General features: G+C 42.0%; 2 protein-coding genes across 3 annotated transcripts in view; both read left to right on the top strand.

The window, feature by feature from the left end:
- Positions 1-23,144: 23,144 nt before the first annotated feature.
- On the top strand, positions 23,145-26,546 carry LOC109871864 (frizzled-10-like). The gene is made up of 2 exons (XM_020462875.2): positions 23,145-23,826; positions 24,094-26,546. Exons 1-2 carry the CDS (start codon positions 23,815-23,817, stop codon positions 25,846-25,848), a joined length of 1,767 nt encoding a protein of 588 aa, XP_020318464.2. The 5' UTR covers positions 23,145-23,814; the 3' UTR covers positions 25,849-26,546.
- Positions 26,547-57,890: 31,344 nt separating this feature from the next.
- The window catches only part of piwil1 (piwi-like RNA-mediated gene silencing 1), a 16,157-nt gene continuing 1,958 nt past the window's right edge, over positions 57,891-72,089 (top strand). The window contains exons 1-21 of one of the 2 annotated variants that reach the window (XM_020470990.2): positions 57,891-58,015; positions 58,703-58,787; positions 58,964-59,063; positions 59,224-59,352; positions 59,519-59,733; positions 60,157-60,278; positions 60,428-60,508; positions 60,617-60,814; positions 67,898-68,006; positions 68,094-68,220; positions 68,338-68,455; positions 68,528-68,642; positions 68,809-68,996; positions 69,137-69,209; positions 69,311-69,511; positions 69,623-69,726; positions 69,870-69,940; positions 70,144-70,297; positions 70,402-70,527; positions 70,617-70,764; positions 70,938-72,089. The exon at positions 70,938-72,089 is cut by the window's right edge and continues 1,958 nt beyond it. In XM_020470990.2, coding sequence (XP_020326579.1) covers positions 58,719-58,787; positions 58,964-59,063; positions 59,224-59,352; positions 59,519-59,733; positions 60,157-60,278; positions 60,428-60,508; positions 60,617-60,814; positions 67,898-68,006; positions 68,094-68,220; positions 68,338-68,455; positions 68,528-68,642; positions 68,809-68,996; positions 69,137-69,209; positions 69,311-69,511; positions 69,623-69,726; positions 69,870-69,940; positions 70,144-70,297; positions 70,402-70,527; positions 70,617-70,764; positions 70,938-71,054 — 2,565 coding nt within the window. In that variant the 5' untranslated portion in view covers positions 57,891-58,015; positions 58,703-58,718 and the 3' untranslated portion in view covers positions 71,055-72,089. Of the gene's footprint in view, positions 58,020-58,702; positions 58,788-58,963; positions 59,064-59,223; positions 59,353-59,518; positions 59,734-60,156; positions 60,279-60,427; positions 60,509-60,616; positions 60,815-67,897; positions 68,007-68,093; positions 68,221-68,337; positions 68,456-68,527; positions 68,643-68,808; positions 68,997-69,136; positions 69,210-69,310; positions 69,512-69,622; positions 69,727-69,869; positions 69,941-70,143; positions 70,298-70,401; positions 70,528-70,616; positions 70,765-70,937 lie in introns of both variants that reach the window. The other variant, XM_031819587.1, reaches the window with a different exon arrangement.

Genomic DNA, 72,089 nt, shown 5'->3' with positions numbered 1-72,089 from the left:
AGGAGCACCTACATCAGCACTTAGATCTTCTGCACAGATTCTGTCAGACCTGGGCCCTGACAGTAAATCTCAGTAAAAAAAAATATGATATTCCAAAAAAGGTCCAGTTGCCAGGACCACAAATACAAATTCCATCTAGACACTATTTCCCTAGAGCACACAAACAACTATACATACCTCAGCCTAAACATCAACACCACAGGTAACTTCCACAAAGCTGTGAACGATCTGAGAGACAAGGCAAGATGGGCCTTCTATGCCATCAAAAGGAAGGAACATAAAATTCAACATACCAATTAGGATCTGGCAAAAAATACTTGAATCAGTTATAGAAACCATTGCCCTTTATGGTTATGAGGTCTGGGGTCCATGTAACAGTGTTGCTTCCGTCCCTCTCCTCGCCCCAACCTGGGCTCGAGCCAGGGATCCTCTGAACACATCAACAACTGCCTCCCATGATGCATCGTTACCTATCGCTCCACAAAATCCACAGCTCTACTTCAAGGTCCCAGAGCGAGTGATGTCACCGATTGAACAGATTTAGTGCACACTGCTAACTAACTAGTAATTTCACACCGGTTACATCCGCTCACCCCCCTTTTGACCGATACCCGCTAATGATCAAAATTCAGAAAAGAGCCGTTGAGCTGGTCCTGGGGCTCTGTTCACAAACAGACCTCACATAGCCCTAGGACAGCAACACAATTAGACCCAACCAAATCATGAAAAAACTAAAAGATAATTACTTGAGTCATTGGAAAGAATTAACAAAACAACAGAGCAAACTATAATTCTATTTGGTCCTAAACAGAGAGTACACAGTGGCAGAATACCTGACCACTGTGACTAAACCAAACCCAAAGGAAAATTATGACTATCTACAGACTCAGTGAGCATAGCCTTGCTATTGAGAAAGGCCGCCTTAGGCAGAGCTGGCTCTCAAGAGAAGACAGGCAATGTGCACACTGCCCATAAAATGAAGTTAAAAATGAGCTGCACTTCTTAACCTCCTGCAAAATGTTTGACCATAAAGAATTAGAAAACAAACCACATTTTGATGAACTCCCATATCTATTGGGTTAAATACCACAGTGTGCCATCACCGCAGCAAGATTTGTGATCTGTTGCCACAGAAAAGGGCAACAAGTGAAGAACAAACACCATTGTAAATACAAATCATATTTATGTTAATTTATTTTCCCTTTTGTACTTTAACTATTTGCACATAATATGACATTTGAAATGTCTTTATTCTTTTGGAACCTTTGTGAGTGTAATGTTTAGGCTACACGTTTTAATTGTTTATTTCACTTTTGTTTATCTATTTCACTTGTTTATGCAATGTAAAAAATGTTTCCCATGCCAAAAAAGCCCCTTAAATTGAAATTGTGTGTGTGAGTGAGAGAGAGAGAGAGAGAGAGAGAGAGAGAGAGAGAGAGAGAGAGAGAGAGAGAGAGAGAGAGAGAGAGAAAAGACAGACACAGGGGGAGAGGGGTTGTTTGCCCAGACACAGAGCAGAGGGTCGTGGTGAAAACATGCCCTGTCCTTTGTAGTGGAGGGTAGGGGACCATGGTGTCACTCGTCAGTTTGGAGGGGAGCCGCCAACAAAGCCGTGTCATCTCGCAGAGGAAACAAGGCTAGTGTTGTCATTCACTCCTCACTTCTGCCAGCCTGCTTGAACTGCAGTAGGCCACCCGTTGTCCCCTTGTTTAGAAGGCTAACAGTCTGCTCAATCCATTCATACCTGGACCATCAACAGCACTTGACACTGTTCAAAGGAGACAACAGAAGTTGTGTTTACTCCTTTTGGTCTTTCTCCATCCCCGGAAATAGAAAACATAGATGTATTCAACATCTGTAGCAGAGATGAAACAGAAAAATAATTGGATGCAATCATGTGAAAGTCTGCAGTCCTTCTTGTGAGGCACATTCACACCTGAATGCAATTGTAGTTTGCCATAAAAACAAGATAAAGAATAAATAACAGGCCAAATCAAATCAAAAACTGGTCACATACACATAGTTAGCAGATGTTATTGCGGGTGTAGCAAAATGCTTGTGTCTCTAGCTCCAACAGTGCAGTAGTATCTAACAATTCACAACAATACACACATGTCTAAAAGTCAAAGAATGAAATTAAGAAATATATAAATATTAGGATAAGCAATGTCTGGGTGGGATTGACTAAAATACAGTATATACATATGAAATGAGTAAAACAGTATGTAAACATTATTGAAGTGACTAGTGTTCCATTTAAAGTGACCAGTGATTCCATGTCTATGTACATAGAGCAGCAGCCTCTAATGTGCAGCATTGAGAAACCGGGTGGTATCCGGCTAGTGATGGCTATTTAACAGTCTGATGGCCTGGAGATAGAAGCTGTTTTTCAGTCTCTCGGTCCCAGCTTTGATGCACCTGTACTGACCTCGCCTTCTGGATGATAGCGGGGTGAACAGGCAGTGGCTCGGGTGGTTGTTGTCCTTGATGATCTTTTTGGACTTCCTGTGACATTGGGTGCTGTAGGAGTCCTGGAGGGCAGGCAGTGTGCCCCCGGGGACATGTTGGTCAGACCGCACCACCCTCTGGAGAGCCCTGAGGTTGTGGATGGTGCAGTTTCCGTACCAGGCGGTGATACAGCCCGACAGGATGCTCTCAATTTTATTTATTTTTATATTTTTATTTAACCAGGAAGGGCTCATTGAGATTTAAAATCTATTTTTCAAGAGAGTCCTGGCCAAGATAGGCAGCACCAAGTCATTACAAAAATGACAGACAAACAACATGAAAAATGACAAGAAATGTAGTAAAAACCATAGAATTCACAAGAGTATAACAAAAATCAAAAACAGCCAATTAAAAACAAGATCATTCATCAGTGATTTAAAAATACCTATCGGGACAAGTTCTTCCAGTTTAAAAGTATTTTGTAAGGCGTTCCAAAACGATGGCGCAGAGTACATAAAAGCCCTTTTACGGAATTCAGTTAGCAGGATAAAGTCCAGCGAACGAAGAGAGTACCCACCACATTTCTGAACAATAAAAATGCCCAAATAAAAAGGTAGTAAACCCAAAATGGCTTTGTAAACCAGTGCCTGAGCCTACAAGTGACTAGAGAAGGCCAGTCAACCCTGGTATACAAAGTGCAGTGGTGCATAAGGGTTTTGCAGTTTAAAATATATCTCAAAGTGCCATGGTAAAGGGTGTCAATTGATCTCAAACACTGAGTGGATGTAAAGATCATCTGTGGTGGAAGAAGGTGAGGACCAAAGAGCAGCGTGGTAAGTGTTCATGTTATTAATAAAATAACTGAACACTGAACAAAACAACAAACGACAAACGAACAGTCCAGTAAGGTGAATGAAAAAACACTAAACAGGAAATAAACACCCACAACTCAAAAGTGAAACCAGGCTACCTAAGTATGATTCTCAATCAAGGACAACGATTGACAGCTGCCTCTGATTGAGAACCATACCAGGCCGAACACAGAAAATCCCAAATTATAGAAAAAAAGAACATAGACAACCCACCCCACTCACACCCTGACCATACTAAAACAAAGACATAATAAAAGAACTAAGGTCAGAACGTGACAGCGGAAGCATTTATATATAAAATATCCCCATAGTCTAGTAAAGGCATAAATGTAGCTGATACTAGCCTCCTTCTGGCTTCAAAAGAAAAACAGACCTTATTCCTCAAATAAAATCCCAATTTCAGCTTAATTCTTTTGTAAGTTGTTGAATTTAAAAGACAGGCTGTCATCAATTAAAATTCCAAGATATTTATATGAGGTTACAACCTCAATCTCCTTGCCCTGTCAGGTAGTAATAGGTGAAAGGTTCAGAGGTCTATTTCTTGCTTTAGTAAACACCATTAGTTTATTTTTGTCAGTATTGAGGATAAGCTTCAATTGACACAAGGTATGTTGAACACTATAAAAAGCAGCTTGCAAGTTCTGGAAAGCTTTTGTAAGAGACGAGGCACAACAGTATCATCAGCATAAAAATGAAGTTGCGCATTTTGGACATTTTTGTCTAAATCATTTATATAAATAGTGAATAAGAGAGGACCAAGTACAGAGCCTTGGGGCACACCATTAAAGACAGACAATTTAACAGACATAAACCCATCAAATTGAGTGCGCTGAGTTCAATCAGACAAATAGTTAGCAAACCATGCAACTGCATGCTCTGAAAGACCTACACTCGACAATCTCTGCCTCAGTATAACATGATCAACTCTATCAAAAGCCTTAGAAAGATCAATAAAAAGTGAGACACAGTGCTGTTTTTTTGTCAAGGGCTTCAGTGATATCATTTAAAACCTTCATGGCTGCTGTAATTGTGCTATGCTTCTTCCTGAAGCCCGATTGGTACATTGATAAAATAGAGTTAGTAAATAAAAAACTATTTTAGCTGTTCCCTCACAAGGGTTTTAAGTATTTTTACCAGGGGTGACATGTTTGAGATTGGCCTATAATTATTTAAAAGAGTTGATCTCCCCCTTTTAAAAGTGGTAGGACAAATGCTGATTTCCATATTTTCGGAATTTCATTACATTCCAGGGTTAGATTGAACAGATATGTAAGTGGTTCAGCTATGAAATCAGATGCCAGATTTAAAAAGCAGGGATCCAAATGATCAGGACATGCAGGCTTTCTCTGATCTAAGGATTTCACGGCTTTATGTACCACCTGCACTGAGAATGGAAAAAATCTAAAAGTTTGACCAGCTCTCGCTGGTTCATCCAGTGGGTGGGGTTATATCCTTCCTGTTTGGCCCTGTCCGGGGGTGTCCTCGGATGGGGCCACAGTGTCTCCTGACCCCTCCTGTCTCAGCCTCCAGTATTTATGCTGCAGTAGTTTATGTGTCGGGGGGCTGGGGTCAGTTTGTTATATCTGGAGTACTTCTCCTGTCCTATTCGGTGTCCTGTGTGAATCTAAGTGTGCGTTCTCTAATTCTCTCCTTCTCTCTTTCTTTCTCTCTCTCGGAGGACCTGAGCCCTAGGACCATGCCCCAGGACTACCTGACATGATGACTCCTTGCTGTCCCCAGTCCACCTGGCCATGCTGCTGCACCAGTTTCAACTTCCACCTGACTGTGCTGCTGCTCCAGTTTCAACTGTTCTGCCTTATTATTATTCGACCATGCTGGTCATTTATGAACATTTGAACATCTTGGCCATGTTCTGTTATAATCTCCACCCGGCACAGCCAGAAGAGGACTGGCCACCCCACATAGCCTGGTTCCTCTCTAGGTTTCTTCCTAGGTATTGGCCTTTCTAGGGAGTTTTTCCTAGCCACCGTGCTTCTACACCTGCATTGCTTGCTGTTTGGGGTTTTAGGCTGGGTTTCTGTACAGCACTTTGAGATATCAGCTGATGTACGAAGGGCTATATAAATAAATTTGATTTGATTTGATTTGATTTAGGGTCATTCAGGTTATCAGTGGTAACAGACATAAAATATTCATACTTGGCCTTCCTGAGAAGAAAATAACACTTGTTTTGTAACTGCCTAAAAATAAGCCAATCAGCATCAGAACATGATTTCCTTGCTTTAGCCCAGGCTAGATTACGGTCGTGAATAATACAAGACAGCTCAGAAGAAACCATGGATTATCCCGCCCTTTAACCCTGAACCTGCGGAATGGGGCATGTTTGTTTACTATTTGGAAAAAAACATAATGAAAGAATTTCCAGGCAGTTTCCACATCAGGGATAAGCTCAATCTTACTCCAGTCAAAATAAAACAAATGAAATGAAAGAAAGCCTGCTCATTAAAACACTTCAAATGTATCTTTGAATAAAACGTGGGTTTGTCCTAGGAACCTTAGTATTTCTAACAGCAACAACAGCACAATGGTCACTTAAATCATTACAAAAAACACCAACCGCAGAATATTTATGTGGAACATTTGTCAAGAGGGGGGTCTATAACAGCCAATCACAGTTATAGAGAGGCCCTTTGAAACCTCAATATTCAAAGCAAGAAATTCCAACTGTTTACAAATAGTTTCAGACTTTGCCACACTTACAGGGAATTTAGTTTCTACATGTGTACATCAATTGTACATCTGTAAAAGTTTGTGAGGGTCTCAGGGGCCAAGTCAAATTTATTCAGCCTTCTGAGGTTGAAGAAGCGCTATTGCACCTTCTTCACCACACTGTCTGTGGTTTAAGATTGTCAGTGATGTGTACACCAAGGAACTTGAAGTTGTCCACCTTCTCCACTGCAGTCCCGTCGATGTGAATAGGGGCGTGCTCTCTCTGTTGTCTCCTGAAGTGCACGATCAGCTCCTTCGTTTTGTTGATTTTGAGGGAGAGGTTATTTTCCTGGCACCATTCCGCCAGGGCCCTCGCCTCCTCCCTGTAGGTTGTCTCGTCATTGTTGGTAATCAGGCCTACTACTGTTGTGTCATCTGCAAAGTTGATGATTGAGTTGGAGGCGTGCGTGAGCACGCAGTCATGGGTGAACAGGGAGTACAGGAGGGGGCTGAGTACTCACCTTTGTGGGCCCTTGTGTTGAGGATCAGCGTAGTGGAGGTCTTGTTTCCTACCTTCACCACCTGGGGGGTGGCCCGTCAGGAAGTCCCGGACCCAATTGCACAGGGCAGGGTTCAGAGCCAGGTCCACGAGCTTAATGATAAGTTTGGAGGGTAGTAAGGCTGAGCTGTAGTCAATGAACAGCGTTCTTACATAGGTATTTCTCTTGTCCAGGTGGTATAGGGCAGTGTGCAGTGCAATGGCGATTGCATCATCTGTGGATCTATTGGGGCGGAAAGCAAATTAAAGTGGGTTTAGGGTGTCAGGTAAGGTGGAGGTGATATGATCTTTAACTAGCCTCTCAAAGTACTTCTTCATGACAGAAGGGAGTGCTATGGGAAGATAGTCATTTAGTTCAGTTACTTTTGCTTTCTTGGGTACAGGAACAATGGTGGACATCTTCAAGCAAGTGGGGACAGCAGACTGGGGTAGGGAGTGATTGATGTCTGTAAACACTTCAGCCAGCTGGTCTGCGCATGCTCTGAAGACGCGGCTAGGGATAATGTCTGGGCCGGCAGCCTTGCAAGGATTAACACTCTTAAATGTCTTACTCACGTCGGCCATGGAGAATGAGAGCCCACAGTCCTCTGGAGCGGGCCGTGTTGGTGGCACTGTGTTGTCCTCAAAGAGGTCGAAGAAGGTTTTTTGTTTGTCCGGGAGCAGGACGTCGGTGTCCGCAACACGGCTGGTTTTCCCTTTGTAATCCGTGATTGTCTGTAGACCCTGCCATATACCTCTCGTGTCTGAACCATTCAATTGCAGCTCCACTTTGTCTCTGTACTGGCGTAATGCCTGTTTGATTGCCTTACGAAGGGAAAAAAGACATATTCCCAGTCACCTTGCAATGGTTAAATGCGGTGGTTCGCGCTTTCAGTTTTGTGCGAATGCTGCCATCTATCCACTGTTTCTGGTTCAGCTAACCGAACTGAAGCATGTTGAAGCCTTTAGTGGCTTCGAGGGCACATCTCACATTTATCAATATCCACTGTCTAAATATATATATTTTCTAATAAATAATTAATATTTTCTGGTGGAATAAGGTCTCAAGATATTGTACAATGCCCATAATCAGCTAAGATCACTTTATTTCTTTATCATAAACTGTATCTCACATTTACTATGAGCTAGTAGCTCACAGGTAAGTTAGGTTATGTGAGAAACTTAAGATACATTTTCAAAGCTCAGACTTGCCATTAGATTTAACATACACAGACATTCAGTACCAGTCCAAAGTTTGGACCCACCTACTCATTCAAGGGTTTTTCTTGTTTTTTAAAACTATTTTCTACATTGTAGAATGATAGTGAACACATCAAAACTATGAAATAACATACATGGACTCATGTAGTAACCCAAAAAGTGTTAACCAAATGAAAATATATTTTAGATTCTTCAAAGTAGCCATCAAGTGGCCTTGATGACAGCTGTGCACACTCTTTACATTCTCTCAACCAGCTTCACCAGTCTTGAAGGAGTTCCCACATGGGCTGAGAACTTGTTGGCAGCTTTTCCTTCACTCTGCGGTCCAACACATCCAAAACAATCTCAATTGGGTTGAGGTCAGGTGATTGTGGAGGCCAGATCATCTGATGCAGCACTCCATCACTCTCCTTCTTGGTCAAATAGCCCTTACACAGTCTGGAGGTGTGTTGGGTCATTGTCCTGTTGAAAAACAAATGATAGTCCCACTAAGAGCTAACCAGATCGGATGGCGTATCGCTGCAGAATGCTGTGGTAGCCATGCTTGTTAAGTGTGCCCTGATTTCTAAATAAGTCCCCAACAGTGCCACCAACAAAGCACCACCACACCATCACACCACCTCCTCCATGCTTCACAGTGGGAACCACACATCCAGAGATTATCCGTTCACCTACTCTGCATCTCACAAAGACACGGCGGTTGGAACCAAAAATCTCAAATGTGGATTCATCAGACCAAAGGACAGATTTCCACTGGTCTAATTTCCATTGCCTGTGTTTCTTGGCCCAAGCAAGTATCTTCTTATTATTGGTGTCCTTTGGTAGAGGTTTCTTTGCAGCATATCGACCATACAGACCTGATTTCATGCAGTCTCCTCTGAACAGTTGATGTTGAGATATGTCTGTTACTTGAACACTGAAGCATTTCTTTGGGCTGCAATTTCTGAGGCTGGTAACTCTCATGAACTTATCCTCTGCAGCAGAGGTAACTCTGGGTCTTCCTTTCCTGTGGCGGTCCTCATGAGACCAGTTTCATTATAGCGCTTGATGGTTTTTGCAACTGCACTTGAAGAAACTTTCAAAGTTCTTGGAATGTTCCGCATTGACTGACCTTCATGTCTTAAAGTAATGATTGACTGTCGTTTCTCTTTGCTTATTTGAGCTGTTCTTGACATAATATGGACTTGGTCTTTTATCAAATAGAGCTATCTTCTGTATACCACCCCTACTTTGTCACAACACAACTGATTGGCTCAAATGCATTAAGAATGAAAGAAATTCCACAAATTAACTTTTAACAAGGTACACCTGATAATTGAAATACATTTCACGTGAATACCTCATGAAGCTGGTTGAGAGAATGCCAAGAATGTGCAAAGCTGTCATCAAGGCAAAGGCTGGATACAGTGCCTTGCGAAAGTATTCGGCCCCCTTGAACTTTGCGACCTTTTGCCACATTTCAGGCTTCTGTTTTGCAAGGAGGAATGGGAAGAAATGTCAGTCTCTCGATGTGCAAAACTGATAGAGACATACCCCAAGCGACTTACAGCTGTAATCGCAGCAAAAGGTGGCGCTACAAAGTATTAACTTAAGGGGGCTGAATAATTTTGCACGCCCAATTTTTCCGTTTTTGATTTGTTAAAAAAGTTTGAAATATCCAATAAATGTCGTTCCACTTCATGATTGTGTCCCACTTGTTGTTGATTCTTCACAAAAAAATACAGTTTTATATCTTTATGTTTGAAGCCTGAAATGTGGCAAAAGGTCGCAAAGTTCAAGGGGGCTGAATACTTTCGCAAGGCACTGTACTTTGAAGAATCTCATGTATAAGATATATTTCGGTTTGTGTAACACTTTTTTGGTAACTACATAATTCCATGTGTGTTAGTTCATAGTTGTGATGTCTTCACTATTATTCTACAACGTAGAAAATAGTAAAAATAAAGAAAACCCATGGAATAGGTAGGTGTTTCCAAACTTTTGACTGGTACTGTACACACAGACATAGACAGTAAGACACAGACACAGAGTTCCACACACATGATATTTAGGTATTCAATGCACCCATTTTATTTTCTTTGCCTCAGTCAGTGACCTAATACGAGATCTACCACCCTTAAAATTGCTTTCATATCCCTCAACAAATAGATGTGTGTGTATATAGTGTGTGTGCACTATATCAACATCCTCTAGCAGTAATCATGTCTGCAGCAAACATAAAGGAAGGAGGTGAAATGAAAGAGCAGGAACAGAAAGAGGAGTGCATATAGTTTCCTATGCTGTCTAATCAGAGGGGGGAAAACAGCCATTCCCTAAAGATGCCCTTACTTCAGGGATAAAAATATGCATATCAAACAGGATGTATGAAAGGTATGTTTCAAACAGCTTTCAATAGGACTGTTTTCAATACCATGTCAAATGTCTCTTCTTTTCCTCTGCCCTGGTTAAGAAACGGAACAACAAATTCAACATATACAATCATCGGCTATTTTGACCTAAGACCTCTTGTAGCATATTATCAGAACGGGGGGAGGGGGATGTCATAAAAGCACTCATTTGACTGTGTACTGAAGTGAAGCCCAAGGGAACATTCCACTACTGGATAGCCAATAGCTATCACATTGTTAAAGGGGAAGAAATGTGGAGACCAGGCATTTCTGTTAAATGTTTTTTTTATAACTTATATCTAACTTGTTTCTTCAAGTATATTATTAGCACTTTTGTTTTGTTTCAAATATTTACATTTCACAGACACTCTTATCCAGAGCATATATTTTAATACTGGTCCCCCAAGGGAATCAAACCCACAACTATGGCGTAGCAAGCACCATGCTCTACCAACTGAGCTTCTCGGGACCAATATGACACTTCAGAACAATGACAGAACAATGACAGTTCATAGTTTCCCAGACTTGACTTCAAACAAAGCCCAGATTAGTTCACCTGCGCCACCACTCATCCCTTCCTCTAAATCTCGTCGACAAGCTGCAGTGCGAAGCAACACACAAAATTACCCAGAATTACACTGAGTCGATCCTCACACATAACAAGGCGTTTTTGCTTGGTGTTGTGTTATTATTGGATCATCAAGTTAACTTCATTTTATTGAATTAAAAAGATATATCTGCTACAGCACACCATTGGGAGGGTTTCATTCAAGCTGGGGGTTTTGTACCAAGGCACAGTTTAAGCAAATAACTACTGATAAGTAAAATGTCTGGGAAAAGTGCACTTCAATGTCCTCATAAATCTAAACAAACTTCAGAAAGAGAGGCTCTACATGTGCTTCCTTAAAATAGAGCACCATGCCTTGGGTGGAAAGAAAACATGAGAAAACAACTTTGTTCCCTTATTTCTTTACTTTACAAAGTCACAAATAATAACAGCAAAAAACAACATTATCCCAATGCTTTTTCTTGCCAGCTCATGTAGTGCCTTCAGAAAGTGTTCATACCCCTTGACTTTTTCCACATTTTGTTGTATTACAGCCTGAATTCAAAATTGATTAAATATAAAATAAATATCAGCAAACAATACCCCATAATGACAAAGTGAAAACATGTTTTTAGAAAATTTATTGAAAATGAAGAAATATCTCATTTGCATAAGTAGTCACACCCCTGAGTCAATACTTTGTAGAAGCACCTTCAGCTTTGGCAGCAATTACAGACGTAAGTCTTTCTGGGTAAGTCTCTAAAAGCTTTCCACACCTGGATTGTGCAACATTTGCCCATTATTTTTTCAAAATTCTTCAATATTATTTCTAGACAACCATTTTCAGGTCTTGAAAATAGATTTTCAAGTAGGTTTAAGTCAAAACTGTAACTCGGCTACTCAGGATCATTCACTGTTTTCTTGGTAAGCAGTGTAGATATGGCCTTGTGTTTTGGGTTACTGTCCTGCTTAAACGTGAATTAATCTCCCAGTGTCTGGTGGAAAGCAGACTGTACCAGATATTCCTCTGTGCTTAGCTGCATTCTGTTTATTTGTTATCCTGACAAACTCTCCAGTCCTTAAGGATTACAAGCATACCCATAACTTGATGCAGCCACCACTATGCAAGAAAATATGGAGAGTGGTACTCAGTAATGTGTTGGATTGGACCTAAACATAACACTTTGTATTCAGGACAAAAACTTTTTTTTGCAGTATTACTTTAGTGCCTTTTTGCAAACAGGATGCATGTTTTGGAATATGTTTATTCTGTACAGGCTTCCTTCTTTTCACTCTGTCAGTTAGTATTATGGAGTAAAGGCAATGTTGATCCATCCTCAGTTATCTCCTATCATAGCCATTAAACTCTGTAACTGTTTAAATGTCAAAATTGGCCTCATGGTGAAGTTTCCTTCCTCTCAGGCAACTGAGTAAGGAAGGACGTCTGTATCTTTGTGGTGACTGGATGTATTGATACACCATCCAAAGTGGAATTTCCATGCTCAAAGGGTATTCAATGTCTGCTTTTAGTTTTTACCCATCTACCAGTAGGTGCCCTTCTTTGCAACACATTGGTATTTGTGATTGAATCTGTGTTTGAAATTCACTGCTTGAATGAAGGATTGTATGTGTGGGCTATAGAGATGAGGTAGTCATTCAAAAATCATGTTAAACACTATTATTGCACACAATAGTGAGTCCATGTAATGTATTATTATGTGACTTGTTAAGCACATTTTACTCCATAACAAAGGAATTGAATACTGACTCAAGATGTTTCATCTTTTCATTTTTCATTCATTTGTAATGTCGAAAAACATAATTCCACTTTGACATTATGGGGTATTGTGTCTAGGCCAGTACTCAAAAATCTCAATATGATCCGTTTTAAATTCAGGCTGCAAGAACACAACAACATTTGGAAAAGTTCAACGGGTGTGAATACTTTCTGAAGACACTGTATAAACAGTTTACTTAAGTTATTCAAATCTCAACAGAAAACAATGAATAATCTACACGAAAAATACAGTGAATCAGCAAACATGCACTGTCAACTGTGGGACCTTATATAGACAGGTGTGTGCCTTTCCAAATCATGTCCAATTGAATTTACCACAGGTCTACTCCAATCAATCATGTTGTAGAACATGTCAAGGAATCAATAGAAACAGGATGCACATGAGCTCAATTTTGAGTCTTATAGAAAAGGGTCTGAATGAATATTTAAGTTTTTTTTTATACATTTGCAAACATTTCTAAAAAACTGTTTTTGCGTTGACATTATGGGTTATTGTGTGTAGATTAATGAGGATTTAAAAAAGCTGTAACATAACAAAATGTGGAAAAAGCAAAGGGGTCTGAATACTTTCTGAATGCACTGTACTGTATGTCCCTATGGTCAGTGATACCGCTGTGCCAAAGATCCAGGTATTCATTGATGTCAAAATGTTTTTTCTTCTTCACTGCAGAAAATGTCATCATATTAAGTAAGAAGCAGTATTCTGAAAATGACAATGTACAGTACATTTGGTGTATAGACTGGTGTCAGAGCAAAAATCAAGCCATGATGTTGAAGGAATTGTTCAAAGAGCTCAAAGACAGGATTGTGTCGAGGTACAGATCTGGGGAAGGGTACCAAACATTTCTGCAGCATTGAAGGTCCCCAAGAACACAGTGGCCTCCATTATTCTACGAATTTTCCGCCAGGCCAAACTGAGCGATCGGGGGAGAAGGGCCTTGGTCAGGGAGGTGAACCCGATGGTCAGCCTGACAGAGCTCTAGAATTCCTCTGTGGAGATGGGAGAAACCCTCCAGAAGGACAACCATCTTTGCAGCACTCCACTAATCAGGCCTTTATGATAGTGTGGCCAGACTGAAGCCACTCCTCAATAAAAGGCACATGACAGTCACTTGGAGTTTGCCAAAAGACACCTAAAGGATTCTCAGACCATGAGAAACAAGATTCTCTGGTCTGAGAAAACAAGATTGAACTGTATGGCCTGAATGCCAAGCGTCACATATGGAGGAAACCGGGCACTATCCCTACAGTGAAGCATGGTGGTGACAGCATCATGCTGTGGGGATGTCATTCAGCGACAGGGACTGGGAGACTAGTCAGGATTGAGGGAAAGATGAACAGAGCAAAGTACAGAGAGATCCTTGATGAAAACCTGCTCCAGAGCCCTCAGGATCTCAGACTGGGGCAAAGGTTCACCTTCCAACAGGACAACAACCCTAAGCACACAGCCAAGACAACGCAGGTGTGGCTTCGGGACAAGTTTCTGAATGTCCTTCAGTGGCCTAGCCAGAGCCCAGACTTGAGCTCAATCAAACATCTTTGGCGAGACCTGAAAATAGCTGTGCAGTGATGCTCCGCATCCAACCTGACAGAGCTTGAGAGGTTCTGCAGAGAAGAATGGGAGAAACGCCCCAAATACAGGTCTGCCAAGCTTGTAACGTCATATCCAAAAAGACTCGTGGCTGTAATCGCTGCCAAAGGTGCTTCAACAAAGTACTTTGTTGAGTATTCAGACCCTTTACGAAGTACTTAGTAAAGGGTCTGAATACTTATGTAAATTTGATATTTCATTTTTGAATTTTTAATGCATTTGTATAAATTCAAAAAACCTGTTTTTGCTTTGTCATTATGGGGTATTGTGTGTAGATTGATGAGGGGAAAAAGCGATTTAATCCATTTTAGAATAAGGCACAGGTATCTCTATCACTCTGAGCATGATATATCTAGTCCTCATCATTATGGCTCTTTGTCTTTATCGATACTCATTTCCTCTCTCTCTGCACCAGGCAGCACAGGAGTCTCCTAGCCCTGCACACAGCCAGCCCAGTCCGAGGGAGTCCAGGCAAAGGAGGAAATCAGTAGCGAACATATTGCTACAGGCTCACACATTTTTATCTGTTTTGAATGAGTCAGCTTTAATTTAGCTTTGCTCTCCATTTGCTGCTTTTAGGATGGCTGCACACTGTACTGGGAGGAAGCCTTCATGAGGCTTTTCCTATAAAATAATCTCTAAAACCCAAAAGCATATTTGACTTGTGTGAGTGTCCCAAACTGATGAACTAGAAAACAAACACATCACAGGCCCGGGGTGTATAAGCATTTCAGTGCACCTTTGATAATATCTGCACATGTGTGTACACTACCAATAAACTTGGATTTAATTTCATTATAGAGGTCCAGCAATCACAAACAGCCCAGTTAACCGTAGATGATCTATTGTGGGCAGATTTGAAAGAATGAGCTGAAGTCTATTCATGGAAGGATTTAATGTAAGACAATGTGAGTACAGGGCTGGTATAAAGAGATCCTCAATGTTGCTGAAAGAAGGCGGCTTCCTGCTCCTGTGAAGTAACAGGAAGAGGAAGCTGGCCTTCTGTTCTGCTCTGCCAACCAGGCCTCCACCACACTCCCACATGCACATCACTAGAGCAGTGGAATGATTGGGGAGTGATTTTATGAAATCACGAAAGGTCGGTTAAAGATGGCTGCCCTTCGTTCACCCATTTCTACACTAGTTTTTTGAGAATTTGTTTCTCTTTTTTGGAGCAGAGACAAAAAAGGTCTAGGCAGAGAAAAGACAAATGCCTTGATAGGGAGAAAGGGAAGGGTCTAATCTAATTTGGTTGGAGCAGGATGGGTGTGTGTGTGTGTGTGTGTGTGTGTGTGTGTGTGTGTGTGTGTGTGTGTGTGTGTGTGTGTGTGTGTGTGTGTGTGTGTGTGTGTGTGTGTGTGTGTGTGTGTGTGTGTGTGTGTGTGTGTGTGTGCTCGGCTGTGTTGCACAGTGTGAGGGGACTGTGGGGATGGTGCAGGAGGACTGTGGCTCTGAATGGAACCTCCAGAGTTAGAAGCAGTGGGGAGTCTCCCCAGGCGCACTGATTCCAGGATGGCCACTCAAAGAAGGATTAGAAAAGAGTAGGCCTTCCTCATTAGCAATTCACACTCAAGTGCCCCCACGAAGACTCTGGCTAATATTTCCATCAATTCTCCTCTCCAATGAGAACCTTTAGTTGTTTACACTTTTTTTTATCCTCCTCGTTCGTTGCTCCTTCTAAACTGGAATGTTCGTTAAACCCTCTGTGTTCAGAGAAACTTCGTTAAACAGCAAACCAAGTCTTGCACCACAGATTCCCATCTAAAATTACTTTCCCAGCAAAAATGTGTTTTGCAAGCAGTTAACTGTAACTGTTTTGGTTCAGTGCTCAGTCTGGAGCTGGTGAGCAGACTCAGAGGGGACGCCTTCTTCTCCTCCTCTTAGGGCTGTTAAACGACGACCACTTGAAAGGAGGATGAAGTAAGAACAAACTACTAAACTAATATTGCCCTTTTCAAAGGAGCCTCAGACATTATTGGATCTGATGCATAACAAAAATAATGAATTACAACACTGTGTTTATTGCAGGACTGTCACCGTGCGGGTGAGAGTTTCCCCGGTTGTATGGATGCATTCGTCATCATCATCTCCCTACTACTCCACACTATAAACACTAGCAGCCTTTAATCCAGTGGTGGAAAGTACTTCAATCAAAATACTTTAAAGTACCACTTAAGTCATTTTTCTAGGGTATCTGTACTTTACTTTGCTATTTGTAGTTTTGACAACTTTACCTTTTACTTCACTACATTCCTAAAGAGAATAATGTACTTTTTACTCCATACATTTTCCTGACACCCAAAAATACTTTTACATTTTAATGCTTATAGCAGGACAGGAAAATTGTCAAATTCACACACTTATCAAGAGAACATCCCTGGTCATCACTACCTCCTCTGATCTGGTGGACTCACTGAACACAAATGCTTTGTTTGGAAATTATGTCTGAGTTTTGTTGTGTGGCCCTGGCTATCTGTAAATTTAAAAAACAAGAAAATTGTGCCGTCTTGTTTGCTTAATATAAGGAATTTGAAATGATTTATACTTTTACTTGTGATACTTAAGTATGTTTAAAACCAAATACTTTTAGACTTTTACTCAAGAGTATTTTACTGGGTCACTTTCACTTGAGTCATTTTCTATTAAGGTATCTTTACTTTTAATTAAGTATGACAATTGAGTACTTTTTCCAGCACCTCTTTAATCATCCACCAACACAGTGGATACATACCACCATTGGGTTGGTTTTCAACTATGGGCTGTTCGACTTGCTGCATCCACGACACCACTGCACCAGTAGACTAGATTATATAAGGATGGCTGCTTGTGACTGAGATAAAGCCGCCTTTCATGGAGCTGAGTGAAGAGGAAGAGTGGAAAAATTTGCCCTCATTAATAAGTAATTTTTATTGAACCATTAAAACCATATGTGCAAAGAATCCTGGGGGCTTTGATGTTTTGCAGGGCTTTTAAATAATTAATTGCCGGATTCATATGCATTTCCTCAAAACGTCTGACCCTTTACTAAAACTGATGCTCTTATTAAAGTGCTTGCACTTCAAATGGGAAAGAAAAAGGTATATTCTCGCAGACATTTATGGAATATTCTTAGTAAACTGGGCTACCGTTTCTCACTTATTGTTCTACCATCTAAAGTATATTCCTCTACATTTTCTGTTGTCATTCACACACTGGGTTGGACAGAAGCAATATTTGACCACCTTTCCGGAATAAACTTTTTTTAAATAAGTGAATTATTCCTTATGACTGACACGAAGTAATAACAGCCATTTACATTACAAACACCTGAGCTTTATTTGTAAAATATCCCCTGTACTATCAAACAACATACAGTGGGGTCTGAAATTATTGACACTGTTGATAAAGATGAGAAACAGTTACTGTATAAAATACATCATTCAAATGCCGAGCTTTATTGAATGCTAAAAGAAATTGGGAAATTATATTATTGTATGCTAATACAATTGTTCAGAGAGATTTTTTTAAATAGTAAAAATAATTCTCAAAATGAGTCAAAATTATTGACACCCCTGTTTTCAATACTTTTCAATACCTCACTATGCGAGGATAACGGCATTGAGCCTTTTTCTAAAATGTTTTATGAGTTGGAGAACACATTGGGAGGGATCTTAGACCATTCCTCCATACAGAATCCTGACAGATTCTTGATATCCTTCGTCTGTGCTCATGGACTGCAGTCTTCAGTACAAACCATAGGTTTTCAATGGGTTTCAAGTCTGGAGACTGAGATGGCCATTGTAAAATGTTGATTTTGTGGCCAATAAACCATTTCTTTGTGGATTTTGATGTGTGCTTGTGGTTGTTGTCTTGCTGGAAGATCCACTTGTGGCTATGTTTTAGGCTCCTGGCAACCAGGTTTTTGGCTAAAATATCCTAGTACTGGGTAAAGTTCATTATGCCGTTGACCTTAACAACGACTCCAGGGCAAGTGGAAGCAAAATAGCGCCATTACATCAAAGATCCACCACCCTATTTTACAGTAGGTACAGTATGGGGTGATTTTCTGCTACTCAAGTCTCATTTTGAACCCAAACCCTGGTGTGCATGGCCAATGAGCTCTATTTTCATTTCATCCAACAAATGTAAATGCCTGGAGGGTGCTAAACAGCATTGATACTTGGATTGGAAACAGAGCTTTGGCCACGCACATCAGTGGTGGGTTTGGCGTCGAAATGAGAATGCATGAGCAGAAAAGAACCCCAAACCTATTGTAAAATATGGTGGTGAATCTTTGATGAACCTGGTTACCTCTGCCAGGAGGCTGAAAATTGGCCGCAAGTGGATCTTCAAGCAAGACTACAACCCCAAGCACACATAAAATATCCCCTAATAAATGGTTTATTGGCCACAAAATCCACATTTTGCAATGACCATCTCAGTCTCAACACTTGAAACGGATTGAAAGCCTGTGGTTTGAATTGAAGAGGGCAGTCCATAAGTACAGATAAAGGATATCAAGGATCTGGAAGGATTCTGTATGGAGGAACGGTCTCAGATCCCTCACAATGTGTTCTCCAACTCATAAAGCATTTTATAAAAATGCCGTTATCCTCGCCATGGTAGGTATTGAAAGGTATTAAAAACAGGGGTGTCAATCATTCTGACCCCTAACTTTTTGAGAAAAATAAATATGACTTATTAAACAAAATCTCTTTATCTGAGCAATTGTTTTAGTATATATAATACAATTTCCCCCCAAAATGTGCATACAATATAGCTCAGTATTATTTTTTATTTTTTTTATACAGAAATCTTGGCTCATTTATCAGGGTGTCAATAATTTCAGACCCCACTGTATATAATTGGAGCAGAATGAACTAAAATCGAATGGTAAATAAATACATGTGATTGTGAGGGAGAACAGGAGCCCTGAACAATGCGCAGGGAATCTGGATAAATAGTGTCACCTCCAACAGAGAGGTTTGGTCTTCTTATTGTGGGCCATGAATAAGGAGAAGAGGACCTTGGTTAAGAAGATTATACCCCGACCCCACCCGTTCGTTTAATCAACATGCCCTTTCAGCTCTGCCAACAATACAAAACATGTCTAAAACGTCCCCCTCTCGCTCCCATGGCATACCTCTCTTATGTTGTAACAGACTGGGCTACAACTTAACCACAAGTAATTAAGGCAGATATTTTGCTTTGTATGGTTTGGTTGGATTTGTGCCGTCGTACCAGACAGTTGTATGAAATTGAATATCAGAAGAATGTTGGTGTCCAATTCAAAAGTATCACTATCATTCTGCCATACTCTATGCTCATCTTCCTATTTGAGACTTCATTAACAAAAAGCATTAACTTAAATCATTTGATAAAATAGCTAATACGTTTTCCATTCATTTAAACTTATCAATATTCCCACAAGGACCCAAGGAGCTTTCTTTTTTCACCCTGTGCTTCTTTCATCCACAGTTAAATATGTAAATAAAATGTCTAAAGTCATTCTTCAAAAGGGAACAAAAGGAAAAAGGGAGCTGAGGGAAAAGACAGCCAGAAAATTCCTCCAATTCTCCATAACATTAGCCAGAGGGGGGCCAGCTTCTAGCCAGAGCCTAGCAGCAGGGGAGCCAGCTCCATAGAATCACACATCTTAAATCCCACACACAAAAAAATAAAATATCTTTTCAGCTCCAGCCATCAAAGGGCCCCTTTCACTTTATTAGTTACAGAATTATCTCACAGTTGCTGATTTCTCAGAGATGGAACTGCAATGCACTGCTTGCTTTATAGAGTTGTTGTGGTTGGAAAGATTGAGATAAAGTTGATTGTGTGTGCGTGCGCGCGTGCGTGCATACTGGGGTGGGGGTGAATCTATGAAAAGGAGAAGGGGGAGGTAGACAGAAAAAAATACAGAAATCACACAGTAGTAGCTAGATAAAGATGACATAGATTGAACACTGATTCCTCACCTTTGCTTCACATTTTCAAAGACATATCATCATGACCCACAAAACAACTATGAGAAGAAAGAAGAGAGCAAGAACAAAGATGCCTGAATTACAATAAACCAGTAGACTGTGTATTCTTATTAGGCAAGGTGACAATGTTATCTTGTATGTTTCATTAAACAAGCCCAGATAGATAATAAGAGTGGATGTCTGCTTTAAAAATATGTCCTAAACCCAGATGTTCAGCAAATGGAGATCACAATTGCTTTGGCCCTGTGAATGCAATGCAATGCTATCTCTCCACATTAAAGTTGTCATCTTTTTAGACTATTAAGTATTGGTTACACAGTAAAAGTCCTTCTGAATGGGAGCAACTGATCAGGCATGTCAGCTGTTGTCCTTGAAGGAGTTATTGTGACTGAGGAGGTATGAAATAAAAAGTATTATAGATTCACATGTGTTAAGAAGAGGAGGACGTGTCCAGATCTGAGACACAGGCAAATGTAGTAACCGTAGTTAGACGAGTAGAAACAGCTAACCTGCAGGTGACACATAAGAAAGAGGGTATTATGTGTCCATAATGAAATGTATTCATAACCTGTATTTATGTTCCTGCTCCGTCCAGACATTGCGCACCAACAGCTGAAATGCCACCAGTGAGATATGCAGTGCTAAACCATTTAGGCACGCTGGTGCCATGTTTCTCATCTTGCCCGAACACATTTTTTTTAAAGCACTGTTTACTTGTGATCTGGATTTCACCCTAGGTGGAAACCATGGGCATACGAGGGTATAAATCTCCCAACTAAAGACTTTCACAAGGTAATGTGAGTTGAGCTATGAGGGATCTGGTGTCACAGACACTCTGGAGGGGCCCTCCATATCCTTCTCTCTCTGTCATGCCAGCCTGCTGCAGAGGCCCTCGCCTCAACCATGGATTCATGCTGCTAGACTACATGTGGTTTACTTTGAGGTCCATATCACCGCAGTAGTAACCACTCTCCCAAACTAGCAGCACTGTCATAGTAGAACAGTCATAATCAGCGAGAGACACTAAGGAAATCGAAAATGTCTTCAAGGGCATATCCAACGGACATGGTTTCTCTATCATGTACAGTTACATGCCATAGGGGATTGCATGTAGTGATTGTAGTGGGTGTGAGAACAGGTGCTGAGATAATGCTAAGCTAATACTGTTCCATCCAGGCTCATAATACCCCCCCCCCCCCTTTATTACCACAGACAGAGATCAGTAGCCTACATTGACTTCATAATCAGTTAATTAAAAACAGAGACATCGAAACTGAACTGAACCCAACGAAATCTCTTCTGAGATAAGTTTAACGGGAGACATCATTAAAGCCTCACCAGACAGACTCTTCCCATCACTGCCTGTCTGAAACTAAAACAGACAAAGAGACAAATAACAGCCACCCTACGCTAATCATTGGCACTATGACACTACTAGAAGATGACTGCTGGGGTTAGGCCTGAACTGTGGTATGCACTGACAGCTCCTAGTGGTAACCCAGGCCTCTCCTCAGTGACAAGATCAGATGCAGATCAAATGTATTTATAAAGCCCTTCGTACATCAGCTGATATCTCAAAGTGCTGTACAGAAACCCAGCCTAAAACCCCAAACAGCAAGCAATGCAGGTGTTGAAGCACCTTGATGATGAATCAACTCCAACAAGACTGAAATGGCTTTGTATCAGTGTTTCTCCTTCAGGCGCTTTCCTTTCGTCATAATCCACCCATTTACAATTGAGAACTAAGATGTTCTCACAGGTCATTATAGAATGGTTATTACCGATTTTCAGACATCCTCTATTATTGAAATAATAAAAAGTATCATTTTGTGAAATAAATGTGCAAACAATCAGTTTTGTTATGATAGGATTTTGATAGGATTTTCTAACGGAAAGAAGACTGATTTAAAATCAATCATGATGTAAAAGCTCTAGGCCTATATATGGGGCAGCAGGTAGCCTAGTGGTTAGAGAGTTGGACTGGTAAACAAATGGTTGCAATATTAAATCCATGAGCTGGTAAAAATCTGCCGTGCTGCCCTTGAACAAGGCAGTTAACTCACTGTTCCTAGGCTGTCATTGAAAATAAGAATTTGTTCTTAACTGACTTGCCTAGTTAAATAAAGGTAGGAAAATTATTTTGATTAGAAACACAGGAGAAAAGCTTGAAACATGCTAGCATTTGTGTAAAGAAAAATAACTACAGGTCCAACTGTGTGATAATGGGTTTGAAAGTATCTTATAAAATATTTTATGGTGGATTGTGAAAAGTGTCTGGTAAAATGTATAAGAGCTGGAAATTAAGTGTTGTAAATGACTGAATAGTAAATTGTGAAAAGGTTCCTACTTGGTTAGGAGGGAACAGGTGTGTTCAATGGAAGGTTGTAAGCAGCTTTTTGACTAGATTGGTCAAGTGGAAATATTACTGCACTTTGTGTGTCTGTCTCTTTTAAATGGACATACATGTGCAGACATTAAAGGCAGCAAAGATCCCTGAGGACTAATGTGAATATTTACATGTATGCCTGAAGGTGGCTATATGGAGAAATTATAAATAGATGTCTGAGTCACTAAAAGCCTACTTAATGCTAAACATGGAGTTCATTCTAAGTACCTCCTGAGCATAAGTCCCTTGTATACTGAATATGGATTTTACTGTAGTTCAAATTCCACACAAAACAATGTAACCTACTCCTGAAACAATTATGAATGGGCTATTCGGTGATGAAATGGGGATCTCCATAGCCTACATCAGGTCATAGCCTATAATTATGTTGGAAATAGAAGGAAAACATGATTCACATTGTATAGGCTAGTGGTTGCTTTAGTGGTTTTTAACTTGTTGCTTTTTGTCAACACGTTAACGCACTACCCGACTCACAAAAGAGTTAAGAGGAATTGAGAGAGAAAAACTCTTCTCCGCCTCATTCTATTTTCCCACAATGCACGGACCGTGAAAATTGTCATTTGTGACAAAGAAAAGAACACATCTATCTCGAGTGGAAAGATACAGAAAGCCAGTTGGTTTGTCTTTGGGTATGTTTTGTGTCTGCATATACCTGCGCTGGAACGTGCTAAATTCTGACACTTTTCTATCTAAAGTTTTAGTCGGAAATGGGGCAAATGGCCAATGAGTAGTTTGCTGCGAACAAGCTCTAAAATGCTGTGATGGTTGGTCTACTCTACAGGCTGTTCCGCACCATTTGAAAAAAATCTCCGTGTCAGTTTCATCTTTCTTATGCAAAGTAGCTGTCTTTGAAGGCGGATCTTTTGGCAGGTTAGCCCAGGACAGTTGCAACGACAAGCTCAAACGAGAAATGCCACCAACCAGTCCAAACTGAATAGGTCTGTCTCTGGAGTGGTTAGTTAGGAATAGACCTCAACTCTGTTTTAGTTCATTAGGTTACTACACCGTTTGCGTGGATTTATCGTACGCAATTAGGCTACACAAACGCTGTGCAAGAGGAAGAGCAATTTAGTTGAGTTGGTAAATGACAGACTGGTTCCATTCGCGCTGCAGGACCTCATTTTAATGTCTATGTGCAGGACAGAGACAGGAGGATTCCGACCTGACGTTGTTGAAACCGAGGAGTACTGTCCCTTAACGCACTTTTAGAAGCTCTGGAACGTTTGCTTGGATCGGAACACTTTTATCCAATTTGAAAAAGAACCAAGGCAGACAAAAAAAATTGTGCAACGGACTAGGCACAACTACAGTAAATGCATTTAATCTCTTAACATGTTGGATTTTTCTGGAACAAATTCATACACTTCAAAGCATGGACATTATGGTAAGCGACCATTATTTTAAAAGAAAACGATGTACACTTTTTTGTAATTGTCTTTGGAGTTAAATTGTAATCAAAGGAATTAGACTACACGTAAAAAGGGGAAACAATGGTCTTTTCATAGACAATTGTGAGTTTTCATCCACAAGCTCTTTGCACATTCATAAAAAAATAAGATACACAAAGCGTTTTAGTAGGCCTTTCCTGTATAGACGCAACTTCTGATTTATCGTAAGTGACATTTTATCTTACATTTTTTGCCACTAAAAGGTTCAAAGAGGAGAGACTATGCATTCCACTGCTAAACTGAGCCTTATCAATGTGCTACTGGTCTGTCTGAGTGGTGGCTGCTCAGCCATTAGCTCCATAGACCCAGACCGGCCGGGTGAAGGGAGATGTCAACAGATTGTCATCCCCCTATGTAAGGACATTGGCTACAACATGACAAGGATGCCCAATCTGATGGGCCACGAGGACCAGAATGAGGCAGCTATCAAGCTACATGAGTTTGCCCCTCTCATAGGGTTTGGATGCCACACTCACCTCAAGTTTTTTCTCTGTTCGCTGTATGCACCTATGTGCACGGAGCAGGTGTCCACCCCAATCCCTGCCTGCAGAGTGATGTGTGAGCAGGCCAGGCAAAAGTGCTCCCCTATCATGGAGCAGTTCAACTTCCGCTGGCCTGACTCCCTGGACTGCTCCAGACTACCTACTAAAAATGACCCCAACAACCTCTGCATGGAGGCCCCCAACAACGGCTCAGACGAGCCCCCCAAAGGCTCCCACACCCAGCGTCCTGACTTCAGGCTTCAGCGGCCAATGAAGGAGACAGAGAGCAAGGAGACCTGCAGTAACCCAGGCAAGTTCCACTATGTGCAGAAGAGTGAGTCCTGCGCCCCCAAGTGCTACCCCAAAGTGGATGTGTACTGGAGTCAGGGAGATAAGCAGTTCTCTCTGGTGTGGATGGCTATCTGGTCCATCCTCTGCTTTATCTCCAGCTCATTCACTGTCCTCACCTTCCTCATCGACCCCCAGCGATTTAAATACCCCGAGAGGCCTATCATCTTCCTCTCCATGTCCTACTGTGTCTACTCTGTGGGCTACCTGGTCCGTCTGTTTGTGGGTGCAGACAGTATCGCCTGTGACCGGGACAGTGGGGTCCAGTACATCATCCAGGAGGGACTGGAAAGCACGGGCTGCACCATCGTCTTCCTCATCCTCTACTACTTCGGCATGGCCAGCTCCCTCTGGTGGGTCATCCTCACACTCACCTGGTTCCTGGCTGCAGGGAAGAAGTGGGGCCACGAGGCCATCGAGGCCAACAGCAGCTACTTCCACCTGGCGGCCTGGGCCATCCCAGCCATCAAGACCATCATGATCCTGGTGATGAGGAAGGTTGCGGGGGACGAGCTGACGGGAGTGTGCTACGTGGGCAGCATGGACGTGAAAGCTCTCACAGGCTTCGTGCTCATCCCACTATCCTGCTACCTCATCATCGGCACCTCCTTCCTGCTGTCGGGCTTCGTGGCCCTGTTCCACATCCGCAAGATCATGAAGACGGAGGGGGAGAACACGGATAAACTGGAGAAGCTGATGGTACGGATCGGAGTGTTCTCCGTCCTCTACACTGTACCTGCCACCTGCGTTATCGCCTGCTACTTCTACGAGAGGCTCAACATGGACTACTGGAGGAGCCTGGCTGTGGAGCAGAGGTGTGTTGACAGCAGCAGGAACAATGCAGAGTCTGAAGAGTGTGGTATGAAGAGCTCCATCCCGGCCGTGGAGATCTTCATGGTTAAGATCTTCATGCTGTTAGTGGTGGGCATCACGAGTGGCATGTGGATCTGGACCTCAAAAACACTGCAGTCATGGCAGAATGTGTTTAGCAGGAAGCTGAAGAAGAGGACTAGGAGGAAGGCTGCCAGTGTGTTCACAAGCAGTGGGCCTTACATCAAGCCTCACCCAGCACTGAAAGCGCACAACACAAAGTATGAGCCTACCAGGCCCCCTCCGACATGCGTATGAGCTGGCCCTCTCACAGACAGTCTGCGAAACCAAAATCCTTCTAAAGCCCTTACCTAAAACAGACTTTTTAATCAGAGTGCCAACAAGAGACAACAATGTGTCATATTTATTTTAAGTATTTTTTTGTTATCTTGATCCATCTCAAGCTACAAGGACAGCCTTTGTTTCAAATATTTGCTACTCCTGGAACCACTTATACATTTAAGAACATGATAGAGGAAAAAAACGTTTGGTTTCCAAGACAAAGAAATTGGAATAAACCATTTGGATGTGCAATAGACGTTTTCCTTAGTGGCAAAAAAAAGACAGTACTGTAGAAACAGATGAAAGACAATGAAAAGACTCTGACAAAAGGGAGTGAATGGTCTGGGAGATGGAGACCCTTTAGTGTTGCGTTGTGTGGCTTTTTAATGGAAATCAAGGCAGTGTCACATGTTTGGACTGAAGTGAGAAAGCAGCTGTTGAAAGGGGCTCAGGATTGCATGGACTGCCTAATGTGACGCAAAATCACGCCACAAATAAATCAACAAGCACTGGACATCGCAAAAGTGACTATTTGTACAGACAGTTTTCCTGTTGTTGTATCTTTGCTGTTTTATAGCACAAGGGAGCATTTGTATATATTTCTTGAAGTTCATATTTTATTTAAAAAATAAAACATTCCAGTTTTAAATGTCCAAAACTGGAACTGTATATTATAACTGTGTGGGTTTTATATGTCATGTGAATGAGTTCACAATGGGTTTTATATGTCATGTGAATGAGTTCACAATGGGTTTTATATGTCATGTGAATGAGTTCACAATGGGTTTTATATGTCATGTGAATGAGTTCACAATGGGTTTTATATGTCATGTGAATGAGTTCACAATGGGTTTTATATGTCATGTGAATGAGTTCACAATGGGTTTTATATGTCATGTGAATGAGTTCACAATGGGTTTTATATGTCATGTGAATGAGTTCACAATGGGTTTTATATGTCATGTGAATGAGTTCACAATGGGTTTTATATGTCATGTGAATGAGTTCACAATGGGTTTTATATGTCATGTGAATGAGTTCACAATGGGTTTTATATGTCATGTGAATGAGTTCACAATGGGTTTTATATGTCATGTGAATGAGTTCACAATGGGTTTTTACAAAAAGCACATTTCTCTGGACATTTGAAGATAGTCATCACTAACCATTGATGTGAAAGTATGGAATATTTCAATCATCCACTGTTGTCTGAGCGTGTGTGTGTGTGTGTGTGTGTGAGAGTGCGTGTAGCAGTGCACACACTTGACTTACGGTATCTCTCTTTTGAGAGGCTTATGCTTTTAATTACATAGACAAATTGGTGTTTGATGTTAGCCTTGTGAATACTCTGACTTCTGTTGATACCTGATAGAATGGAGTGCGCTCTCAATGAAGTACATACAGGATGAAGAAACAATGGCATCTGTACACGTCTGTTTTAATTGTTGAAAAGGAAAGCATCATGGGTAATCCAGAGCCCGCTCCCTCCCGCGCATTTATTAGAGATGACTAATAGAAAAAAGTTTAATGACATCAAAGAGATTATGAACAAAGCACTTTTATATTATTGTAGAGTCAACCATTTTTAAAGCAAGGCTTTCATATTCCATTCCTATTAAAATGTTCCTGTTCACGCCCATGTTTCATACATAAGCTATAAGGAAACAAAGGCTTTTAAGTTTGTTTTGTTTTTGGTTCACAGTTTTTCAGTTTGTTTGTAACATATGAAATCAGACAATATTTATCTAGAGCCTTCAATTTATTTCATCGCAAGAAAAAAGGTGCTAAAATCGAAGACTAGATAAAAAAAGTGCCTGATTTCATGTTAGAAATAAATGGAAAAACTGTGAACCAAAAACAAAACAAACTTAATATGCAAATAAGGGTCTGGTATGATCATCTCACAAATAACCTCTCACTCAAAGAACTCACTCAAGTCAGGCTTTGATTATGTTTCTGAGATAATCAGTCCACTGCTTTTAATTTTTTTTCTTGAATTACAGTTCTGCTCTGACTTCTTTAGGCCTATAGATGAACGTCTATGCAGTTAAGTTCAGATAACACAGATAATGATTTTGTTTTTGTGCTTTTTTGTCAGGTCACTGATTCAGTCACGTGTGTTTTCATGCGTGTGTGTTTTAGGGATGGGGATTATGCAATAATCCTACAGTCATTCAGGACAGGATTAGGCAGTTTGAAGGGTCTGGCTTTGAGAAGAGGATAACTGCAAACAAAATAAACAATATCTGTCATCTACCCTCCTCTTATCACCCAGGCATAGTGATATTTCTAAAGACACATCTGGCCTGGATTTCAGGCTATCGTTTTGACTGAGACTAGTTTTCAATAGCATGGTAGGCTATTGACAAACTAATATATCTGTTAGCGTACTAATTTGGGTGGGGGTTAAATGCTCTCACACTGTAAACAATTATGTAAACAGGCTGTCATTGTAAATAGGAATTTGTTCTTAAATGACTTGCCTGGTTAAATAAAGGTTTAGTAAAATTCAGGTCACATCCCCTTCAAAGTCCATTTTGGAGCGGAAACCACACTAATATGAGCTCAGCTACCCTCTGGGTTTTGTCTTTAGGATTTAGAGAGGTTACAGCACAAGTACTGGGTACTTTTTAGCCTATTAGACTTGAATACTCAACTGCCAGCACTGAATTGCCCATTTTCATAAAAAAAAACAAGGATCATTCTGCACCTTCATTTTAACTTTAAGGTTTTGTGGCTTTTAATATGCATGAGAAGATCTCCCAGACCCAGGTATAATAATGTGGCAGGTTGAGTGTAAATATGTGCTCTCCCCTGAGGGCATTCAAGTTCCAGCATCAGCCCAACCCGTTTTAACAGTGAAAAGCACATGACTCACTGGCTGAATCAAATTCAAGTAGTTGATACTCCGTGTTGTGAAAAAGGTGAGTGTTTTCGAGGGCTTCAACAGAGGCCACCTGGATAACAGCCCCCAAGGTGTCTGGGAAAGCTGTAAATATGACAGTTACCAACCTCTTCCTCTGGAGCGTATGCTTCTAAGTTACTTCAGTGTTTCCCTTTGAAAAGAAAATAGTATGTGAGCAAGGGCACAGTAGTGTCAGCCCAAAATGTTTTGGAATAAACTACACATGCTTGTTTTCATGACACTGTATCACAGATGATTAGACCTGCTATTCCTCATTGCTGGCATTGTTTTCCCCTAACAGTGCAAAGGCTTTTATAGGTCTGGAACTATGATTGAATCAACCAAGTGGCTCATTAGATAGTGTGTGTGTCACATGGCCCCTCTCATAGCCCAGTTGTTGTCCCTAGTGATGGTGTGGTAGACAACATGTTTTGTTTGTCCCAGTGGGGAATCTGGCAGCCGGCATGTAACTGGGGATAAGGGTCTTCAGATCACCATATCTCAAAGAATGACCATGGCCCCAATCTGAAAGGACTCACTCATCCCCCATAGCCCCTATCACACTCACTCTCATTCCCTCACCCTTCGCTTCCTCGCAACTTTTCCTCTCAACAATTCTCCTGTTAATATGACACTCACATACTGTAGTTCTCTACAGCAGCAGTCTTTTGGGGGAAGTATACAGTGTTTGACAAAAGAGACCGGATCTTCTGCTTGTGATCTGCTTACCCACTGGGCACAAACTGAATCAACTTTGTTTCAACGTCATTTGTAAATGAATTGTGACTTTAAACCTGCGTGGAAAATACATTGGATTTGAAAAAGTAATCAATGTTGTTTTGAGGTTGAATTTTAAACCACGGGATTATGTCATCATGGTAACCAAATTTCAACATAGACAAACCTTGTATAAAATATGTTGAATTTGTACCTTTAAAACAACATCAAATCTTCAACATTATTAAGTTTACATGTATATTATAGTCCTTTAGCGACTTACAATTAGTACATTCATCTTAAGAGAAAACACATCACAAACACATCAAGTATCTTATGATCCAAAATGCAACATCATATGATCCAAAATGCATCATACTGGCTGTATTTCAGTATTTTGAAAGTCATATGTCTGGAAAAGTTGATTGCTGACATTCAAAACATTTTGGGACGATGTCAACAATGGACTAATGAAACAAATACCAAAAGACTGCTTTTGGGTAGTTTTCCTTTAAAAATACTCTTCAAAGAGCACCTCTGGAAAATTGCTTTATCTACCCTTTGGTCTCCCATCCAGGGTTTTAATCAAGCCAAGCACTGCTTAGCTATGATATTTGTCACTGACTATTAACAATGTGCTATCATGAGAATGATTGTTGAGAGATCGCCACTTACAGTTGAAGTCGGAAGTTTACATACACCTTAGCCAAATACAAATCCTAGTAACAATTCCCCATCTTAGGTTAGTTAGGATCACCACTTTATTTTAAGAATGTGAAATGTCAGAATAATAGTAGAGAGAATTATTTATTTCAGCTTTTATTTCTTTCATCACATTCCCAGTGGGTCAGAAGTTTACATACACTCAATTAGTATTTGGTAGCGTTGCCTTTAAATTGTTTAACTTGGGTCAAACGTTTCGGGTAGCCTTCCACAAGCTTCCCACAATAAGTTGGGTGAATTTTGGCCCATTCCTCCTGACAGAGCTGATGTAACTGAGTCAGGTTTGTAGGCATCCTTGCTTGCACACATTTTTTCAGTTCTGCCCATACATTTATAGGCTTGAGTTCAGGGCTTTGTGATGGCCACTCAAATACCTTGACTTTGTTGCCCTTAAGCCATTTTGCCACAACTTTGGAAGTATGCTTGAGGTCATTGTCCATTTGGAAGACCCATTTGCGACCAAGCTTTAATTTCCTGACTGATGTCTTGAGATGTTGCTTCAATATATCCACGTAATTTTCTCTTCATGATGCAATCTATTTTGTGAAGTGCACCAGTCCCTCCTGCAGCAAAGCACCCCCACAACATGATGCTGCCACCCCCGTGCTTCACGGTTGGGATGGTGTTCTTCGGCTTGCAAGCCTCCCCCTTTTCCCTCCAAACATAACGATGGTCATTATGGCCAAACAGTTCTATTTTTGTTTAATCAGATCAGAGAACATTTCTTCAAAAAGTTTGTCCCCATGTGCAGTTGCAAACCGTAGTCTGACTTTTTTATGGAGGTTTTGGAGCAGTGGCTTCTTCCTTGCTAAGCGGCTTTTCAGGTTATGTCGATATAAGACTCGTTTTACTGTGGATATAGATACTTTTGTACCTGCTTCCTCCAGCATCTTCACAAGGTTCTTTGCTGTTGTTCTGGATTTGATTTGCACTTTTCACACCAACGTACGTTCAACTCTGGGAGAGTCTTTTCTGAGGTCTTGGCTGATTTGTTTTGATTTTCCCGTGATGTCAAGTGAAGAGGCACTGAGTTTGAAGGTAGGCCTTGAAATTCATCCACAGGTACACCTCCAAATGACTCAAATGATGTCAATTAGCCTATCAGGATCTTCTAAAGCCATGACATCATTTTCTGGAATTTTCCAAGCTGTTTAAAGGCACAGTCAACTTAGTGTATGTAAACTTCTGACCCACTGGAATTGTGATACAGTGAATTATAAGTGAAATAATCTGTCTGTAAACAATTATTGGAAAAATTACTTGTGTCATGCACAAAGTAGATGTCCTAACTGACTTGCCAAAACTATAGTTTGTTAACAAGAAACTTGTGGAGTGGTTGAAAAACAAGTTTATATGACTCCAACTTCCGACTTCAACTGTAACTAAATACTGTTGCTATTGCAGTCATTCCAAAGGGTAGGTTTAACAGGGCAAATAAAATATTATCATACTTTAGTCAGTCAGCAACAGCTATAGTTTCAATTCAACAAAAATAAACAATACAATAGGCCTAGGGTTTGTTTTCAAATGTAATGATATTTAGATATATTGAATTGTGTTTAATTGCCATTGCAAGCAAATATCAACATTTGAAGAACATCTTCTGCTTGGATAATTCCATCTGTGCCACTGACTTAGTCTAGCTTTATTGTATCCAATGTATCTACAAATTAATAATGTATATGTTTGATTCATGTCTCCATCTCTACAAAGATCAAAGTTAAAGAATATGACTAAATCAAATCAAATCCATGTAAAGTTTGATTTGATTTGATTTAGTCCTGTTCTTTAACTTAGATTTTTAGTTGCGATGGAGATGTGAATTCGACATATCAATTATACATTTGTTGACAAAATGGAGTTAAAGCCAGACTAAGTCAGTGGCACAGATGGAACTATATAAACTGAGGTAAATCTCCTTCGAATGTTGATTTTTGGTTGAGTTGAAAACCAAACACAATTCAATATCACTTTTGAAATACAATAAATAACTTGTCCGCAAGTTAATTTAATAGGCTAACAAATGATGTTGGATTCAAGTATTCAACTCAGACAAAAATAAAAGTTAAAGTATGGGATTAAACCAGTGGCTCAGATGGAACTATCCTAGCAGTAGATCCAGATCCTATATTTGTTTATATTTGGTTGGTTGTCAACAAACTAATGCAACATTCAACCTTTAAGTGAGTAACAAATCCATGGCCACATTGTGAGGTTACAGTAACTATAAATGTATTCTTATGTAATCATAAAGCATGCATGTTCAAGATAGCGTGCATAGGTCGTCGCAGGTATGTGGAGATCTTCACAATAGCTGCAAAGTCATAATTGACTCTAAATATAAAAATGAATGAAAACAGCATTTTTCATTTAAGGTTGGGATTAGGCATTAGGGTTAGCCGTGTGGTTAAGGGTATGGTTAGGTTAGGTTTAAAAACATATTTTATGATTTTGTGGCTGTGTCAGCTATTGACCACAGCTGCCTATAGAACAAGAATCATGACGAAAAACGCTAACCTGCGTTATAATTTGCGCAGAATCTTGAGCGGCATTGATCACTTACATCATGTACATTTCATTTACATTTCGCTGCAATCTGGGTCATTTGGTTCTGCTATTGGATGAAGCACAGTGATACATTCATCTGTTGTGTACATAAACAAAACATCTGACATTGTATTCCCATTTGAACTTTCCTGTTTGTTGTAAAAGGTTGAAAGCACAGCGATAGACATTTGGGTGACAACTAAAACAAATTGAAGACATTGCTTTTTCATTGTAATTTGGTTTTGCTTTTAGATGGTTGAAAGCATAGTGATAACACATTGGAAATTCAACAAACTTTTGGCTTTCTTTTTGAGTGGGTGAAAAAACTGTAGGTTGTAATCTCATTGATCAGCATCTCAACCAAATATTACTCAACTATTCACATTGAAATGATGTGGTGTGCCCAGTGGGTAGTTGAAAGTATCACATCTTTGATACTAACTTGATTTAATTGAAACTGACTGGTTTTCCACAAGTTGGGATGGCAGATGGTAGTATTTTCACACTGTGTAATTGAGATGATGTTAAGCCTATTTGTGTGGCTGGGTGCTGTAAACATAAAGTTAATGTGACAGAACAGGCCTTCTGGAAGCAAGTCTCTGACAGTCTCTGACTCAAATTCAGGGATGGGAAAACAAGCAGGGTAACATCATCACTTCAGTTGATCCCTTAGTCTTCGGGATCGGTGTCCCGTCCACGGTACAGTTGAGCTAACGTAGGCTAATGTGATTAGCATAGGCATATCTGATATTGACAGAAAGCTTAAATTCCTGTTAATCTAACTGCACTGTCCAATTTACAGTAGCTATTACAGTGAAATAATGCCATGCTATTATTTGAGGAGAGTGCACAGTTTTGAAAATGAAAAGTTATTAATGAACAAATTAGGCACATTTGGGCAGTCTTGATACAACATTTTGAACAGAAATGCAATGGTTCATTAGCTCAGTCTAAAACGTTGCACATACACTGCTGCCATCAAGTGGCCAAATTCTAAATTGCAGCTGGGCTGGAATAATACATTATGGCCTTTCTCTTGCATTTCAAAGATGATGGTACAAAAAAATACAAAAGCAAAGTTGTTTTTTATTTGTATTATCTTTTACCAGATCTATTGTGTTATATACTCCTACATTCCTTTCACATTTCCACAAACGTCAAAGTGTTTCCTTTCAAATGGTACCAAGAATATGCATATCCTTGCTTCAGGGCCTGAGCTACAGGCAGTTAGATTTGGGTATGTCATTTTAGGCGAAAATTGAAAAAAACTCATACACTATAAAAACGATTACCAAGTTCCTATTCCCTTGCCCCAACGCTTATTGTGTAGCTTTCCTCCCATTATATATGAAGGTGTGGTGGAACCAGAATTCTGCCTCTCTACCTGTGCATTGGCTGCTGCTGCTGCTAGCAGTCATAAAGTGTTCTGGCATGGTGACATAAATCAGGCTGTCTGGTTGACTGATTGACTGGTTGACTGGCGGCCGAGAAAGCTTTTATCAAGCTTTCTGAGGACGCCCCATGTCCTCATCCTCAGTTGCCCAAGCAGCACCTGTTTACCAGTCCAGGCCTGTCTGTTGGAAGTGCAGTACTCGGCTCTTCTCTCTTTCTCTGTCTTAGACCCATTACACACACACACAAAGGAATTTTTCTCTAGCTAGGGGGGAGCTCTCCCAGCATGAGCTCTCCCAACATGTAAGCTCCTGATGCACTAAAACAAATGTAAAGATTTGTTTTATCTTTGAGGAGTGAAACCTGGGACTTCTTCCACTTACTTAACAACGTCAACAAATATACATCATTTGACACTTGTAGAGCTGACCTTCCATTGGCTTTGGAGGGAAAGAAAATGAACAGTGTACAGAATAAAAGTGATAAAATAAAAAGTCTTAATAAAGGTCCAGACATGGCTAGAAGTAGGATAAGGATATTTTTGCACAATGTCCTATTATCATTTTTCACATCCATAGGAAACACACACACACATACCTCTGTTTGCCTCTCCTACAGCCCAAATGCAATGTTCCCCTGACTATTGAAGGTGAGGGTAATTACATAAGAATATGGCAATAATGTGAGCCTTCCCTGTAAGGTGGTTGAAGTCACCTTTTTAAAATGCATAATGATGTGCCATTCAAGCCCTCTCCTGATCAAACAAGTGTTTGATAGTAGCTTTGGTTAGAAAGGTCTGAATATGTTTATTTGCATGTTTAGGAGTGAATGGGGTAGATATCAGGTAGACACCATTATCCCAGAAACCCTAGACCCACTCCAATTTGCATACCGCCCAAACAGATCCACAGATGATGCCATTTCTATTGCACTCCATACTGCTCTTTCCCACCTGGACAAAAGGAACACCTACGCGAGAATGCTGTTCATTGACTACAGCTCAGCGTTCAACACTGTAGTACCCTCAAAGCTCATCACTAAGCTAAGGATCCTGGGACTAAACACCTCCCTCTGCAACTGGATCCTGGACTTCCTGACGGGGCGCCCCCAGGTGGTGAGGATAGATAGCAACACATCTGCCACGCTGATCCTCAACACTGGAGCCCCTCAGGGGTGCGTGCTCAGTCCCCTCCTGTACTCCCTGTTCACCCACGACTGAGTGGCCAGGCACGACTCCAACACCATCATTAAGTTTGCAGACAACACAACAGTGGTAGGCCTGATTACCGACATTGACGAGACAGCCTATAGGGAGGAGGTCAGAGACCTGGCCGGGTGTTGCCAGAATAACAACCTATTCCTCAACGTAACCAAGACTAAGGAGATGATTGTGGACTACAGGAAAAGGAGGACCGAGCACGCCCCCATTCTCATCGAAGGGGCTGTAGTGGAGCAGGTTGAGAGCTTCAAGTTCAATGGTCTCCACATTACCAACAAACTAGAATGGTCCAAGCACACCAAGACAGTCGTGAAGAGGGCACAACAAAGCCTATTCCCCCTCAGGAAGCTGAAAAGATTTGGCATGGGTCATCAGATCCTCAAAAGGTTCTACAACTGCAACATCGAGAGCATCCAGACTGGTTGCCTCACTGCCTGGTATGGAAACTGCTAGGCCTCCGACAGCAAGGCACTACAGAGGGTAGTGCGTACGGCCCAGTACATCACTGGGGCTAAGCTGCCTGCCATCCAGGATCTCTACACCAGGCGGTGTCAGAGGAAGGCCCTAAAAATTGTCAAAGACCCCAGCCACCCCAGTCATATACTGTCCTCTGTACTACCGCATGGCAAGCGGTACCGGAGTGCCAAGTCTAGGACAAAAAGGCTTCTCAACAGTTTTTACCCCCAAGCCATAAGACTCCTGAACAGGTAATCAAATGACTACCCGGACTATTTGCATTGTGTGTCCCCCCAACCCCTCTTTTACACTGCTGCTACTCTGTTTATCATATATGCATAGTCACTTTAACTATACATTCCTGTACATACTACCTCAATCAGCCCGACTAACTGGTGCCTGTATATAGCCTGGCTACTGTTATAGCCTCGCTACTATATATAGCCTCGCTACTGTTATTTTTCACTGTCTTTTTACTGTTGTTTTTATTTCTTAACTTGCCTATTGTCAACCTAATACCTTTTTAATTTTTTTTATTTTAACTTAGAAATCGCACTGTTGGTTGGAGCCTGTAAGTAAGCATTTCACTGGAAGGTCTACGCCTGTTGTATTCGGCGCACGTGAAAATATACATTGATTTGATTTGATTAGTGTTACATGAGATGGACCTCTGTTGACAGTAACATAGTAAATGTAAATATGGAACACTCCAATTAAGGGAAAGTGAAAGGGGGATACAAATTAGTATAATATGTTACGTTTGGTATGGTTCCATAAGACAGATGGATACTTAACCCTAACCATTTAACTATACTCCTAAACTTAACCCCAACCTTAACCCCTAAACCTAGCCTAGCTAAAATCATAACATATTGTACGTTTTGCAAATTCATAACATATAATACGGAATGTAATTCGTAACATATTATACGAAATGGGTACTGGAGATCCACAAAAGAATACGTAATATATCATACTAAATGGAGCATCTCGGATTTACGTACAGAATAATATGACATTTTTTGAGACCAGGCTGCTGTTGAAAGCAGCCCCTGCAAAGTGCAAACAGACAGTCCTTCAGAGGTTTGTTAGCAGTGACCTTCAACAAGGGATGAAAATAACATCATTCGGGGAAAGAGAACCCTTGTTACAGATTGATTTGTTTTCTGTTCATTTGTTTGGTTTGTTATTAACAGAAGGGGCATGGACCTGAGCAAGAGCAAACAACAGCAGAAAAAGTGACATCACATTTGTGAACAAGTACAACAGAAAATGATCACTCTACTCTAACACACAAATAGTGACCTTTTTCATGCCTTTATGTATTTTCCCTCTTGTTTTCATAACGTTATTCTGCAACCTCTGCATCATTTTCAAATTCCAACATATTTGGATTCCTGTCATAACAGACATCAGAACAGGGAATTAACTGTCATATACTGTAATACACAGTGACCGAAGCATATCAACATCCACCAGCCTGAACGGGAAGATCAATCCACATTATTGGGCTAACAGGCCTTGGCATGGCCTCAGCATGGCACCACACATGTTTTATATGATGACAAAGGCACAGGGATATTAAACATTAAACTGAAATGTAGCGTCAAAAAATAAGGGAGAAGTATAACTAATACTTGTGGCACCCATAAGCTGAAACGGAGCTGAATCTACAAAGGCGGGTGAGTGGAGATTGTGCATGGGGGAAGGGGAGGAGGGGTGAATAGTCTGGTGTCAGCTGGAAGCAGCGTTTTCGCCATGGTGATTTAGCAGCGCCAGATTGTGACACTCTAATCTGCCACCTTCCTAATCTTCACAGCAAAGTGCTCAGATAATAAAACCCAGCAGAATTCCAGCACCCAGAACCCCATTGTTGCCCGGTAAAGTGAATGGGTTCCCTCTCTCTGAACGCATTCCCTCTCACACACACATACAGTTGAAGTCAAAAGTTTACATACACTTAGATTGGAGTCATTTAAATTCGTTTTTCAACCACTCCACAAATTTCTTGTTAACAAACTATAGTTTTGACAAGTCGGTTAGGACATCTACTTTGGCAATGACACAAGTAATCTTTCCAACAATTATTTACAGACAGATTATTTCACTTATAATTCCCTGTATCCCAATTCCAGTGGGTCAGATGTTTACATACACTAAGTCGACCAGAAAATTATGTCATGGCTTTAGAATATTCTGATAGGCTAATTGACACAATTTGCGTAATTTGGAGGTGTACCTGTGGATGTATTTCAAGGCCTACCTTTAAACGCAGTGCCTCTTTCCTTGACATCATGGGAAAATCAAAAGAAATAAGCCAAGACCTCAGAAAAGGCTCTCCCAGAGTTGAAGGTACTTTGGTGTGAAAAGTGCAAATCAAATCCAGAACAACAGCAAGGACCTTGTGAAGATGCTGGAGGAAGCAGGTACAAAAGTATCTATATCCACAGTAAAACGAGTCCTATATCGACATAACCTGAATAGCCACTCAGCAAGGAAGAAGCCACTGCTCCAAAACCTCCATAAAAAAGTCTGACTACAGTTTGCAACTGCACATGGGGACAAACTGCACATGGGGACAAAGTCAGTGCCTCTTTGCTTGACATCATGGGAAAATCCAAATAAACCAGCCAAGACCTCAGTAAAAATAATTGTAGACTTCCACAAGTCTGGTTCATCCTTGTGAGCAATTTCCAAATGCCTGAAGGTACCACGTTCATCTGTACAAACAATAGTATGCAATAGTACGTTTCTACTTCCGGTGCCGTAATCTTAGGTTTTATTACATACAGTCTGGAGGAACTATTGGATATAAGAGCAACGTCAACTCACCAACATTATGACCAGGAATACGACTTTCCCGAAGCGGATCCTCTGTTTTGCCCACCACCCAGGACAATGGATCGGTTCCCAGCCGCTGACCCAAAACAACGGCGCCGTAGAAGGGGCAGACGGAGCGGTCTTCTGGTCAGGCTCCGTATACGGGCACATCGCGCACCGCTCCCGAGCATACTACTTGCCAATGTCCAGTCTCTTGACAACAAGGTAGACGAAATCCGAGCAAGGGTAGCATTCCTGAGAGACATTCGAGACTGTACCGTTCTTTGTTTCATGGAAACATGGCTCATTCGAGACACGCTATCTGAGTCGTTACAGCCACCTGGTTTCTTCACGCATCGCGCCGACAGAAACAAGCATCTCTCTGGTAAGAAAAAGGGCAGGTGTGTATGCCTTATGATTAACGAGACGTGGTGTGATCATAACAACATACAGGAACTCAAGTCCTTTTGTTCACCTGACTTAGAATTCCCCACAATCAAATGCTGACTGCATTATCTACCAAGAGAATTCTCTTCGATCATAATCACAGTCGTGTATATTCCCAAGCAGGCACATCGACGGCCCTGAAAGAACTTCATTGGACTCTATGTAAATTGGAAACCACATATCCTGAGGCTGCATTTATTGTAGCCGAGGATTTTAACAAGGCTAATCTGAAAACAAGACTCCCCAAATTCTATCAGCATATCGATTGTGCTACCAGGGCTGGCAAAACCCTAGACCACTGTTATTCTAACTTCCGCGACGCATGTAAGGCCCTTCCCCGCCTTCCCTTCGGAAAAGCGGACCACAAGTCCATTTTGTTGCTCCTTGCCTATAGACAGAAACTAAAACAGGAAGAACCCGCGCTCAGGTCTGTTCAATGCTGGTCTGACCAATCAGATTCCACGCTTCGAGGTTGCTTCGATCACGTGGACTGGGATATGTTCCGCATTGCGGTGAACAAGAACATTGACAAATACGCTGATTCAGTGTGCGAGTTTATTAACAAGTGCATCAGTGATGTTGTACCCACAGTGTCTATTAAAACATTCCCCAACCAGAAACCGTGGATTGATGGCAGCATTCGCGCAAAACTGAACGCGCGAACCACTGTTTTTAATCAGAGCAAGGTGACCTGAAACATACAAACAGTGTAGCTATTCCCTCCACAAGGCAATCAAACAAGCTAAGCGTTAGTGCAGAGACAAAGTGGAGTCGCAATTCAACAGCTCAGACCCGAGAGGATCACGGGGTCTCGACCCCACCCTATGCAACTGGGTCCTGGACTTCCTGACAGGCCGCCCCCAGGTGGTGAGGGTAGGTAACAACATCTCCACCCCGCTGATCCTCAACCTTGGGTCCCCACAAGGGTGCGTTCTCAGCCCTCTCCTGTACTCCCTGTTCACCCACGACTGCGTGGCCATGTACGCCTCCAACTCAATCATCAAGTTTGCAGACGACACTACAGTGGTAGGCTTGATTACCAACATCACCGAGACGGCCTACAGGGAGGAGGTGAGGGCCCTCGGAGTTTGGTGTCAGGAAAATAACCTCACACTCAATGTCAACAAAACAAAGGAGATGCTCATGTACTTCAGGAAACAGCAGAGCGAGCAGCCCCCTATCTACATTGACAGAACAGTAGTGGAGAGGGTGGAGAGTTTTAAGTTCCTTGGCGTACACATCATGGACAAACTGAAATGGTCCACCCACACAGACAGCGTGGTGAAGAAGGCGCAGCAGCGCCTCTTCAACCTCAGGAGGCTGAAGAAATTCGGCTTGTCACCAAAAACACTCATACTTTTACAGATGCACAATCGAGAGCATCCTGATAACCATGTGTATGTGACAAATACATTTGATTTGATTTGATTTGAAGTATAAACACCATAGGACCTCGTAGCCGCCATACCGCTCAGGAAAGGGATGCGTTCTGTCTCCTAGAGATGAACGTACTTTGGTGCGAAAAGTGAAAATCAATTCCAGAACAACTGCAAAGGACCTTGTGAAGATGCTGGAGGAAACAGGTACAAAAGTATCTATATCCACAGTAAAACGAGTCCTATATCGACATAACTTAAATGGCCGCTCAGCAAGGAAGAAGCCACTGCTCCAAAACTGCCATAAAAATTGCCAGACTACGGTTTGCAACTGCACATGGGAACAAAGATCGTACTTTTTGGAGAAATGTCCTCTGGTCTGATGAAACAAAAATAGAACTGTTTGGCCATAATGACCATCGTTATGTTTGGAGGAAAAAGAGGGAGGCTTGGAAGGCGAAGAACACCATCCCAACCGTGAAGCACGGGGGTGGCAGCATCATGTAGTGGGGTGCTTTGCTGCAGGAGGGACTAGAGCACATTTCAAGGTAGATGGCAGGAAAATTATGTGGATATATTGAAGCAAGACATCAGTTTGGTCGCAAATGGGTCTTTCAAATGGACAATGACCCCAAGCATACTTCAAAAGTTATGGCTTAAGGACAACAAAGTCAAGGTATTGGGGTGGCCATCACAAATCCCTGAACTCAATCCTATAGAATATTTGTGGGTGGAACTGAAAAAACGTGTGTGAGCAAGGAGGCCTACAAACCTGACTCAGTTACACCAGCTCTGTCAGGAGGAATGGGCTAAAATTCACCCAACTTATTGTGGGAAGCATGTGGAAGGCTACCCGAAACGTTTGACCCAAGTTAAACAATTTAAAGGCAATGCTACCAAATACTAATTGAGTGTATGTAAACTTCTGACCCACTGGGAATGTGATGAAATAAATAAAAGCTGAAATAAATCAATCACTCAACTATTACTCAGACATTTCAATAAATTAAAGCTGAAAGAAATTATTATCTCTACTATTATTCTGAAATTTCACATTCTTAAAATAAAGTGGTGATCCTAACTGACCTACGACAGGGAATTTTTACTAGGATTAAATGTCAGAAATTGTGAAATACTGAGTTTAAATGTGTTTGGCTAAGGTGTATGTAAACTTCCGACTTCAACTGTACACAAATACACACAAATGCACATAGACACATAGAGTCATATTGAATGTAATGGGGGTGCTATCTTAAATATGCATTTTGTCTTTAGTGCATTGGTGCATTGGAATGTTGTCACTGTATGATGCATATTGTGATTACTGAACAAATCCTTCCCCATGCAAACAATCAAGGAGTGTGTGTGTGTGTGTGTGTGTGTGTGTGTGTGTGTGTGTGTGTGTGATGTTGGCAAGGCAGTGAGAGGATTGATGGCAAAAGATGCAGAGGTGGAGAGAGCAAGCACACCAGGAGACTGTCACTATGTTTGTGTTTGTGTGTACATTTGGGAGTGTTTGTGTGTGTGTGTGTACATTTGGGAGTGTTTGTGTGTGAGAAAGATATAGGGAGAGAATAGAGCGAGAGGGATGATGGTGGAACTGGCAGGGCTCAGGAACACCGCTGAGAGAGAATGCCTGTGGTTCAAAGACACTCTCAACAAACTTAACAAAGAAAGATGGCTCAGAGGGGGAGCATATGAAAGGAAACTACACAATCAACTGTCACATAAACTTGGGGAAAACATCTCGGCCTCACTACCAGAACATATCCAGACATTCTACAACATTTTGCAAACTAGATTCTGTACCAGTTCCAAAACAACATTATGTACAGCATATTACACATATAGGAATAAACGTGTTCTTGTCATTGTATATAACCATAAGTGTGTAAAATCCTGTTTACCGCCATATGATATATCTATATTTGTACTCCATGACAACAAATGTATAGTCTACTGTAATTGGTCTCTTCTCATTTTCACCTTCCAGGTCTGGTACATGCAACATGTGTGTTTCTGTCCACAGGGATTGTATTAAGTGGTGCAATCAGAACCTGCCTGTATCCCTGGGGTGTTCCTTTTTTTCCGGGGAAAGTAGTTCATTCAAACTGGCATGTACAACACATAACATGTGTTTCCCCTCAGAGGTTCCGTAGTTTACTCTAGGCAGTGACAGGACTGGAAGAAATTTAGGCCAAACACAGAACAACGACCAAGGAGTTGACAAATGGCTTTCTTGTTTTGTTTCTTACTGTATCTGATACATGTGTTCCTTTGAATAATCAAGCTAAAGCCTGGGAAGGGGATCTCAGTTTCCCAAACACTGAGGTTGGCCCAGATTGCATGGTCATGATAGTGGTAAAGAGAGTGATGACAAGTGGGTAATCTGCAGAGAGAGGAGGTCAGGACCCACTTATCTGCCCAGAGTGGAAAATCCAGGCCCACTTAAAGTCTGTTTGGACGACAGCTGTCATAAGTGAGAGAGGCCCACAGGCATACCCACTGCATTCTAGAACCCCCTCCATGAAAGCATGCAGCACACTCAACTTTAATCTCAATGTACACTTGTTTACAGTATATACCATTTGCATATTAGTGATAATGGCCACCATTGAAGTGATGCACTGAACATAGCTCTCAGCATTTGATCGCTATATCAGGGTATGGGCAACATTTTCAAACAAGGCTAGACACAAAACAACATGACAAACAGCCTCTGATTTAGTTCTTCAAAGGATAGAATAGTGTGCAGAGAAACTAAATTAAACTCTCAATTGTTCTTCTGAAGGTGGCGATTGAAATGATGGAAGCAGAGATGGATGAGCTCTCATTAACTGTTGTTTTACTTAAGAATATAGGCCTTGGAGCTGAGTTAACTAAGTGGCTGGAGCAGGTCAGCAAAGGTCAGGGAGGACAGGGAAGGGCTCCCGTGAGAGCCGGACACTTTTGAGGACTTCTACAAGGGGCACTGAATCAGTTCATTGATATTCAAGGATTTGACCCGGTGACAACAGGGATGTCACTAAGGTTAAGACAGCCTTGCCTCTCCTTATTGTGCCTCTGCCAAAAGCAGAGGGGTCTCCAAGCAGAGGGGTCTCCCCCCTCACCCTCCAAAAGGTTGCCATGGTGAGCAAAGCAAGCCTGCAGCACTTTGTCACAGTCATGTGGGCACATTCTGCCTTTCTTCCTCTTCTTCTTCCTTCTCCCGCTGTCATTCTTTCCTGCTGCCTCACCAAGGAGGTTTCTGTCCTCTGACAAATCTTACTGAGTCACAGACACACAGGCTGTAGAGTTCCTAGATTACCCTTTCTACCAAAAGAACCCAGTAACACAAAACCATTTCTCTGAAACACCAACTAACACATCATATACAGGATGTGTGTGGGTGAGATATCTAGGTGGTAGTCTCCAACAACAGCGGTTGCATGAGAAGACAAGTGATAGGGTGCCATGAAGTGCACACATACAGTATACCAGCCAATCAAATTCCTCATATTAATTGAGGAGGGGATATTATATCTGTGCTGATTATGTCCTGTGCCAAACAGACCGCGAGCAAATGTCAGGGAGATTAGGCTGGGGGGAAAATTGCAGCAGTGCTATTTAAGCTGAGGAGGAGCAGGTGGGAGCAGCTCCTTTCTCTCAGGTTATGGGGCATGTCTGTGCCTCAACCTGGCTGAATCTGTAGCTGTACCTGACTGCTGCGGCTGCTGCCCTGTAATTAAAGGATCAGAGAGAAAGAGCGAGGCATCGTGGCCCAGGGGGCCCAGAAGGCCACCACTGACAGGAGTCAGTCACTATCAGAGAAAGAGACATGGTGCCCTCCTGCACTCACACCAAGCCAGCACTCTCTTCACTTCACAATCTCCCCTGATCATGGGAGCCGTACAGGTGCCTGGCCCGCACCGGTCCAACAAGTTCAGCTCTCTCTCTCACAGCCAGTGCATACCACATGTGCATCCTGCACTCCAGCATTCTGAACACTTTAAAGGAGTTATAGCGCCAGCCAACAGGAAACAATGGTGGAAATTGCTGATGTGAACCAACACCATTCTTCTCTGTTGGCTCACGGCCCTATGGAGGAAAAGCTCTAAAACACTTGGTATGGCCAACCTGACAGAAGAACCCATCAAATAGAGTATAGAGGGGAGCAGCCCCGGCCAAGGACAAATTGGGGGTAAAACACTATATACACTATACACATTATTCACTATAATCACACACACTATAGACACTATACACATTAGACAGTATTCACACTATACACTATACTATATAAACACTATACACTACACACAATATACAATATACACTATACACAATACACACTCTACATGCTGTACAGTATAGAGTGTATAGTGTACTCACTACTGTAAGTTGTTCTGGTAATAGTGTCTGCTAAATGATGTGAAATATACACACTATACTCTTGGAAGATTAGTCCAAATGAGAACTAAAAGACATCCTAGTTAAATCAAACTATACACCCTATATCTGGTCCTGTATGGCTCAGTTGGTAGAGCAAGGCACTTGCAACACCAAGGTGGTGGGTTTGATTCCCAAGGGGGACAAGTATGAAGAAAGTATGCACTAAGTTGCTCTGGATAAGAATGTTTACTAAAATGTACAATATACTACACAGTATGCCTGCTATACACACAAACTCCAAGGGGGCAGAGTTTTTCTTTATTCCTTGGGCTAATGCGTAAAAATGGAGCAAACAGAGGGAAGCTAATGACAGTTCAAACAGGACATATGGAATGAATGAACATAACCGTAGCTGCCATAGCAGTTTCCATTTAAATGTCCTATTAAGACTCATATAAAGTGGCAGTGCTCTCAAGGTCAACATCCCTCACTGTAAATATGTGTGTGTGTGTGTGACTAAGAAGACAATCAGCTCTTACGTTGCATTTTGTCCGATTTCAAATGAGAACTACATAGGCTCCACTGAGCCATAAAATCATTGCAGAAGCTGCCGAGGAGCTTTTAACAGGTTCCAAGGACCATGGCTGACTTTTTAAATAAAACATAAACAAGAGAAAATATCAAACCCATTAATCTTTCATTAAGCTAGCCAGATAAAAAAGAATCGCTTAAAGTATCACTGGTTACCATCACTGCGAGTGCAAAAGCCCCCCGCTAACATCAAAGGCTTCTCAAAGAAACAGAGAGGGAGAGAGCAAGTCAGTAAACTGAATTTGGCTGAGAACCAGATTGGGGTTCAATTTTAATTTTGTCTGACTTATACTGGCATCAAAGAGGAAATGGGGGCTATGCTGTTTTTTAGGAGTGGCATCAAGGCAGCAGGCCTTTCCAAACAAACACAGACATAAGAAATTCACTGCTGCTCTGATGGTTAAGTGGTTATAGACTGGGAGTACTGACCAGGGATGAGTTCTAATACAGTAAGCCATCATTTTCAGCAAGCTTATAGGATCCCTGTGGCCAGAGACAGGCTGAACTGCCCTCTTCTGTCCTCCCTGGCCCTGCACACACACACAGGCATTCCTCACATGAAAGGGGAGGAGGGGTCATGATGTTTGGGAGGGGTATGTAACAGGACATTGTAGGAACAGATGGATTTTGCCCTATATGGGTTGTGATGGAGACATTTCAGTTTTGTGGTACAGCACTATGTTTCAACCACCATGTGCTACTGGTTAGTTTATCAGAAAAAGAAAATAGAGTACTACAAGTCAAAGTTTTGGACCCACCTACTCGTTCAGGGGTTTTTCTTTATTTTTACTATTTTCTACATTGTAGAATAAAAGTGAAGACATCAAAGCTATGAAATAACACATATGGAATCATGTGGTAACCAAAAAACAACAAATCAAAATATATTTTATACTTGAGATTCTTCAAAGTAGCCACCCTTTGCCTTGATGACATCTTTGCACACTATTGGCATTCTCTCAATCAGCTTCATGAGGTAGTCACCTGGAATGCATTTCAATTAACAGGTGTGCCTTGTTAAAAGTTCATTTGTGGAATTTCTTTCCGTCTTAATGCATTTGAGCCAATCAGTTGTGTTGTGACAAGCGCTATGATGAAACTGGCTCTCATGAGGACCGCCACAAGAAAGGAAGACACAGAGTTACCTCTGCTGCAGAGGATAAGTTCATTAGAGTTACCAGCCTAAATAAAGGCTTCACAGAGTTCAAGTAACAGACACATCTCAACATCAGAGGAGACTGCGTGAATCAGGCCTTCATGCGCGAATTGCTGCAAAGAAACCACCATGAAAGGACACCATTCAGAAGAAGAGACTTGCTTGGGCCAAGGAAAAGCAGCCAACAAGTGCTCAGCATATGTGGGAACTCCTTTAAGACTGTTGGAAAAACATTCCAGGGAAGCTGGTTGAGAGAATGCCAAGAGTGTGCAAAACTGTCATCAAGGCAAAGGGTGGCTACTTTGAAGAATTTGGATTTGTTAAACACTTTTTTGGTTACTACATGATTCCATATGTTGTCTTTCATAGCTTTGATGTCTTCACTATTATTCTACAATGTGGAAAATAGTTCAAATAAAGAAAAGTCCTTGAATGAGTAGGTGTGTTCAAACTTTTGACTTGTACTGTAAGTCTAATTGACAGAAGATAACAGCTTTAAGTGATACTGTAGGTTAAGAATGGTGAGGACCTCATCTCATCACACCTGTTCAACCTCTCTTTCGTGTCGTCTGAGATTCCCAAAGATTGGAAAGCAGCTGCGGTCATCCCCCTCTTCAAAGGGGGGGACACTCTTGACCCAAACTGCTACAGACCTATATCTATCCTACCGTGCCTTTCTAAGGTCTTCGAAAGCCAAGTCAACAAACAGATTACCGACCATTTCGAATCTCACCATACCTTCTCTGCTATGCAATCCGGTTTCAGAGCTGGTCATGGGTGCACCTCAGCCACGCTCAAGGTCCTAAACGATATCTTAACCGCCATCGATAAGAAACATTACTGTGCAGCCGTATTCATTGATCTGGCCAAGGCTTTCGACTCTGTCAATCACCATATCTTCATCGGCAGACTCGACAGCCTTGGTTTCTCAAATGATTGCCTCGCCTGGTTCACCAACTACTTCTCTGATAGAGTTCAGTATGTCAAATCGGAGGGTCTGCTGTCCGGACCTCTGGCAGTCTCTATGGGGGTGCCACAGGGTTCAATTCTTGGACCGACTCTCTTCTCTGTATACATCAATGAGGTCGCTCTTGCTGCTGGTGAGTCCCTGATCCACCTCTACGCAGACGACACCATTCTGTATACTTCCGGCCCTTCTTTGGACACTGTGTTAACAACCCTCCAGGCAAGCTTCAATGCCATACAACTCTCCTTCCGTGGCCTCCAATTGCTCTTAAATACAAGTAAAACTAAATGCATGCTCTTCAACCGATCGCTACCTGCACCTACCCGCCTGTCCAACATCACTACTCTGGACGGCTCTGACTTAGAATACGTGGACAACTACAAATACTTAGGTGTCTGGTTAGACTGTAAACTCTCCTTCCAGACCCATATCAAACATCTCCAATCCAAAGTTAAATCTAGAATTGGCTTCCTATTTCGCAACAAAGCATCCTTCACTCATGCTGCCAAACATACCCTTGTAAAACTGACCATCCTACCAATCCTCGACTTTGGCGATGTCATTTACAAAATAGCCTCCAATACCCTACTCAACAAATTGGATGCAGTCTATCACAGTGCAATCCGTTTTATCACCAAAGCCCCATATACTACCCACCATTGCGACCTGTACGCTCTCGTTGGCTGGCCCTCGCTTCATACTCGTCGCCAAACCCACTGGCTCCATGTCATCTACAAGACCCTGCTAGGTAAAGTCCCCCCTTATCTCAGCTCGCTGGTCACCATAGCATCTCCCACCTGTAGCACACGCTCCAGCAGGTATATCTCTCTAGTCACCCCCAAAACCAATTCTTTCTTTGGCCGCCTCTCCTTCCAGTTCTCTGCTGCCAATGACTGGAACGAACTACAAAAATCTCTGAAACTGGAAACACTTATCTCCCTCACTAGCTTTAAGCACCAACTGTCAGAGCAGCTCACAGATTACTGCACCTGTACATAGCCCACCTATAATTTAGCCCAAACAACTACCTCTTTCCCAACTGTATTTAATTTTAATTTATTTATTTATTTTGCTCCTTTGCACCCCATTATTTTTTTATTTCTACTTTGCACATTCTTCCATTGCAAAACTACCATTCCAGTATTTTACTTGCTATATTGTATTTACTTTGCCATCTTGGCCTTTTTTGCCTTTACCTCCCTTCTCACCTCATTTGCTCACATTGTATATAGACTTGTTTATACTGCATTATTGACTGTATGTTTGTTTTTACTCCATGTGTAACTCTGTGTCGGTTTATCTGTCGAACTGCTTTGCTTTATCTTGGCCAGGTCGCAATTGTAAATGAGAACTTGTTCTCAACTTGCCTACCTGGTTAAATAAAGGTAAAATAAAAAATAAAATAAATAAACACCTGAGTAGGGCAGATATGAAACTCTTCAAGTGTTCTTTTTGTTGCTGTGATATTAAGGTGTGCAGATGTAGGTAAATGCAGGCAGGTGGGCAGGCAGGCAGGCAAGCAGCATAGCGGCTGTGAAACTGTGGTAGTGCCATGATTCTGTCTGTAGTTTCCTTCTGAAGCTTGCTTTGACCTGGATCTATGTAGAGAAGCAACCACAGTGATGTCTTTTGGCTTACTCTCCTCCTTTTCTTGTCTTTTGAAAGAATTAAAACAGCTTGGCAGTGGTGTCAAGTAGGTTAATAACATGCAGTGGATTAAGGTTTCAGTATGGCTCTTCACACTGCTCAATTGGAGTGGAACTGATTTGCTAAGGGGTAAAATAACAACTAAAACCTATCCCAACACACATACCTCTCATATGGTGACCTGCATCCCACTGTTGAAGTGGGATACCGAAGTCAGGAAAGTGGCTTCTAATATACTTCACAGGTCCAGTGTGCTACATGGGTTAGTCATGCCTCTGACTGAATTGAACATGGCAAGATTAGTTTATTTTTTATTTGCAGCCAAAGTACTAAATCGAATCGTCTATATCTTCTCAGATGGTATAAAATAAGATAATTTTAACATACTCTCTGATTAAAAATCTTGTGGAGTTTTGTGGAGTGAAAATATTTACATGCAACAGAAATGCTTATGAAGGCGACTGAGAGCGCCAGAACTGTGCTCCCTACGTTTTCCCATCAAAATCAACATTATATTCCAACGTGATATTATACAGCCCAAACTCTCAGAACAGGGATGATGGGTATTGAAGTAAGACCATTTGTTTGAAATAAGGTTGGTCTAACAGGAATGGGAAGGAGCAGCTACTAGTTCTGATATTGATGATACTTTAATTGACTTAGAGATGTTACAACCAATAATGTGTTTCGGTAGTTTGTACTGTACAACTCCCCTTTGTCAATGTGGAGTAGATGTGATGTTTTGGGACAAACAGGGATGAAAGCCCAGGGTCCTGTGGCTAATGAGATACTGAGGCAGTAAGAATTATGCTTTTAATTACTACCCAGGCATTGTCTAAAGGGGGGATTGCTGAAGAGCATGCTGTGTGTCTTAGGTTGGGAGTTCAGACCCATGCCAGTCATGCTGTGGCTTCCCCCCTTTGATGCTCACTTCCCTGGGCTTTTCTTCCCCCCTCCTGCTTATTAGATTCTTGCAGCACGATGCTTCAGTGCACCTTTGTTCAAGCCCATGCTTTGGACAAAGACAGGCATAACGACTGAAATCTCAACTTCAAACCCCCAGACAGTTTCAGCAGTGCAGATAGCAACTTAATCTTTTGTGGAAATGAAATCAGTGGCTCTCCCATTGTGTGACGGCTCTTGGCCGACTCCCGAGGAGGGGAGATGAGATAAATTGTGTGTGTTTGGGTATAGGAGGAAATTCTCAAATCACTAGTGCTGGGTATTAGAAATGACAAAAAGATGATTGCTACCTAGTAATGTCAGCATGTAACATGCAATTAACAAAAAACAATATCACTAAAAAAGAACCCCAAAATCCAACTGGTTAGTAAGAACCTAGTGATAAGGTCCTTTATGAACAAAGAACCTAGTGAGAATCGACACCCCTGTTGAGACACCCCTGTAAGAGAGGAATATACTGTACATGCAAATGCAGGCAGGCAGGCAGGCAGGCAGGCAGGCAGGCAGGCAGGCAGGCAGGCAGGCAGGCAGGCAGGCAGGCAGGCAGGCAGGCAGGCAGGCAGGCAGGCAGGCAGGCAGGCAAGCAGCGAGGCAGGCAGGCAGGCCATGTGAATCCACCAACCCTCTCCTCTTCCAGAGCCCAGCAGGAGGGTGTTGCTAAGCGTCTGCTCTCTGTTCCCCTGAAGCCCAGCTGTGGCCCAGCACTTTGTTGACTTTTGAAAGATCACATGTCTCTGAGGCTCGCTCCAAGGGGCTCCAAGGGGCACAACCTCTGTAGGACACTGCTCTGGTCAGCATGGGCTGGTCAGCATGTGCCCCCTCCTCCTACTGCCAAGCTGGCTAAAGTTTACACATGTGGAGTTAAGCCAAAAACACAAGGTTCACTACAGCCTATAGCTCCTGTTACTATCTGTTGTTTGGTATCTATGAAATGAGTCAGATACTTCCTTGTCTTTGGTGTCTGACTAGTAGCATGACTGGTGGGACAAACTAAATTACAGAAGTGTGTGATGTTTACATTTCACATCTTCGCAGACAGATGACAATTATCTAATGATACAAATGTATTTCCATTCACTGAACTGAGGATCGCACTCTTTCTCCATCAACAAACAACCTTCAAAACATGTTGTTCAGTCCTGAAAAGAGTCAAGCCTCTAGGCTGAATGAGATCTTTGTTATCAAACCCAGAGGAAACAACATTTTCCAAATAAGAAGGAATTTGAATTTGAAGGAGAGAGTTTCCTCGGTACTAATCTGGGTTAGGGGAAGTATGGGTAAGGGTCATTATTTCAACAAACAGAAGAGAAGGAATTATCAAGGCCATGGCGGGGGTTTTGTTAAGTGTCTTGCCATATATAATGTAAACACCCAATTTCAGTACTATACTTTCCTACAAATGTCTGTAGACAGTATAAAATGCTGCCCTTCCCATTTTAAGAATTACACCTATATCCCGTTTATGAATTACTTGTCCAGTTTAGCCCATTTCCAAGACCAATATGTCTCCAATAGTTGTAATCCCTATCATTTGTGCAATTCAAGTGTTTAACCTACATGCTTAACACACAATGATGTTCTGGAAGGGGAATATCCACTGAAGTCAAGTAGCAGACTCCTCTCTGACATGGCTCTCACACCAAGCTACTGCACAAATCTTAAAGGGTGGAGCTATAGTGTGTGTGCTCGCTGCAACCGGTTAACAACAAAAGACAGAGACACACAATTTCCCAGCCAATTAAACAGTCATGGTCTATTTTCTTCTATTTCCTCATTCCTGAACCATTTCGAAGTTAGGGATAATATGAGGATGCATGTGAGCTCCAACCAACCTTTCTACTCAGTGCATAGCCAATCAGCATGTCACCCTGAGTGTGTGCTGAAAGCTGAATTCTGTCATGACAGTTGAGTGTCACCCTAGCCTTCCAACTTGCATGGTAAACACTGGACTCAATATCAACCCCTCATAAACTGCCCTGTTATTAGACATGAGTCTTGCCCTTGTGGCTCTTATGCCATGTTAAGTATGATTAACAGCAGCACCATGTCAAAACAGAAGAAATTGCCCCTATTTCCACATTCATTCAATCACTTCAAAGCCCCTCTTCATCTAGAAAAAAGTTAATAGAATTTGACTCTTTGTAAGTGTGTCATACTGTATTTAATGATTAAATATAACTCTGGGCATCTCCATGGCCCTCAGTCATAATGATCGCATGCGTCAGAAACTGTATTATAATTCATCTGTGATCCCTTTGAGTATATATATTGGTGAGAACAACTCAGAGATGTTTATCATCACAAGATGATGGATATGATAAGATTACAGCAAGTAGTAATAGTGGTGCTGCTTTTACTAATCTCTGCTAGGGAAAAGACAGTCTGTTCCTTTCCATTTCTCTTTGACGCCCTCATGCTTGTTCTCTTTGTTTTACAGTTGATATATTTGCCTTTGATATTTTGATTTACTGTTCCATCGGTTGCGATGTGTGGCACGGTTTCTGAATGGGACAACTTCAAACTAAATGTGTTGAGGGGGAAATGTGGAAAGAATGTCCATCACAGTCATCATCCTCTAGGGGATCTCTATCTTACTCTCCATTTGTTTCCACTTACTGGAGTTCAAAGAATGTTCCTACTTTTTGGTCAAGGCTGCATTTAATGGAGATAATGGTATAGTTTAGTAAAATTAAAGATTAAAGGCAGAAACATTTCAATCTATCAGAGAGCAAGAACCCTTTCCATGGATTTAACTCTTTTGGGGGAAGAAACCATCTTTCAGCAGTCTTCTACATGATGACTCAGCTTGACTGTGGCTTTGTAGAAGAACAGAGATAAGGAAGGATGGAGGATTCAAGACATATGTAAAGCCTTATATTGAGCTGGTTATAGTACCTTTTGTGGTGCGGTATACATACTATATGGTGCTATTTGATTAATGATTAGGACATGGGTGTGTGGGCAAGGGAAGTGAGGTCAGTCAAACAATGTGTGTGTGTGTGTGTGTGTGTGTGTGTGTGTGTGTGTGTGTGTGTGTGTGTGTGTGTGTGTGTGTGTGTGTGTGTGTGTGTGTGTGTGTGTGTGTGTGTGTGTGTGTGTGTGTGTGTGTGTGTGTGTGTGTGTGTGTACCATTTTACAGAGGGATCGCATTGATGCTGAGCAGATTAAGTTCCACAGCAGGCAATAGAGTAATCTAATTTCCTAGCCCGCTTACTGATATCATGCCACTGTATCCTTATTATTCAAAATCCCCTCTTGTTCTACATTTCCAAAGTGTAGGAGCTCAATAGGTCCACTGCTATTCCTACTAAGGCTGTGACCCTGCTTTGTTAGCATATTTTTGTCCGAATGGGGACAGTAAGTCAGGGAGAAATAGTGCTAGCCATGATGTTTGGACAGACACACAGCTATTGCATGTTTTGAGTCAGAAACACCCAAAATAACTATCACAATTATGATAATGATCACTATGATCATTAATTTTCAAAAAACAAAACCAATTTGGTATGCAGTCCTAATGTACTGTACATTCCGTGCTTCTCTTGGAGGAAGGCGCCTACTCATTTGCGTTGGTCCTGGATAGTCTCTCAGTGGTTGATTAGTGTAAGTGTGGGATCCACACTGCTGGACCAGTTTGAAGCATGAAGCGCATTTATCATCGTCCCTGGCAGGGGGTACCTTTCTCTGCCTCGCACTGCTCATCTTGCAGCTCGCTCTCTGCCTCGCACTGCGCATCTTGCAGCTCGCTCTCTGCCTCGCACTGCTCATCTTGCAGCTCGCTCTCAGCCTCGCACTGCTCATCTTGCAGCTCGCTCTCAGCCTCGCACTGCTCATCTTGCAGCTCGCTTTCTGCCTCGCACTGCTCATCTTGCAGCTCGCTCTCAGCCTCGCACTGCTCATCTTGCAGCTCGCTTTCTGCCTCGCACTGCTCATCTTGCAGCTCGCTTTCTGCCTCGCACTGCTCATCTTGCAGCTCGCTCTCAGCCAGGCACTGCTCATCTTGTTGCTCTCTCTCAGCCAGGCACTGCTCATCTTGCAATTCTCTCTCAGCCAGGCACTGCTCATCTTGCAGCTCGCTCTCTGCCTCGCACTGCTCATCTTGCAGCTCGCTCTCTGCCTCGCACTGCTCATCTTGTTGCTCTCTCTCAGCCAGGCACTGCTCATCTTGCAGTTCTCTCTCAGCCAGGCACTGCTCATCTTGCAGTTCTCTCTCAGCCAGGCACTGCTCATCTTGCAGCTCGCTCTCTGCCTCGCACTGCTCATCTTGTTGCTCTCTCTCAGCCAGGCACTGCTAATCTTGCAGTTCTCTCTCAGCCAGGCACTGCTCATCTTGCAGCTCGCTCTCAGCCTCGCACTGCTCATCTTGCAGCTCGCTTTCTGCCTCGCACTGCACATCTTGCAGCTCGCTCTCAGCCAGGCACTGCTCATCTTGTTGCTCTCTCTCAGCCAGGCACTGCTCATCTTGCAGTTCTCTCTCAGCCAGGCACTGCTCATCTTGCAGCTCGCTCTCTGCCTCGCACTGCTCATCTTGCAGCTCGCTCTCTGCCTCGCACTGCTCATCTTGTTGCTCTCTCTCAGCCAGGCACTGCTCATCTTGCAGTTCTCTCTCAGCCAGGCACTGCTCATCTTGCAGCTCGCTCTCTGCCTCGCACTGCTCATCTTGCAGCTCGCTCTCTGCCTCGCACTGCTCATCTTGCAGCTCGCTCTCAGCCAGGCACTGCTCATCTTGCAGCTCGCTTTCTGCCTCGCACTGCTCATCTTGCAGCTCGCTCTCAGCCAGGCACTGCTCATCTTGCAGCTCGCTCTCAGCCAGGCACTGCTCATCTTGCAGCTCGCTCTCAGCCAGGCACTACTCATCTTGCAGCTCGCTCTCAGCCTCGCACTACTCATCTTGCAGATCGCTCTCAGCCAGGCACTACTCATCTTGCAGCTCGCTCTCATCCAGGCACTGCTCATCTTGCAGCTCGCTCTCAGCCAGGCACTGCTCATCTTGCAGCTCGCTCTCAGCCAGGCACTGCTCATCTTGCAGCTCGCTCTCAGCCAGGCACTGCTCATCTTGCAGCTCGCTCTCAGCCAGGCACTGCTCATCTTGCAGCTCGCTCTCATCCTTGCTTTTCATTATTTACCTTTAATTTTCGTTTCCTTTTTGGCTTTGGCCTTTGTTGTTGTTGTTTAAGGGAAGGGGTGGTGTTTGAAGGAAACATTTTCTTCCCAAAGAAGCCCTTAAAAGTATGTGTCTGATGTCTTATCATTGGAGTGAAAGGTAATATGATAGATACAAATATTTTCAGAAGCCACACCACTGTTTATCATTTGGAGCTACTATTAAAATACATTCCAGCTTCAATTTGAAGTAGTTTTTTCTGTCTCATGGTTGGCCAATCTAGCTACCCCAAATATCAAATAGAATTTCAGGGAAATCTGTATTTGTTTGTATAGCCTAATGCTAATTGAGAAGAAGGGCATTACTCCCTTCAGATGTAAGATGGGTGTGATTATGATCTTGTAATAATTTACTTTGTTACTCCAAGTGAAGAAGTTCTAAAGACAAAAAAAACTGCAGAACTGTCCTATAAAAGAAAAGGGTCTTGTTGCTCAAAGGAGAAGGGAGTTTTATGACATCTTCCCAGAGGGGCCCACTTTACGTTTCCAGATGTTCAATTAGCACTTTATATGGAGCATTTACCTCTCATTTGCATTTAACTGGCCCATCATCAACGTTTTACACATTGTCTTTTAAAAGACAAACACTATACAGAGTTATGTTTGTGTGTTGTTTTTCCCTTGTTTGTTGTCTATTAAGTGGTCCAGTGGATTTTTTATTTATTTATAATAAGGGATTGACGAAAATAAGTTATGATACTTATGTAGGATAAAGCACTAAATTAATGTTGATGACACTGACACCCCCTCTCCCTCTTCTGTCTATCCTCTCTCTCCTTTCTCTCTCATTAGTGCTAGAGGCGTCACAACAGACCCTGGTTCGATCCCGGGCTGTTTCACAACCGGCCGTGATTGGGAGTACCATAGGGCGGCGCACAATTGGCCTAGTGTCGTCTAAGTTAGGGGAGGGTTTGGCTGGGGTAGGCCGTCATTGTAAATACGAATTAGATTTGAACTGACCTGCCTAGTTAAAAAAAGCTTCATTAAAACAAATAAAAGCATCTCTCTCCCTTTTGTCAGGCAGGTAAACAGTGACTGGAGCGATTCCTCTCAGACTGGTCCCTCACGTCTGAATCAATAATCACTCTTAGATCTCAGACATGAAAGACTTGTGTACATCTTCCTCAAAATGGCAACTTATTTTCTAATGGATAAAGGGTGAGACGGGAAAGGGGAGGAAGGGTGGGAGAAGAAATGTTGACATTTATTTTAGCCCCCTTGAAAGAACGTGAAAGAGAAATAAAAGTGACTGTCACAGAATCATTAACATATTTTTTATCAATGTCAAGAGGCGCTCTGAAAGAAGAAAAGGAATGGTCCATCCCAGTCTTTAGGACAGTTCTGGCCTCCAGAAACTATGGGTGAGTACTTAGTGCATGATGGTCTGTTTGCCCACTAGTGCATGTAAAAACCAATGTAAGAAGGAAGTCATTAAACAAATTATGCACAGTAATGTTTGATAGAAGCAAGAGAGATTGTTCCTATGAAAAGAACAGTGGGCATACAGAATTAGGAGGGATGACAGTGGCAAAGTTGAGGTATCACAGCTAGATGATTGGAGAGGCTGGGCTGCAAAGAAAAAAACTTCAGGCTCTGTTAAAAGTTTCACTATCCATGCTTCCTCATTATTCTTTGCTTACGAAAACAGCTCATCAAAAACTGAGATGGTGCAAGCACAACACTAACATCAGCAGCAATTTATCGGGAAAATCGCACAACCCCTAGATCACTTTTCCTTTGAACATCCAGAGGAAATTAGATACATGTCCATCCAGAATCCATGTTGAGCAATGTGCTCCCCCCGAAACAGGCATTTCCCATTGATCTAGTCAACATCAAAACAAATCATGGTGATGAAACAGACCAAAGTGGCACAGTAGGGGGACTTCTACCAAGTATAATCTCTGACAGTATCAAAACACATCTCTGAGTTTAAGGCTAGATTCGGATAAATAAATTAGGCATTAGCTATGGAATAAATTATAATTCCAGATTATTGGACTATGTTGGATACTTAATTTTGAATAGCACAACACATCCAAACACAAGACAATTCTTATGTTATTAATTATAGGGCATGAGTAGTGAGTAGGCCTGATATAATTTAAGATGATATGTGTTCCTTGGGTTTTTGAATGACACCATCATGTATATTATGATGACAAAAATGTGTTTTATGATGTCAACAAGATAAGAGTTTATTTTCTAGAAATTATAAAATGATGTTTAGATTATAATCAGGTAGTCTACTAGGCCGATGTATAGACATGGGTTTATGTCGGTTTGTGTAGCTGCCAGGCTTGTACTTTATCTCCATCTGGTGGATATTTGTAAGATTGCAGCTGGCAGGTGCGAGAGGTATACTGAAAACGTTCAAGGTCATGAAGATCACTCCGCTTATTATCTTTCTATTCCAAAAATAGATATCTTTCTCTCCTCCGTTTTGAACATATGTATAGTTAGAATTTTTGGATCCATTTTTTTCTTAAAAACAAACACATTTTATCCAATTAGTAAAATATGTATTAAAATAAGATGTTTCGCGTTGAACTGTTGTTAATTTCATTCGCAAATCTGACGAGCGTAGTAATACTTTGAAGTGAGAAGACCTACACATACTGCGTTCAAGCAAGACAAAAGTTTAATCGCTGCTGCTGATTCGTTCTTTGACTAGGTTGAGTTTGTAAGTAGGTAGAAATATTGATATCATATTTACATAAATCACAAAAGATTCTTATAGACATTAAGTGTATACAATAACTTCATGTGAAGAATGGAATCTGTTAATTTACATTAATTTAATTTTGTACGTTAAATGCTGCCAACTAATGTTAGCGCGCTAACGTTAGTTTGCTAGAAAATGTTGGCTTGCTAGCTAAACAACATTCTTGCTGGTTTTTTTTAGACATCACGAAAACTTATCGTGTTAGCTTGTTGAAAAGAAGTTGTAATGGAACGTGTTTTTTTTCCGTCAAGTTAATGTGCAAAGATAGTTCGCTGTCACTCCAATGCTAGCTAGCTAAACTATCTTTAAGGGGCCATGTGCCTGCCATGCATTTTTTTAACTTCATTGTGGAAGTAGCTAGCCAGCCACTTCCCAGCGCGTGCTTTTAACTTTGTCAACCAATTTCTCTTTTCACTATTTGTGGTTGAAATCATTATAATAGTTGTCTACAGGTCCTGTTTTTGTTGGCCTAGCGAGGCTTTGGCAAGTAAAGTACTTGTGTTGGTGTTGCAAATGACTTTAATGTATGTGCTCAAACTTGGTTGACACTATTAGCGACCTAAACCAGCTATCTTACAAGGAACATGGTTAACAAAATATTTTAGTAAATGGGTCAATTCTTTGCAATAACACTGTCTTCTCCAGGTTTTAGAAACTGAAAATGACCGGCCGTGCGCGAGCACGATCAAGGGGCCGAGCGCGCGGTCAAGAGACCGCGGCACCTGGCGTGGTTAGTCTGCATGAGCAACTAGCTAATATGCTATCTGTTAACTAGGGCCTGGAGTAGTCCATTTTAACACTTTCGTTTTGACGAAATAATTAAAGTAATTGAATCTTAAGGTGTTTGTAATCAAATGTAATAAATTACAGTTGTCTTATCTGATATGAGTCTGATCTTACCTGCAGACACCCTTTCAGGAGACAGCACGAGAAGCTCCCCCCTCTGAGGGTGAGCTTGTGGGTCGAGGAAGACAGAGAACTGCCCCAGGGGCTGTGTCCTCCGAAGGTGCAGTGCGCTTTCCCTCTGTATCATCTAATATGACATTAACTCCCAAAACAATTGACTATGGATAGCTAAATTTAATGAAAATGAAAAAATGCTTTGCATACATTTGCTATGAACGATAGAAGGCTGACTTAAATAATTTGTGTTTGTTTTTTCACAGCCGTTATTCAGATATCTGCAGGGTTTCAGCAGGTGAAGATCGGAGAGAGAGGTGGACGGCGTCGTGACTTTCATGATGCAGGAATCAACACCAGGCAGGCCATGGAGCATGTGAGAGAGTCCAAGTCTGGTATGTAAATGGCTTATGACTACATGGTTTGACAGGATTTGCCATGATACATCCTTATTTCAAAAACCCCAAAGTGTTACTGAGCTAAATCATTTAGTAAAGATTTCAAAATTCTAATTGCCCTGGCTGCAGTCAGGTTTAACGGTAACCTTTGATATTTCCTCAGGTTTCTCTGGCTCTCCCATTGAGCTGAAAGCCAACTTCTTCAAGATCCTGTCCCGCCCTCAGTGGGTGCTGTACCAGTACCATGTGGACTTCAAGCCCGTCATGGAGTCACGGCGCCTACGTTCTGCCCTCATGTATCAGCATGAGGAGACACTAGGCAAAGCTCGCACCTTTGATGGAGCCCTCCTCTTCCTGCCTCACAAACTGCACAACACGGTACAGTACACTGGAGGGCACTATTCCTCTGGTGGCTTTATATAGTTGTGTAATTTAGTACTAACTTCTTGTGTAACATGGGATTTACAGTTAAAGATGCAATATGCAGAAATCGCTCTGCCATTTCCTGATTGCTAAAATTCTAATAGTTTGCTTAATTTCAGTTTGACAAAACAATAATCATTGTACCATCTAAACCACTGTAATATTTTAAAATCCCAAAATATTGTATTGTACAAAACCAAAACTAAGACTCAAACTTTCTATGTGAATTTGGTTGGGGGTGCCCAAAAAGTTGCATATTGCAGCTTTAAGTTTCTGTTAAAAAACCAAGGCTTTTTGGCACCTAGGTGCTTTTTAGACTTAAATTAATACATTATTCTAAATCTTCTGGGTCTTTAGATACACCTTTTTTGTTTATAGGAGACTGTGCTGTACAGTGAGACCAGAATGGGTGAGAAAGTCCAGATCACTGTCACTCTGACCAATGAGCTGCCCCCCACTTCTCCAGTGTGCCTGCAGTTCTACAACATCATCTTCAGAAGGTCAGAACACCCACTAAAGGGTCATTGTCGTGTTCACAGCTTATAGATATTCCATATCTATAAAATAGGGGACAGTGACATGTTAACATGAAACCCTAGCCAAGGCTCTATTCCATCATTGCCTAACAGTTGTCTGTTCTTGTTTTCAGAGTACTGAGGATGCTGAACATGCAGCAGATTGGACGCCATTACTACAACCCAACAGACCCACTCAATATCCCACAGCACAGGTCTGTATTTCACTAGCCTCAACAGTGGAATCCATGGAGACTAGAGAACCAGAATTAAGCAATATGATGTCTTTTGTTGTTTTTCACTGTGCTGTGTGTGTTCTTCAGGCTGACCATCTGGCCCGGCTTTACTTCCACCATCCTGCAGTACGAGTCCAGCATCATGCTGTGCACGGACGTGAGCCACAAGGTGCTGCGCAGTGAGACGGTGCTCAGCTTCATGATGGGCCTCAGGCAGCAGAGTGGAGATCAGCGCTTCCCAGAGGCCTGCACCAAGGAGCTGGTGGGACTCATCGTCCTCACCAAGTAAGACCCATTACTATAGTGCCTTCAATACTGAACTACAGGAGTCTAATTGGATGAAATCCTAAATCTGTGAATCTTGGCATATGGAACAACTGCTTGAAAAGTTATCTCTTTACACTTCTGGGAATTGGCCTATATGGATAGGGCTAAATTGAAAATTTTCTTACAGAATAAATATGGATAACATATGCATAGCCATGGTAGCGTTTGAAAGGGAACAGTTTATAGATAATGGGAAAATTATTAGACCGAAGGTGAGTACACAACAGTTCAACTGACACAAGACTAAATCCAAACATTACACTGTTGATTTGACAATTTCTGTACTTTTCACATTTGTTGATAACAATCTGAAAATACTCTGGATACATTCAGTAACATAAGACTATTCCTGGAATATGTGGGGTAGGTGAGACATATGACCAACAAATTACAAGGGTTTAGGTGAGAGGACTAACTGGTGTCTCCAAGTAGCCACACACCTTTCCAAAGTGTGTACAGTTTATAAGCAGTTTCAATGCACCTTTTTAGGACTTAAAAGTCATGGGTGAACAGGGAGTACAGGAGGGTGCTAAGCATGTACCCTTGTGGGGCCTTTGTGTTCAAGAGCAGGGTAGTGGAGATGTTGCCTACATTCAACAATGTACATTTTTGAACTCTCATAGCGGTGCCGTTGACGAACTGGAGCATTCACATTTGTAGTTTACTTTGGAACACAACTCTGCATCCCCACCATCACACAGTTACTGTTTACGCAATCCAAAAACAGTACATTATAAATGGCAATCTTGGTCAGGTGGGCATGATTTGAAAGCTTGTTCTATTTACAACATTTCTAGCAAAGTTATAAAATAGGATCTTAGTGTTATGCTTTCGCAAGGCAATTCAAAAATAAAAGATATATTTTTAAATATACATTTTTAATCTACACACAATACCCCAACATGACAAAGGAAAACTTTTTTTTGTTTGTTCGCAAATGTATTAAGAATTTTTAAACTCACATTAACATAAGTACTCAGTACTTTGTTGAAGCACCTTTGGCAGCGATTACAGCCTTGAGTCTTCTTGGGTAGGACGCTACAAGCTCGGCACACCTGTATTTGGGGAGTTTGTTCCATTCTTCTCTGCAGATCCTCTCACACTCTGTCAGGTTGAATGGGGAGCGTCACTGCACAGCTATTTTCAGGTCTCTCCAGAGATGTTAGATCAGGTTCAAGTCCGGCCTCTGGCTTGGCCACTCAATGACATTCAGACATTTGTTCCGAAGCCACTCCTGCATTGTCTTGGCTATGTGCTTAGTGTCGTTGTCCTGTTGGAAGGTAAACCTTCGCCCCAGTCTGAGGTCCTGAATGCCCTGGAGCAGGTTTTCATCAAGGGTTTCTCTGTACTTTTCTCCGTTCATCTTTCCCTCGATCTTGATTAGTCTCCTGGTCCCTGCTGCTGGAAAAACATCCCCACAGCATGATGCTGCCACCACCATGCTTCACCGTAGGGATGGTATTGGCTAGGTGATGAGCGGTGGCTGGTTTCCTCCAGACGTGACGCCAAAGAGTTCAATCTTGGTTTCCTCAGACCAGAAAATTGTGTTTCTCATGGTCTGAATCCCGTTTAGGTGCATTTTGGCAAACTCCAAGTGGGCTGTCATGTGCCTTTTACTGAGGAGTGGATTCCGTCTGGCCACTCTACCATAAATGCCTGATTGGTGGAGTGCTGCAGAGATGGTTGTCCTACTGGAAGGTTCTCAAATCTGGAGTGCTGTCAGAATGACCATTGGGTTCTTGGTCACCTCCCTGACCAAGGCCCTTCACCCATGATTGCTCAGTTTGCCTGGGCAGCCAGCTCTAGGAAGAGTCTTGGTGGTTCCAAACTTATTCCATTTAAGCATTTTTTACTTTATTTATTTAACTAGGCAAGTCAGTTAAGAACATATTTGTATTTACAATGATGACCTAGGAACAGTGGGTTAACTGCCTTGTTCAGGGGCAGAACGACAGATTTTTACTTTGTCAGCTCGGGGTTACGATCTAGCAACCTTTCGGTTAATGGCATGACGCTCTAACCACTAGGCTACCCGCCACCCCTGAATGATGGAGGCCCTTGTGTTCTTGGGGACCTTCAATGTTGCTGACGTTTTTTGTACCCTTCCTCAGATCTGTGACTCGATACAATCCTGTCTCAGAGCTCTATGGACAATTCCTTAGACCTCATTAATTGGTTTTTACTCTGACATGCACGGTCAACTGTGGGACCTTCTATAGACAAGTGTGTGCCTTTCCAAATCATGTCCTATCAATTGAATTTACCACAGAAAGACTCAAATTAAGTTGTAGAAACATATCAAGGATAATCGATGGAAACACGATGCACCCGAGCTCAGTTGAGTCTCGTAGCAAAGGGTCTAAATACTTATGTACAGTTGAAGTCGGAAGTGTACATACACCGTAGCCAAATACATTTAAACTCAGTTTTTCACAATTCCTGACATTTAATCCTAGTAAATATTCCCTGTTTTAGGTCAGTTAGGATCACCACTTTTATTTTAAGAATGTGAAATGTCAGAATAATAGTTGAGTGATTGATTGATTTATTTCAGCTTTTATTTATTTCATCACATTCCCAGTGGGTCAGAAGTTTACATGCACTCAATTAGTATTTGGTTGCATTGCTTTTAAATTGTTTAACTTGGGTCAAGGTTTTCTGGTAGCCTTCCACTAGCTTCCCACAATAAGTTGGGTGAATTTTGGCCCATTCCTCCTGACAGAGCTGGTGTAACTGAGTCAGGTTTGTAGGCCTCCTTGCTCGCACAAGCTTTTTCTGTTCTGCCCACAAATTTTCTATGGGATTGAGTTCAGGGCATTGTGAGGGCCACTCCAATACCTTGACTTTGTTGTCCTTTAAGGCATTTTGCCACAACTTTGGAAGTATGCTTGGGGTCATTGTCCATTTGGAAGACCCATTTGCGACCAAGCTTTAACTTATTGATGCACCCATCCCTTTAGCGGGATCATTTTCATCAACACCCGCTGAATTGCAGCGCTTCAAATTAAATTACAAAAAATATTTAATTTTCATGAAATCACAAGTGCAATATAGCAAAACACAGCTTAGCTTGTTGTTAATCTACCTGGCGTGTCAGATTTCAATACAGCTTTTCGGCGAAAGCATAACAAGCGTTTATGTAAGAACATCTCTCTCAGTCGACAAATATTACAAACACTAGCCGCCAAGTAGATTGGCCACGAAAGTCAGAAGATCAATAGATTAAATCACTTACCTTAGATGATCTTCGGATGTTTGCACTCACGAAACTCCCAGTTACACAATAAATGTTCCTTTTGTTCCATAAAGATGATTTGAATATCCAAAATACCTCCATTTGTTTGGCGCGTTATGTTCAGGCTCGAGCGGTCACGACATCGCAGACAAATTCCAAATAGTATCCGTAATGTCCACAGAAACATGTCAAATTTTTTTTTGAATCAATCCTCAGGTTGTTTTTAAAATATATTATCGATAATATACCAACTGGGACTGTCGCTTTATCAATAGAAGAGGGAGAGACGATGGCTGCCCCACTCTGTTGCACAAGCAAAACTCTGCGAACACCCAGCTATCCACTCACGCGATGTTATCTTTCTAGCTCATTTTTCAAAATAAAAGCCTGAAACTATGTCTAAAGACTGTTGACACCTTGAGGAAGCCATGGGGAAATGAATATTTTTTTTCTTTTTTGACAGTTTTGGAAACTTTAAGTGTTTTCTATCCTAATCTGACTATTATATGCATATTCTAGTTTCTGGGCCTGAGAAATAGGCAGTTTCAAATGGGTACGTTTTTTTTGTTGTTGCCAAAAACGAAAATCCTGCCCCCTACAATCAAGAAGAAGACTCATGTCTTGAGATGTTGCTTCAATATATCCACATAATTTTCCTACCTCATGGTGCCATCTATTTTGTGATGTGCACCAGTCCCTTCTGCAGCAAAGCACCCCCACAACATGATGCTGCCACCCCCATGCTTCACAGTTGGGATGGTGTTCTTTAGCTTGCAAGCCTCCCCCTTTTTCCTCCAAACATAACGATGGTCATTATGGCCAAACCGTTCTATTTTTGTTTCATCAGACCAGAGGACATTTCTCCAAAAAGTATGATCTTTGTCCCCGTTTGCAGTTGCAAACTGTAGTCTGGCTTTTTTTTATGGAGAACGCCTCTCCTTCCTAAGCGGTATGATGGCTGCATGGTCCCATGGTGTTTATACTTGCGTACTATTGTTTGTGCAGATGAACGTGGTACCTTCAGGCGTTTGGAAAGTGCTCCCAAGGATGAACCAGACTTGTGGAGGTCTACAATTCTTTTTTCTGAGGTCTTAGGCTGATTTCTTTTGATTTTCCCATGATGTCAAGCAAAGAGGCACTGAGTTTGAAGGTAGGCTTTGAAATACATCCACAGGTACACCTCCAATTGACTCAAATGATGTCAATTAGCCTATCAGAAGCTTCTAAAGCCATGACGTAATTTTCTGGAATTTCCCAAGCTGTTTAAAGGCACAGTCAACTTCGTGTATGTAACCCACTGGAATTGTGATGCAGTGAATAAGTGAAATAATCTGTCTGTAAACAATTGTTGGAAAAAATGACTTGTGTTATTTATGCACAAAGTAGGTGTCCTAACTGACTTGCCAAAACTATAGTTTGTTAACAAAGAATTTGTGGAGTGGTTGAAAAACGAGTTAATGTAAACTTATGTTTTCGCTTTATGGGGGTATTGTATGTAGATTGAGGGAAAACAATTATTTTATACATTTTAGAATAAGGCTTTAACATAACAAAATGTAGATAAATGTGTGCTGTAGATGTCCTGGAGGGTGGGCAGTGTGCCCCCGGTGATGTTGATTTTGTCCATCCACACTAGATGCGATCAGGACACGCAGGTTGAAATATCAAAACTAACTATGAACCAACCATATTAATTTGGGGACAGGTCGAAAAGCATTAAACAATCAAGTCTCTTTAGTTCGCTAGCTTGCTGTTGCTCGTTCATTTGTCCTGGGATATAAACATTGGGTTGTTATTTTACCTGAAATGCACAAGGTCCTCTACTCTGACAATTAATCCACAGATAAAAGGGTAAAGCGAGTTAGTTTCTAGTAATCTCTCCTCCTATCTTTGAACTTTATAACGGTTGGCAACCAACTTTAAGGTGCATTACCACCACCATCTGGACTGGAGTGTGGACCTCAGTTAATAGTTCAATCATCCACGTGGGTATATGCTCCTAAAAACCAATGAGGAGATGGGAGAGCCGGGACTTCCTGCGCGTTAAGCTTCACAAATAGAACCAAGTTCTATTTTAACGCCTGGCTACGCAGATGTTTGTTGACGGTGCAATGATTGAATAACATGTATGTGTACATTTATTTTGCAACGCGCACTTAACCCGAGTGGTGTTTGTATGTTAAGGGCCAAGGCAAATTTCTTCAGATTGTCAGTGATGTATACGCAGAAGAATGGACGGGGGTCAGGACGTACTCCCATCCACAATCAGCTCCTTCGTTTTGTTGAGGGAGAGGTTATTTTCCTGACACCACTCCGCCAGGGCCTTCACCTCCCTGTAGGCTTTCTCGTCGTTGTTGGTAGTCAGGCCTACCTACCGCTGTTGTCGTCTGCAAACTCCATGATTGAGCTGGAGTGGGTGAACAGGGAGTACAGGGCTGAGCATGTACCCTTGTGGGGCCTTTGTGTTAGAGTAGTGGAGATGTTGTTGCCTACCTTCACCACCTGCCGGCTGCCCGTCATGAAGTCCAGGACTCAGTTGCACAGGGCCCTGAATTTATAGCGTTCCTTTATATATATTTTTTCACCGTTTAATTATTTTGTACATTTACAGTTCCTTAAATTACTTCAATCCGTACAGATGAAGAATGCAAGCTAGCTGTTTACATGTGTGATGAACAGACAAGTGTAGCCTGGTGCAAGATGCCAAATTTTTCGGGTAGGTAGAGAGCGAGTTGAGGAGGACGCTTGACTCGCTAGGCATCTTATGACATGATATTAGGTCCACAGAATTATACCTGTGAGTGGCTTCTATGGGGGAACTTTGAGTGTCTTTCGAGCTAATGCGCTAACACGCTTGACCTTGCTAGCTAACAAGCTTGTGTGTGCACTGAGTGACACCAGAATTAAAAACACGTCTTTGTAAATCATAACTAGGCTATCCATTATTCTCTAGCTAATTAAAAATATATCTCCCTAGCTAATTAAAAATATATCTCCCTATCTTCTGAATCAAGCTTGTTACCTCAATACAGTAGTCTATTCTTTGGAGGTGGGAGGGGCAGGTAGCCTAAACACACACAGGCAAAGATTTTCAGCTTGAAGGCAGACACTGGAATCAGTTTCTAAGGGACAGCATGAGGGCTTTGAATAGGCATTTTGTTGTGGGACTAGAAAAAAGTCTGGAACATAAAAGAACGTTAACTGCTTCCCATGGTTTTAAAATAACGGTTCTGTTCCAGAACAGTATGGATTACAGTATGGTTACAGGTTCCATTTCTGTTAATTAAAAATGTATTTATTCTACAGTTTTCCACTCATTTCCCTGAGTGCATTCAGGTGCGTGTGCTTCGGGGAGTTTTCTTCACAATTAACAAACAAGCACATTCTGTTCAAAACAACCCAGTGTATGAAGCCATGTCATCTTGTAACTTACATCAAACACAGTGATGTTAAACATTAACACTATATATGCACATTTGGACTCAGTTGTTTGGCTGGCTTGTATGACATCAAAGCTGTGTTTATTATAATCCTCAACGTCTCATCTTTCAAAATACGTAGTCATCAATTTACAGCATTTCCCTCACTCAAACAACAAAAAAATGCTGGTCTGATGTCACGTATAGCATGTTAGTGGCCAACTCTGCCATTTTTCAACCCCGAGTACGAGTGTAAAGGGCTATGGTCTTTGCTTCCATGTATTTCACTATTGATAACATGTTAAGATTCTGCCATGGGTAACAATGACATGAATTAACAATGGAAAATTAGGCTTCATCCTAATGTAAATGCATCATTTCCCTTAGGTACAACAACAAAACCTACAGGATTGATGACATTGCGTGGGACCATACTCCAAACAACACATTCAAGAGGGGAGACTCTGATATTTCTTTCAAAGACTACTACAAGGCAGTAGGTTTTGTCCCACACACACGCGTATGAGCTGTTGTCACTTAATGGAACCTTGACTGAACTAATGGTGGTTTAATGTCTCTTCAGCAATATGGTCTGGACATCACCGACGGCAACCAGGTGCTTCTGATCAGCCATATGAAGAAGATTGGTCCTTCTGGAGGACCGCCCCAAGGGCCAGCCATGCTTGTCCCAGAGTTCTGCTACCTCACAGGTACCACTGACTATAACAAAACACTGCAAATGTTTTTTAAGTGTTAAATGTACTGTCGTGGCCAGGTATTATGTGATCAAACCACAACTTTTGGCTTTTGTGTGTCTTATTTAAAAGGCCTGACTGACAAGATGCGTGCTGACTTCAACATCATGAAAGACCTGTCCACCCACACCAGACTGACCCCAGAGCAGAGGGAGGGGCGGCTCAACCGCTTCGTTGGGAACATCCACCAGTAAGTTTAATGTCTGGTTTCTATTCCCCAGTTTTGATTGATTACAATACTGATCATCTCTTTATTTTGCAGGAACACGGAGGCCCAGACAGAGCTGAATACCTGGGGCCTCAACTTTGACAACAAACTCCTGAGCCTCACAGGCAGGGTCCTCCCTGCGGAAAGGATTGTGCAGGGATCCAGAACGGTATATAATCCAACACAAAATCAAAGTTTTAGTGTTGTTTGTATTAGAATATGTGGGTGGGGCGTCTTCCTGCACTTTCCTGATTTAACAGGTTAACATTCAATGTTTGAAGTATGGTATTTTCAGCAGATGTAATGTAACTGCTAGTTCTTGTATTTTCTCCTAGTATGAGTACAACCCCTGGCAAGCAGACTGGTCCAAGGAAATGAGAGGCATCCCACTGATCAGTTGCCGACCACTGGAGAACTGGTTAATGTTCTTCACCCGCAGAAACAATGATGTGGCCCAGGCCCTCCTGCAGACCCTCAACAAGGTCTCCACACCCCTGGGCATCCGCATGCAGAGGGCCATCATGTGAGTGCACACACACACACACAGAGAGAGTAAGATACAGAGAACTGCACTACCCAGTTGTATGGAATACCAAGTGAAGCCTTTCTCACCAGAGAAATGACTTGATGTCCCAGAGTTGACATAACATTGCATTCTTCCAGGGTGGAGTACGAGGACCGTCAGGAGTCTCTGCTCAGGGCCCTGCAGCATAATGTTAAGAAAGAAACCCAGATGGTCAGTAGTCACTCAGCTAAAGTCTGGCTAAACATGACTGTCATGGTGTTATTACAAACATGTTGCAGGAATCTGTCAGTTGTGTTGGGTTCCTTCCTAAGGTGGTGGTGGTCCTGCCCAGCAACAGAAAGGACAAGTACGACAGTGTGAAGAAGTATCTGTGTGTGGACTGCCCCACACCCAGCCAGTGTGTGGTGGCCCGCACCCTCGCCAAACAACAGGCCCTCATGACCGTGGCCACCAAGATCGCCCTGCAGATTAACTGCAAGATGGGAGGAGAGCTGTGGAGCGTGGAGATCCCAGTAAGACACACGCACAAATCAAATGCATCCCATGTATTTCAATGGAAGAATGTGCCTATGCTAAGGCGTTAGACTTGAAAGACATAACCACCTTACCTCCCTGTTTTACAGCTGAAGCAGCTGATGATTGTGGGTATTGACTGCTACCACGACACGGCTGCTGGCAAGAGATCAATTGGAGCTCTGGTGGCCAGTCTTAACCAGGGCATGTCCAGGTATGTGTCCTTATGGCCAGGAGGCATGCATGGACACTTTCCCATCAGGGTTTTTTGCCAAGCTAAGAGTGTGATGGCAGAAGCTGATATTATGATGAATGAGTTAACAATTAAACTAATGGGACATACCTCTGATTTCCCAGGTGGTTCTCAAAGTGTGTGCTGCAGAACCGTGGACAGGAGATCATGGACGGACTCAAGGTGGCGCTGCAAGGCATGTTCAGTCAAATCAAACACTTGTTACATAAAAGGAACTATTAAAAGCTCACTTCCAAGTGTTTTTCTATGATTCATTTGAGCCAATTTAGTGTGTCACATTTGTGACAGCTTTTTCAAAGTCTAGGGCTGAAAGGGTTTTATCCCTATTGAAGTTTGTGACCATGATCCCCAGTATCCTGACAGCAGGCTCTTTTCCAGGTGCCCTGAAGGCGTGGCTGAAGCACAACAACTGCCTGCCATCACGTATCATTGTGTACAGAGACGGAGTGGGAGACGGGATGCTGCAGAGTGTGGTCAACTACGAGGTGCCACAGATCATGGAGTCAATCAAGACCATGGGACACGACTATGCGTACGAGACAATCTATTCTAGAAACTCGCCACTGTATTGACTCCATTTCAATCACCAGTCATTCTATTGCTGATATTGTTCTTTCCTGTGTTACCCCCTCCTAGACCCAAACTAACCTTGGTGGTTGTGAAGAAGCGCATCAGTTCCAGGTTCTTTGCCCGCATCGATGGTAAGCTGACCAACCCTCCCCCTGGAACATGCATCGATACTGAGGTCACCCGCCCAGAATGGTACGATCACCGACGATGACTGATTTTTCAATCATGGAAATGTAATCATGTGTGACTACGTATCCTTATTGTCTGTCTTTCCTTTTCAGGTACGACTTCTTCATTGTCAGCCAGGCCGTCCGCATGGGGAGTGTCTCCCCAACCCACTACAATGTGGTGTACGACAGCAGTGGACTGAAGCCTGACCACATGCAGCGACTGACCTACAAACTTTGCCACATGTACTACAACTGGCAGGTAGGCTGGATTCTCATAGCTAGTTGTATTGCAAACATTCCTAGCTGAAGACTACTGCTTTATGATATTGGTTATTGATTGCTATATTGTTGAGTATTGTTTATTTCGGACACGATAGTAAGTAGTATATTGTGGGTATGCATGTCATTGGTTTTCTGTGTGCTTATCTCCAGGGAATCATCCGAGTGCCTGCACCCTGTCAATACGCCCACAAATTGGCCTTCCTGGTGGGCCAGAGCATCCACAGAGAGCCCAACATGAACCTGGATGACTTCCTTTACTACCTGTAAGAGAGCACAAGCTAACTAAAGATCACATTGGAGAACTTGGTTTCCTTGAAACTGTTTGATTTTTGTTCAGGAAATTGACTGAATATACTTATGGGTAAAGTGGTTAGGATATTCCCCAATTTACAGGAGAGTGAAACCATTTTTATTTTTTTATACTTCAGCAATTTGATTATCTTCTGTTTTATGCTGTTTTATTTGAAGATGTAGATGGTCATTGCAAAGTGTTTTATTTGTGTGACATGGTAAGAGACTGTTTTGAGAAGTTTGCTACCTCAGCTTTTATTTTGGCTGTACAGTGCATTTGGAAAGTATTCAGACCCCTTGACTTTCTCCACATTGTTACGCTACAGCCATATTCTAAAAATGGATTAAATTGCTGTTTTTCTCAACAATTTACATGCAATACCTAATAATGACCAAGCAAAAATATGTAAGTATTCAGACTCTTTACGGAGTACTTTGTGGAAGCGCCTTTGGCAGCGAGTACAACCTCTAGACTTCTTGGGTATGACGTTACAAGCTTGGCACACCTGTATTTGGGGAGTTTCTCCCAATCTGCAGATCCTCTCAAGCTCTGTCAGGTTGGATGGGGAGCGTTACTGCACAGCTATTTTCAGGTCTCCAGAGATGTTCAACCAGGTTCAAGTCTGGGCTCTGGCTGGGCCATTCAGACAATCAGAGACTTGTCCCGAAGCCACACCTGCATTGTCTTGGCTGTGTGCTTAGGGCTGTTGTCCATTTGGAAGATGAACCTTCGCCCTAGTCTGAGGTCCTGAGCGCTCTGGAGCAAGTTTTTATTGAGGATCTCTGTTAATCTTTGCCTCGATCCTGACTAGTCTCCCAGTCCCTGCCTCTGAAAAACATCCCCACAGCATGATGCTGCCACCACCATGCTTCACCGTAGGGATGGTGCCAGGTTTCCTCCAGACGTGAAGCTTTGCATTCAGGCCAAATAGTTAAATCTTGGTATCATCAGACCCGAGAATGTTATTTCTCATGGTCCCCGAGTCCTTTAGGTCTCTTTTGGCAAACTCC

Source organism: Oncorhynchus kisutch, linkage group LG3 (genome assembly GCF_002021735.2).
Source record: "Oncorhynchus kisutch isolate 150728-3 linkage group LG3, Okis_V2, whole genome shotgun sequence".
In the NCBI taxonomy this organism is placed as follows: domain Eukaryota; kingdom Metazoa; phylum Chordata; class Actinopteri; order Salmoniformes; family Salmonidae; genus Oncorhynchus; species Oncorhynchus kisutch.
Note: the sequence above shows the minus strand (reverse complement) of the source record. Positions and strands in the feature narration are given on the sequence as shown.